At 40.2% G+C, this 72,089-nt stretch overlaps 1 protein-coding gene and 6 pseudogenes across 2 annotated transcripts in view; 6 read left to right on the top strand and 1 right to left on the bottom strand.

Annotated features, from left to right (window-relative positions):
• LOC146454640 (uncharacterized) overlaps nt 1-1,007 on the bottom strand; it is a 3,560-nt pseudogene extending 2,553 nt beyond the window's left edge.
• Nucleotides 1,008-1,548: 541 nt separating this feature from the next.
• On the top strand, nt 1,549-3,714 carry LOC146454641 (uncharacterized; annotated as a pseudogene).
• Nucleotides 3,715-14,354: 10,640 nt separating this feature from the next.
• Nucleotides 14,355-34,377, top strand: LOC146454642 (uncharacterized; annotated as a pseudogene).
• On the top strand, nt 18,203-19,965 carry LOC146454643 (uncharacterized; annotated as a pseudogene).
• A 4,230-nt stretch (nt 34,378-38,607) lies between the features above and the next one.
• Nucleotides 38,608-42,000, top strand: LOC146454644 (uncharacterized; annotated as a pseudogene).
• Nucleotides 42,001-48,315: 6,315 nt separating this feature from the next.
• On the top strand, nt 48,316-51,101 carry LOC146454645 (uncharacterized; annotated as a pseudogene). The gene is made up of 3 exons (XR_014859246.1): nt 48,316-49,438; nt 49,811-49,933; nt 50,199-51,101. The product of XR_014859246.1 is annotated as an uncharacterized LOC146454645 (transcript).
• A 19,647-nt stretch (nt 51,102-70,748) lies between these two features.
• LOC146454646 (uncharacterized) overlaps nt 70,749-72,089 on the top strand; it is a 7,896-nt gene continuing 6,555 nt past the window's right edge. The window contains exon 1 of the mRNA XM_085095082.1: nt 70,749-71,274. Coding sequence (XP_084951208.1) covers nt 71,191-71,274 — 84 coding nt within the window. The 5' untranslated portion in view covers nt 70,749-71,190. The remainder of the gene's footprint in view (nt 71,275-72,089) is intronic.

Below are 72,089 nucleotides of genomic sequence, written 5' to 3' on the forward strand. Positions count from 1 at the left end.
AAAAATTATTTTAGCTCTTTCTCGTTTTAACAGTGTTTGCATGAGAAGCAAATTGAGTTTACATATTAGAGAATATGTCAATTTTTAAATGTAGCGAATCGACTGAACTGCAGTGCAGCGAAACGACCGGTAAGGGCTACGTCAACACTAACACAAGCATCATTCTCTTGTTCTCACGGTTTCCACTCTGCACACTTTTCATACACTGGTGTAGTGTGCAACTGGACTTTTCATCTCTTATTCAAATTTCTGTTGACAGTTATGCATGAATGTCCCTTAAACTATTTAAAATTTATAAATCTTCTTCACATCGTCCAGGAAAACCTTCCACAGATCCTCGTCGCGGTGCACGTACCTCCACTTGAATTCTGCTAAATAAGAATAATGTTCCTTTTTCCGACCATGCGTTGTCAGTTTGGCTTTCACTTGCCGCCAGTGGCCTTCGATCTTGTTCGTGTTAAAGCCTTCCTCGTTGACAAATTCAAGCGAATGATTAACTGTCTTGTGAAGATACCCATCCTTCTGAAGGCTTACGTATGCCTTCCAGCCGTCCGACACAATGGTTGTACCTGGCGCGATCCACTCCTTTATCAACGTTAATAGTGTCTTCACTTCGATCCTCAACTGTTACGATGAAGGATTTGCATGAATCTCCCTTGATACCCCCGAAAACCCACTGGTCCTCCACCACATGCCCTCTGTGGTACTTTCTTTCTTGCTTTCGTCTATTTGGACTAGTTTTCCAGGACCGCCAATTTTCTCCCGCCTTTGGAAGAGTGAGACTTCACAAACCTCTCTGCAGAACATGTCCCAGTCCACCGCTGCATTTGTTCCAAGACCCAGTTGTTTCCTTATTTTGCCACTGATCGAGATCCTGGCACCACCAGTTCCCTCTCTGATACTTCTCTCACACCGGTGCCGTTTGCATTTATCTGTTTCCTGCATTCCCAGACATAACCATCCGATTGATTGCCACGTGCTACCCATTTCATATCTGATCTGCAAATACCACAGATTCTGCTCAATGCAATGAGGCCCTCTTCTTTTAGCCAAGACAACGTATAATCTTTCTCCCATAGATAGCTCAGGAGAAGGTCATCGTATCCAGTAAACCGCCCTTCAGCGTAGCTACGCAGGATGCCTTGTTCCTTGAGATCTGCAGTTGAGCAGCCAACCTGCACTCCATTTACACGCTGTCGTTTCACTGTATACATCTTTCCCTTAACGTCTTATTTCATATCTGTACCTCGCAAGGACAAATCTTGACTAAAGTAAAGTTTAATGTTACATGTGAAATGTCCATTCAACTAGCAAACATCGGTTTCTTTTGTCTTAGGTAATTACAAAGCAATGTCTTTTGTAACAGTGCTTAAGTGACAAATTTCACAACCTGCACATCAAAGATAAAAAAAATGAGGCCTAAAAGTGAATTGGCCCTCCAACATTTACTTATACACCACCTTAAGGGGATGTGAGGACTCTTGTGAATTAACTGTTGTGAATGTTATACCAATCTACAGAAAAAGGCAGTGTTATTATTTATTTCACGTATTTTGTACACAACCATAGCCTATATTGTTTCATTGATCAGTTTATTAATTATACTAGAACAATAGAGTTTGTCCCTCACTCGTTGTTTATTCAATTCACTCGAGCGCAGCTCAGTTTTTTGTGATCTCCCAGCACCTGGGCCTTGCTTGAGAAGCGAATGATTTTTTCACCTGATCCCTTCTAAATTCTTTTTGCATGCACCAGTATGGGATTTTAGTCTACGCATATGCAACGTCTTGACCACCTTACTTCTATGAGTTTTTATTTTAGCACCAAATTTCACAAGTCCCCCGAATTTATTTGAAAGACAGTAGGCTAAGTATCACTTTTAAAAACTCAATCAACTACAAAACAAAAAGATTAAAAACCGTGCCGCTTTCATTTATGCAACGCAAGCAAGATTCACACTATTCATTTCAACCACGTTCACGACTCGCAAAGCTTCGGAAACAACCAGACAGCACTTGGGCTCTCCTGCAAAGGCGATTTATTTCACTTCCTGATCCATTCCAGCAACTTTTCCCGGAAGATGTTTGGAATTTCATCCGCAATAAGTCGCATTCCTTGAGCACCAATCCCAGATACGTATCAACCAGTCTCATCGCTACGACTGCCTTCATCGCAGGATTGGCAAGTATGCTGATCACTTCCACACTATCTTTGTTGGCCCACCAACAACCGGAAAATCACAAGCCATCAAAGAATGCGCACTCTCCCCAATGACAGCAGTGCTGAGCGAGATGGATTCCGCTTCACCAGTCATTCAAAAGCGCACATCGTCCGGACTAAAAAAAAAAGCTGACAACAACAAGTGCTACCTACTGTCCGGAGAAATTTATGACGTCCTATACAAGCTGCTCAAGTCAGACGAAGAAAATGCCACAAGAGACGTGCAAGATCTCTGCCAGTTGTTTTCGGGAGAAGAAGCTTCCTACCGGTACATTACTGAAAGAGCACGCGAGATTTCTGTACACTGGGAGCGACACAAGTTCCGTTTGCAGCTCGTGTCTTGACTCTCTTGGACCAAGCACATGGTTTGATAGACCGATTTCTGATAACATTTCCAAAATGCCTAAGACCAACCCCACAGCAGAGATTGCCCACCTGCATACTTCGCGATCTTCATACAAACTGTTCAAACAAGCCAATGAAGCAGTCGACACCCTCAACAAAGAGTTCATCATAGAAGTCAATGAAGCCATTACAGAAGGCCAAACACCGCCCAAAACAAAAAAGTTTGACATCATCCTGAGAGAAGCAGCTGCCCTTCACGTCATCAATCATGTCGCTTCCGAGCTCCTCCAGCAAAGGCAACCCACACAGCCACCAGAAGAAATTGAAAAGTCAACATTGCTCCGAGCAATTGACTACGTTGGTTGGGCAGAATCACAAAAAGACATCTTTGTTGAGGTTAGCACTCCATAGACATCGATCATAGAAGAGTTAATGAGACCACACATCGCATACGGAAGTGCAAGTAAGCTAGGTTAATAAATCTCTAAAGTTAATTTTTATTCAAATGGGGAGTGTGAGAGTAGTAATTTTAAGCCGCACCTTCAGGGCCCAATATTCTTAAATCTCACGTGACTAGAAAATTGTTCCGCAATCGTAATAAATTTGTAAACCAAATTGCGGCCGGTAGGACCTGCAACGACAAGCAAAACTTGCCTCTCAAACTCTCGTACTATTAACCATAGAAAATGAGTCGGCTCGTTTAGAGTATACTCTGCCACATTTACAGTACCTAAACCCGAACTAAACAAGTAATCCAATTTATGTTAAACACCTGATCGATCAAGAATGTTTTAATTGTTTTCACAGTTCCTGAATAAATTTGTATCACCAACGATGGACGAGGTGAAAGGCCAACCCACTTCAATGGCAATGAAGACCGCATGTCTTCTTTTTGGTGGACCGCTGTTGACCTACAAAGCCTTCAAGCAGTCAGGACCGCGCGGTCTACGGGAAATCGCGAGCACCAAGTTCAGCGATGCTATCCAAGCACTCGAACCACCTGGCCTTGGTAAGGTACGCACAGTGCGAGTTCGTTATGTTTCCAATCCTGTCACGGTCTTCATCAAGGAAGACCCAGAGAAAATTCAGTGGCCGTCGGATTTTTGCAGTCAAACTGAGTATGGATCGCGCTTTACTGCCAACAAGTGAACAAAAGTATAACCACTGCAATCAAGTGTGCACTGGTTGATGCTGACTTCCTGCCGCAAGAAATGTTTCCCGATATTTAACAATCAAACATCCAGAACTTATAATGACAATGATGGTTTGACTATTTATCCCTTCACGTCGTGGAAAATTCGTTTTTCTATGAGTATCTCGTTGTTGTAAATATGTTTATACAAGTGGAAATTGAAGCTTACAAACGTCAATTTAACGCGTCGAATTATTGTGCGGACACAACATCGTGGAAAATTCTATGAAATCAGACAACGAATTAGAAAAAGGACCTGTTTTACTTGGATTCTGTGAGCCACGAATGCTTCAAGCTGTGCTTCGAGTGGAATGGATCCAACCAGTGGATTCGATCATGGTATATGGATTGTGGAAGAGACCAACTTGATCCAGGTTTGGAGATAAGTTTAGTTAATGCTGGAATCAACCTGCCAGTTTATGGTAGCCAAGATATTCCCCTGGATATTGGTATCACAGCCTCTACACTTCCTTTTACAGTTAACCTACCTCCAACACAAAGAGCATTTGAAGGATACTCACTTTGTAGGGACCTTATCCAAATACACAGATCGTTTTCACTGAAGTTGCCTGCCAACGAAAAATAAGTGAGAGACAAAGGCTTGCTTCTTCCTGGAATAAAGTTGCCAATTACATTGAGGCTGAGACGCAGCAACTGCACACTTGTCTTTACTCAAATTGCGACCCTGTATCAGTTGGTAAGATGCTAGTTAGCTTGAATCATGCTTGGAAATTCTTTAAGGCCACGCATGCCAAGTACCTGCCGGGCATGCAGGAAAGGAAGCGCCTGTAACAAGTTGAGCAAAGGTTTAAGTCACTCCAAGAGTCAATGAATGATTTGATCGAAGAATGCGAAAAACAGATGAAGACAGACCAAGCCACCCCATAGACTGCGAGCAGTCCTACATTTTTCCTCAGATCACGCGAGCAAAAGCGCCGGCAAAATTATGCAAATTACAAAAGTGAACGAGGAGGGATTGGAGAGAAGAGGAAAAAGGAGGACTGCGGAGGTTCCTTTGTTCTTTGAAATCCCATTCCTGTGGGAAAAGATGTGTTTGCCATGCTGCCGACCGGGTTTGGCAAAAGTTTAATTTATCAGAGCTATGCGTTTGCGAGGAACGTACTCAATGGTTGTCCTCCTATCATCCTTGTAATAATTCCTCTAAGGAGCATTGTGCAAGAGCAGTTAAAAAATAACGAGTTTGAGTTGAAAGCTGCAGAGCTAACTCTGCAAGACAATTTGTAAAAGGACGTCCCTGATGGAAATACTGGAGTACTCTACGCTTCCGCAGAAAATGTGTTAACCCAAAAGTTCCTATCTGTCGTGCGAGATCCAAGCAGTGAATTCCAACGGTGGTTGAGGCTAATAGTCGTGGATGAGTTGCATACGGTGTTTACTTGGTGAGTATCATTTCAGTACTATCACTACAGCATGCTTGTTCTTAATTTCTGGGATGCCATTTCCGAAGATGATGGTGGTCGCCTCATTCGTTGCTGGAAATTTTTTCTCATGTACCTGAAACATCAACAAGGTTCATCTACAAAGTATTCACTACAGGCTTTATATTTGATGTTCCAAGTCCATGCATTGTTAAGCCCTTAGGCCTCCCACCGCTTGGTTCGGAACAGAGGTGTAAGAACTAAGCCTGGAAGTTCCAATATTCCCTTGGATTTGCTCCTGGAATTCTATAACAAGATAATAAAGGAGGCTGTGAAAAAGCTTGGTCCAAGTGCGAGTCAGAAGTCATTAGACAGAATATGTCACTCACTGGGGATGACTACAGCAATGATGAAACTTTATGACTCAAATCTGTCAGTTTTCTGGAGATCAGGAAAACACATTCAGAAATCCACAAGGAGTGACACTGAAAAACTTGTCCATGAATTAGTTAAAAACAAAGCATTCACGCCCACACCAGGGAGGAAGTATACATTTTATGCAAAGATGAAGCCCAGTATCCTTTGTGGCATTGACTTGAGGAAAATGTCTTCCTGGATAAATGAACACAAGAAGCACATGATCCTATATAGACGTACACACTGATCTACAGTATGCAGCGCATGGGCATTGGTTTGTTCCAGGAAATGTGTCAGTACAACACCCACACCCCCCCCCCCCCCCCCCAAGATCTGATGTTGAACATGTAAATATATTGGCGGCCTAGATGGTCAATTACTTGACAATAGAGATTTGAGACATTTGTGAGTGCTCATTATATTTCACTGATTCAACAGTGCCTAAACTTTCCACCAACCCAGTTCCTGCAGTTAGAAAGTCTCCTTAGTTTTGTTAATGTTGAATTATAAGGGATTAAGTTACCAATCCACTAATTAGGGGCTCAGCATTAGAAAGAGACAATGATGATAAATGATAAATGTAAATACTGCAATAATAATTATTATGCACCCTATGTATCAGTATTATGGTGCAAATTAAAATTTTAAAATATGTGCCGAGGCATTAGGTCTTGAAGTAGAAATTGTAATGAAAAGTAATCACAACTTTCTTGTAATCTGAAAAAGAAAAAAAAAAAGAAGTTATAAGTAAGGGAAGTTAAAAGTGCCCCAAGAGCTAAATTCTACATAAGTATACATGTACAATACTGTGTTGAATTTCTACGTAGGTTAAAACTAAAACTGTTGAAAGAGTCAATGGCAACAAAGTAAATATTGTTAGCACAGTTCTGTCGTGCGAGTAGCGCGTGCATTCCTTTTTGCCATAAGGCTTAGGGCCAGTGACAGTGAGCATGTGCTCAAACGAAAACGCGTGTGTTCAGAAGCAAGGATTTGTTTTTAAAGTGTATCTACCATTTTGACGTTTTTATCACCGGACAAACACAGAAGTTGTCTTAGTGATCAGTTATTGTCCTTCTGTAGTTACACCGTGCTTATAGGTTTATTTTCCTTTTATGTTGTAGTTTTTGAAACCGTATACCAAACACCATACATCAAACGTCCATTCAACGCAACGAAAGTTATACCAACTTGTACGTGTTTCTTATCTGTGTATTAAAGACATCGTAAATTTTGTCTGTGCACCTACAAATATGGTTATCAATCAGCCAAGTTACTTGTGCCACTTACATCACAAAGGAGCTTCCAGTGTCATTGGTGGTGTCCATCGAGAAATCAATACCCTTAAGGTTGTGGCTGTCTAGCATACTAAAAAGTGCAGAATCATCCCTTATCTGTCCTTAGTCGGAGGCAATGGTATCTTCAAGGGAATCTTCCTCAAAGGGCATTGACCCAATGTCAACATCACCAAACACTTCACCGATCACTTTCAAGACTTGTTTTGCATGGTGGTGCCGCCATATTTCAACAGACCGAAGTACATTCTCCGCCGTGAAAAGATTCTGACAGCTTTCTACAACCTGATTGATATGAAAGGTGTTGAACTCAAGCAGAACATTAGGACATGTTACCATTTTGTTAACTTGAACTTGCCCCCTCATCTCTTGCATAAATTCCAGAAGTTTTTTTCCTTAAGTTTTGTTTATCTTAGGCAGTGACAGTTCTAACAACTGTTGTATCATGTGATTCTTGGTTGTTGCTCATTGATAGTTTTGGTAAACTGACTCTAATTTCACAGGGACTCCAAAACTCACCACAGTTGTCATCTCCACAGTTTCACTGATCAACATAGATATCACAGCAATCATGTTGATTCACATTTGAAATTCCTCTTTTGCAACCAAAGTGAGCCATCAACCACCTTCTATGGCACTGGTCAATCTGAATATAATGTTTCATGTCGCTGTCACAATGAGCACTTAAAAAACCATTGTATAACAGCACACATGTACTTGGTAAGCCATCTCGCCCAGCTCTTCCACATTCTTGCACATAAAGTTCGACTGATTTAGAGGGCCCAAAGTGAATTACCCTTCTCACACTTCTGCAATTGACTGCCATACCAAAAGCAACAGTACATATTAAAATTCTCACATGACCATCTTCTATCGCCATGGACATCAAAATGTGGTCCTTGACTGAAACAGGAGTGCCAGCATGGTACATCTCAACGATTCTGTTCATTGGGGAAACATCTGTGTGGTACATATGTCTTCCAAGATACAACTCAAACATGCAATACAAAACGAGTTTGGCAGTATATTAAAGTCCTGGGTGTTTTTGTATCTCATTCCTTTACTTTAAAGCTCAAGCAGTTTAAGGCCTGGGTCAAGGGCTTTTAAGAGGAAAAATGGTTTATTCTAGATAACTTTAACAAATTCAATGGCACCGAACTGAAATTTGGAAGATAAAAAGATCTCATCATTCTGAAAATTTCTAAGCATTATAAGTAGTGCTATAGATCACGTGACATGTCACGTGATCATTTTTGTGAAAAAAGCAAAGATTTGACAGGTAGGCGACGGTTTTAAGAGATAACATCAAACAAAAACGCGTTTCTAATAAAGATTAAATATCTCCATCGCTTCACGTTTGGAATGATCGTCCATTGTTCTCCAGAAAAAAATTATCAGGGCAAAGGTCATTTTTTAGTCCACAATTCAACCTTTGATCATTAATTTCTCTAATTTAAAAACTTAAGGACAGTCATTCCAAACGTAGAAAGTTAAATATTTAAAATCTGCTTCGGAAACACTAATTCAGTTATCTTTAAAAGGAAAATTCGCCGCCATATCGCCGATTTACGAAATTCTCATTTTTTGGTCACGTGATGTGTCACGTGATCAAAATTATACGTTAAGGCAAAAGAAAACATTAAGTTTAATATTCAGGGAAAATTTCATCCTGTTCTAGGCAGACAAACCGAAGATATAGGGGATCATTCATAATTTCTTAACACCCTTCAAACCCAGGCCTTAAACTGCTTGAGAGATCAGTGACGAAAATGCTGACTCAATGTCTTCAATTTTGTCCAGGTAAGATGTAACTCTGCTCGATCACTTTCATTTCACCCTCTGACAAATGGAGTGTTTGCACATTATTCTGCTTTGTTGTTTTTGTCGCTGTTACTGTAAGAACAAGCAGCTGACACTCTTTGGGAAACAGTGCCCGCAATTCCCCTAAACAACCGTGCCATTTTCTAAAGGGAACTTTCTTGGCCCCAGGTAATCCCCTGCGAAAAATATGAGAAACAAACACCAAACAAAATTTGGGTCCTTCAGTCTTGTATAATCTACGAAATACTATTGTATACATTTAACGTTTCTAGCTGTCTGGTGAAATAAGAGAAAACCTTAGTGGAATCTAGGGAGGAATATTAACAATCTTTGCATTGTCTTAGCCTAGGAGACCTTTTTTTGACTGATCAGCTTTACAGACGACTTTCAAAGCTGGTGAGCGCGAGGTAAAGTTGACTCAAATAATCAGTAAATTTCTGTCTGTTATTAACCCCAACATCTGTCATTACCAATCAAAGAATTGGAACCTACCACTGCGTTATACAATGGGCCTCATCGATTGCTACCCCAATGAGCATTTTGGTGAAGTTTTGGCATTTAAAGATGCCCCTCCAAACGTCAGTTGACAACAAGCACTCGGGCGAACTGAGCACAACAAGGTAAATCCCATTTAAAACCTGTTGAATGGTTTCTGGGTCTTCTACAGTGATCTGTCCTTTATAGATCCCTTCTCTCTGGTGTGACGTCCATGTGAAGCAGTTGTCACAGCAGCAGATAAACTTCTGAGTAAAGAGAGAGGAAAAGGAAACCATCCTTCTGGTGTTGTGATTAAGGGCTTTGGCCCGTTCACAGAAGAAGGCTTAACGACTCTTCAAAAATTTTTTGAAATTCCTGAAATGATGCGTAAGATAGCTGCAGAAGCTAGATGGCTTTCTGGACTCAATTGCACACCAAGAGAACTCACAGTTCTTCAATCAGTCCTCTGGAATCAACCAACAACAAGCTTAGTTCTGAGGTTTGATCCCAAATCTATTGATGTCATTTCTTTTTTCTGATCTCGCTGAAGAAAGGTACATTGACGGCTTTGCCATTGACGTGTGTATTGGCAAATACATTGAGGAAAGCACCACACAGGGAAGAGAGGACACATTACACTTGCCAACAGAATTTTTTCACTGGATGCAGGTTAATGACAATGCTTTCAAGCTAGCACAGTTGAAAGCAAGAGCTTCATGCATGGTAAGGTTTAATAACGTGCAGCAAATACTTGTACCAGTCTTTATGGTGAACCACTGGGGACTTATCTATGTCAACCTTGCTAGTCAGCTTTTATATTTTGATGATGGGCTGACTTCTGAGGTGCCATCAGCTGCCCTTCCATGTGTCAAAGAAGCACTGAGTCTCCTTCTTGAATTATACCCTTATCACCCATCTTTCAAAGCAGAATTTTTGCGCTCTACTCAAAATCTCAAGCGGGTTGGAATGCCATTACAAGTGCCTATAGATAATAAGATGATTGGAGTGGGTAGCTGTGGAATAGGGGTTATCATGGCCGCCAGAGACTTCGTCAGAAATGGCCCTGCAACTGTCAATAATATCAAATGGAGATATTGCAACATGGATAAGCACAGGAAAGGCCCCATACTGCAGATCCTCAGATGGGGTGGACATCATACATAAAGGCTCCAGAGTTGCTGGTTGGAACTCCATTCTGCCCATAACATCTTGTGCTCTCAGATTCCTTGAGTCTTGCAGTTGATTTGCCGTCACATTAACCAAGCTTGTACTCTCAGGGGTAGCAAATACCCGAAGGTTACACTTAACTTCCCTTCGCATTAACCGAGCCTGTACTCTCAAGGGTAGCAGATACCCGAGGGTTACACTTAATTTCCCTTCGCATTAACCAAGCCTGTACTCTCAGGGATAGCAGATACCTGAGGGTTACACTTAAGTTCCCTTCGCATTAACCAAGCCTGTACTCTCAGGGGTAGCAGATACCCAAGGGTTGATAATGAATAATTTTCCAGAAGAAACACCTTAACAAGAAAGGCCAAAGGAGAGAGACCCAACAAAGAGCAGTCTCTTTTATCGTACAAGATTACTGACTGTAGCACATAACTTGCCATCACATTAACCAAGCCTGTGTTTCCTTTAATAGTAGACACATGTACCTGAGGTTTATAGTTAATTTTGTTATCAAGCCTGTGGATGATAGATGATACCTGACGATTTCAGTTAATTTATCATTGAATTGATTTATAAATCCCATGCTCTCATAGGCAACATGTAAAATCTTCGCAGCCAAATGTCAAGTTGGGCTTGGGTAAGTCGCTTTTTAGAAATTAGTGCATGTATGTCTGCAGCAACTTGTGAGGTGTTTCCTTTACATTTTAGTATGGTGAAGATAAGCAGCACAAACATGTATTGGTAAACATGATGCAAGCTAAGTAAATGAGTAGAGTCAGGGAACAACATAAACTTAATTGGCCACTCCCCATTAGGATCTTTTTAGGGCCAATTAAAGAAATATAATCTAAATGTACCGGTACATGTAAGCAGTTGTTTGAGTTCAAATAAGCGACTGTGCACCACCCGTAACCCCCTTCCAGTGAAACCACTGGAACACTTGGTGGCCTGTATTCAATTGTAGCCACTAGTCACATGTGAACGTATAGTAGGCAATTTTTGAAATCCTTTCTCAGGCCTTTTTATTAAGTTATTTATATTAAATATTTCACTATTTCAAAATGATTTGGCCTTACAGAATAAATAAATATTTCACTATTTCAAAATGATTTGGCCTTACAGAATAAACGTCACTCTGAGGATAACAACTATGCTACCAGAAATGTGTTTTATCATTAAATTATATGAAATTTGTGGCAAAGCATGTTAAAATTAACATTAAAATATATTATACTGTATCTTTTGAGTTTAAATGTATCAATATTAACAATTTTACAGTAAACAACACATTTTTTTTTCCAATGCAGACCAGTGTTTACTCGGTTAGTCAATAGCAATCAATACAACACGAAAAACACTGGTAATATTGGCACTGCAATAAGTATAGATTAAAAAAAATACAGTTATGACTAATTGTACTATTGGCTGGTCAATTGCTATTGATTTTCATCAAGTGATTCAAGTCCTTTAAACGATAAGCCCTCTCTTATTAAAGTAATTTGTCTGTATGTTGGCAAAAAATAGCAAATAAATAAAAGTCAAAACTTTCTTCATATGCCAGAGTTTGACAATAATATACGAAAGAAACAAATTATGCCATATACCGGTAATCATTTTGTGCTGGCAATGAACTTTTTAAAAATGCCGATGATTACTTTGGAGGCTCCACTTTTTTTTTTACTTGTAATATGTTTGAAGGGTGCAGAGCAACTGGAGTTGGAAATTGAATTATTGTTGAAAATTAGAAGTTAATTACAAAGATTGCACCTTACTCGAGACTGAAACTGTGTTGAGACAAGCACAGATTCCAATTATTGACTGCTATCAATTTTTCCAACAACAGTAATGATGCAGAGTATTTTTCTGATTGCACTTTGGTGTTTAATGTTTGTTACTTTTTGCATTAATTGGGTTTTGGGTCTCCATCTGCATTTCTATCTAGTAAACTCTGCCTTACAAACGGATCTGATGCATAAAAAGGTGTTTGTAATTTTTTTCTCGTTCCTACAGTTCCACTCGGCTAACGTATAAACAAATACACATTTTTTCCAATATGACAGTATTGTAGAGATTGGGCCACCAAATCAGATCTAACTCGGGGGTAGCTCTACCTTCCCCGTACCCGACCACTAAATTGCTTCTACAGGTAATTCTGCCTTTCAATGTTTTTCCATGGGCTCTGTTTTCTGCAACAGCAAGTGCTTCTCTGGGATCCATTTCACTTGGGTAGTCAATACCTTTTGTGTCTCCATTCCATTGCACTTGTTCTTAAAAAGTAACAGTGTTTTGTTTTTCCAGGGCAACTTTAAGTTTATTCAAGTCGAAGAGGCAGTATGTCACTTTTCTTGCTGAAGAGCACAAAATAGGTGCTCACCAATGATGTTGGTTTCTGATAGCATTAGGCTGTGGGTCGTCCAGATTTCTGGCAATTGCTGGAAAAACTTTGACGGAACCATATTGAATTCCAAAGTCTGCCAATTTCCTGTGAAAGCACATGGCATATTTTAAAATTAATGTTTTGCAAAACTGAAAATCCGATGGGATTCTTAAATTTTGAGTCGTCTGTTTTCTTGATGAAAGGAAACATTTAAATGTAATGGACCAAACGGGAGGTGGGTGGCTGTGCTGAGAAGTATGCACCATTAATACCACTTAAAAATGACCGCGTGGGAGACTATGGCATTTCTGCCCAGACCCAGATAAATTTGACAATGCAATTTCTTGATGGCAACATTTTTTTTTATTTGATTATAAAAAATATTAAATGGGCTGCACTTTTCCATCAGAACAAAAACGGGAATCGTTTTTATAACCATTCACTACTGAAGACCAGACATCTTTGTCCCCTTCGCGAGTGTGCGTTAAAATTGTCTCCCGCGCTCGTGCCTCCGCTCCACTACTATCCGTTTTTTAAAGCACTTGCGCGCGTATTTGTCATTTACCTTGGTGATGCTCTGGACTGAAAAAGGATAGATCGTACTCGACTTGTCCGTTGCTAGAGTGAACTTACTTTTATTTCTTTGGTGATGAACTCGAACATTTATGCATTTGGTGACACCAGCCAACCATGCTTTGTATTCAGCTTGTACCGCGGGAGATCTTATTGCTTGAGGAACTGTCAGCTGAACTTCTTCATCATTCTGTAAAAACATTGCCCGTTTTGGGTGTTGTTTGTTAACGTGGTGTTGCTCAAAGTGCTTTAAAAGTGCATGGAAAGTTCTTAACTTTTTAGAACACTCCTCACAACGAAGGTACACGCATGTATCAGCCATGTTAAAAGTGGACCGATGGTTGATGGTGTTGAATGGCGAACACTTGCTGTGTTTCTATTGTTATTCTAACCAATAAAATGAAAGCATTTTCTCTTAGCTCGGCTGAGAAACAATGGACCCTTGTTATGTTTTCAATGTGCCATGTAGAAAAACAGTTCGTCGTCATTTTCCCTAACTTGTGATGGAATTTGGAAGAAGACGCAAATTAAGACGGAAGGAATTTACCAAAGAGCAACTTGCACACTTTAAGAAGCTTTGGAAAGAGCAAAGCAAGAGGAGGAAAAAGAAAGAATGGTCTAGCAAAAAGTCCAGCAGAAGAACCAGCAGAAGAGTTAAAGGTGGAGGAAATCACGACAGCACAACCCAGTCCACTAACAATTGCACGCCACAGCAATGAGAAGAAAAGAAAACTAGAGGAAAAAAAACACCTCATTCGATCTTCATGAAGCTACAAGGTGTCAAACCATGGCATAGAGTTACTTATGCAAATTAGCCGAGGGAACATTCAATTTGCCCTCAGCTAATTTGCATAACAGGTTTTGAGCCTTTCAAAGCTTGTCATGTGGCTCAAAATAGTTATTTGGCGCAAACGTCTCGTTTGTCTTTCCTTTCTTTGCTGTGAAAAACTATTCAGCAAAACAGTTTACAAACAGTCCCTCTCTTGTCTGGAGCTGCAGCAGTACAGCAACAAACGAGTGCATTTCGTAAATATGCTCATCTGCCGTCGATCTCAAAAAAGTTTTTGCTGTGCGTGGCCAGTTTAGCATTGATGGAAGAGAAAAGCAATGAAAGTGGCGACTACCATTCAAAGTTGTGGAGTGCTGGAGGTGTCATGTGTATGGTTGGCGGCGTTATATTAAGTTCGGTGGACAAAGAATGTCACCAAACCCCAACAAGTGAATTTTTTTGCAACGAAGGAGGCTGATTTACTCGTAAATCGAGAGTGGAAAAACAGACTGGCTTTGATAGGACTACACGTATAACGGAATGGAGGGCAAAGAGGAAACTGGAGTTAACTACCGAACAACCAGATGAAAACGAACCTAGAACAAAGAGAGAAACGCGCACAACTCAGGTAAGAGTGTTTTTTAGACACACTAAATAAAATTATTACGAAGATGTTATCCATCAACACGCACTAGCAAACACAGAAACCCTTTCCTTTTCTGTCTGCATGGTTACTTTTCCAAACAATTCGCTTTTTTCTTGCCAAATTCTTATCATATAACATTGTTTTTGGTGATTCAGGCTCTGTTTGCAACTTAAATTATTTGTTGTCTTTAAAAAGCCCCTTTGGGGAAATGTGCATTTATTGAACGAATTTTATGTTGAAAACTGGCACACTTTTCTAATCCTTACTGACCTTACTCACAACTGGAGAGAGCTGATTAAATTCGTGTTTACAGGCTCCCATAACGTTAATCATAAAAACTGAATTCTCGTTAGACCAAAGAGCTAAAGGAGGAGTTAATACCATATGGATCCAGAATAATAGACCTGGATGAAATCAGGTATGGGCTGCAAAGATGTCAACATTGTAAATCAGGTGAGACCAAGTACTCTTTCAAGACGGTTGTTCAAGGTGTATAGTATTTTAATTCAACTAAAACAATCAAAGAAAATGCTGCAATTTTTTCTGGAACTTATACACCCGTCAATGTTTATCAGGCGGAAGAGGGGTGAGGGCATTGGGTGGCAATTTTACTGATCTTACTGTCCCAGGGGGATGGATAACTCGAGTTTTTTTTTCTTGACCCATAGTGGGGCAGTGTTGTCCTTGGGTGGGGATTTCTTGTTTATCTGACTACAAACATTCTCCCTGGGGTAGGGAATTTGACAATTATTTTCTTGACAATGTCAAATCCGAACCCTATGCCCTGTTCCCTTCCCCCCTCCCCCCTCCCCCCTTATCCGGGTAAAAAATTGATAGGTGTGTTATATGAAAATAACATAAGACTAGGAGCCCAAACTGGCATTAAAAAATTACTACAAATTTGTTAATCAATGTTTGCACATCATTCATTTTCTCTTCGCAAAAGCAATAATAAATAACAAATAAATGTAATAATGTACAATTTAGTAAACAGTTCTACCATAAAAATTACATGAAATGGACATTATTTTAAATGAAATTCAGGTTCGAATGATTTCGAAATATTTTCATTGATTTTTATTTTCCACTATTCCAGTTTGCTGTAATCATGACTATAAATCGAAGGAAAATAAAAATTCATGATTTGAAATCTTATTTACCTGATATTCAGCTTTACCTACAATAGCTAGATAAGCCATGTATCTGTATGTCTTTTTCCATGTGAAAACCACACTCAGATTAATTTTTTTTACCACAAAAACAAACCCAAATGTTTTGTCATCTGATTTGTCACGTTTCTGTGGTAAAACATAAATGGACTTGAAATTAACCCAATAGTACTTCTGTTCATGACACTCAATTTTTCATTTAATTTTCAGCACAATTGTCATAAATATGCAATAAAACTGAAAAAAAGAGATAGAGATGTGGCTTAGCCTCTGTGTTCTCTACCACATGTACGCTGTGCCCATGTTCAGTCCTTATCTAGAAGTTTAGACCAAACTATAAACCTGAGTATTGCCAGAAAATTACTGAATTTGTCAATTTCATTTTCAGCAAATTTGTCATTATGCTAAAAGATCACAGAAAAAATATTTGGACTGGCATCAGTGTTTACAGTACAGTAAAATGTACAGTATGTCAAGACCTCCCGTGAACACAAAAGTGGTGCACGTGGTCCCCCGGCACATGACATTAACTCGAGGGCTGTTCTTGGATGCCTTCACACAGGAATTGGGGAAACCCACTTAAATAATTTCTTAGGTACATTGAATACTACCTGCTTAAACCAGTAACATTAAGAATAGAGAAAGAGAAATCGGTCATGCAGTTGAATCAGTAGCCAAACAAAGTTGTGAGAAAGTTATGAATGATGAAAGAAATGCTGCAATCAAATCTGGTACAAAGGAGGATCAGCAAGGGGATATTAGCATGTCATGCTCTTACGACATGGCCTGGCAAAAACGAGGTAAAGGCCACAACTCATCAACTGGCCAAGCTGCAGTCATGGGTTTAACTGGCAAAGTAATAAATAGACTACACAACAAGAACAAAAACATGCAGGCGTTGTGCAAATGCTCAGAAATCTGGAAAAACTGCAAAGAAGCATGACTGCCGAATGAATCACTTTGCTTCTTGTAAGGCAATGGAGCCAGTGGCAGCTGTAGATCTTTTCACACGAGGCCAAAAATCAAATGTTAAACTATCTGTCTACACAGGTGATGATGATTCAACTACAGCTGCCTACATTAGACAAAAAGTACCATATGCAGTAGAAAAATGGACAGAAATCATTCATGCAAAAAGATCTCTTACCACAAGACTTAACAATTTGGCCCAAAGAGGAAAGTTCACAAATTCATCTGTTCTCTCTCAAAAAGTAATGAACTATTTAGTAAAATGTTTCAGCTACAGTGTGTCTCAAAACAAGGGAAATCCATTATCTCTCCAAAAAACATTGCAAAACATTGTGCCACATGCTTTCAGCGATCACACAAATTGTGATGATTCGTGGTGTAGAGCCTAACAAGACCCTCAAAACTACAAACACTCCGACCTTCCTTATGGGAAGCATCTATTTGGAGATGAGCTTCGTAAAGCTGTTCGAACAATTTTCGTTGAATACTGCACTGACATAGTCATACCAAAACTTGCACCTGGGGCAAATTCTCAACGAAATGAGGCCCTGAACATTGTTGTTGGATCCAAAACCCAAAAATTAGGTACTATGGCAACAGCGAGAGCAACGATTTTAGGGTGGCCTGGGGAATCTCTCAAGTAGACCTTGGACATCATTATATCAGCAACACACTGGAAAGCCCCAACATTCAAGTTGGGGAATACTGTTTCTATCACATTAAAAAAAAAAAAGATCACAAAGCCACTCAAGACAAGTTGAGAAAAAAGTCTTTATTTTCAACGGCCACGAGCCCAGTTGCACAAACAGAAATTAAAAATTGGTGGCAATAAAGAAGCTAAAGAAGGCGAAACTCATGAAAGTAACATTGGACTTAAAGGGTCCCTCCCAACCAGTGTGCTTTGCGGGCGATTGTTGTTGTTTTTATCCGGGACATTGGTAAGAATAATAGCGAGTGAGGTGACATCTCATCGCGCCATAATTTCATCGCGTCCAATGATACGTGGGATATGTGGGAGCAGGGATGGCGCAGTGGTGAGAGCACTCGCCTCCCACCAATGTAGCCCGGGTTCGATTCCCGGACTCGGCGTCATGTGGGTTGAGTTTGTTGTTGGTTCTCGTCCCTGCTCCGAGGGTTTTTCTCCGGGTTCTCCGGTTTTCCTCCCTCCACAAAAACCAACATTTCCAAATTCCAATTCGACCTGGAAACAGTGGAGAGAAGAGCAACCCCGTGGATTCCACTGAAATTCCCATTTATTTATTTATTTTATTTTATTTTTTATTTTTACCTGATAAACTCTAGCTTGAGAATTGAAGTATGTTCTCAATTTAAGGAAGACCAGTTAATAGGTATGGTTCGATTATTCGAGAGAAACCTGATGACGAGATGCCACAACAAGATGATCTGGCTGTTAGCGTTGAAACCCGCATGGTAAGTAGAAACTCGTTTTTTTCTTCCTCATGTGAAAACCCACTTCTATGACGAAAATATTGTGACTATAGTTCCATTTTATAGAGAAAAAAAAGCCTTAATCCTTGTAGGTGACAGTAACTGCATTTTAACTGTGTATGCATGACGTATTGGTGTTGGTTGCTTGTTCTCCTGGAATGTTTCACTATTCAAGACTTTCGAAAGCAAATACTTAATTCGTATATCTCCTTCACATGCATGTGACTTGGTCTCTGAAATTTGTAGGCCTTTATTTTTAGAGCTGTTTATGAATGCTTGTTTGCATGCAGACATGTCACTGAAAGAATACTTGCAGAAGTAAGTCTGGAAGGACAAGAGGTTGTGTTTGCCGTGACAATGGTTTGCCCTGTTCTGCGAACTGTGATTGTGGTCCAGAAGGAAAACCTTGTTTGAACAGAAAAGAGATCTCTTCCAATGCTCCAGCAGCTGTTGCTCGACTTCTTAGCAATGCTTTTGACAGACATCAAGCTGCAGCATCCAAGTCTAGAAAGAAATTGGGGTAAGAAATGCTGCCGAAACAATGTTCATGATTGCTATGAATAACAATGTTTCTCAACCTCAAATTTCTTCGCGAATTGCCAACAGTGGATAAATTTCGCTGCAACTGGTCCCAAGGTTGTAATTCTTCCATTGTGTTTAATCATTGCTTCAATCGTAAGCAGTGCATGTACGCAGTATGTATTATGCTTTCCTCAGTAGTAGAAGTAACACTATAAAACTATGAAATACTTACTATTTTTTCAAGTGTATTGTTTTGTTTACTTTTTGAAGAGTCTTTTTTCTTCCGTCGTGTATTTGATTTTGGTTTGTTTTGTTTTTCTCTCATACCGAGAACGTATAATACTGCTTCTGTATTCAAAATGGAAAGGTATATTTTTGGCCTATCAAAGTTTGTAGGGTGTTTTGGTACCACCAAAGGTAACACTTGGGGTCTTCAACTGGTAAATGAATCTTCACACTGAAACTCAGTTCGCTCAGTATGCTACATGTACTGTATGTTGAATCTTGAAGCAGGTGGCATGATCAAAAATGGGTTTTTCAATTGTAGAGTTTCTTGCTTTGCTTGCAAAACCTCGGCCACAAAATACCGGTTGCTGATTCCCTTCAATAGTTTAGACCCCACAATCATCCCCTCACTCGGAAAAGATAAACATTAATTTGTTTTGATTATTTTTAAAGGCCTTCATCAGAACGATCACCCCAGAGGAAAAGGATCTTGCTTGTTTGCTTCTTGAGTTGCTTAGCAATGGACGAGGCAGTTTGGATTATGCAAAGAATTTGATTGCGGTAGATACAGGTCACCCCAACCCTGAAGGTGCACCCGAGAGTGAACCACCAGAGTGGTGTGTCTGTGGGGTATGCAGACTTATGCCAACACCAGAAGAAAAGAAATGTTGTGGAAAACGCACATGTGTGTCCTCTTATGAACTGTTTCAGAACATTTGTATGACAGGGGAGTGTTAACAATTGCAATACGTCCAAGATGTGACATAAGGGTAGAGGAACCCGGTTACGCATCTAATAGCTTTTGAAAAGCTGCATACCGCCAGTTTGTTTCGTGGCGTTTTGGTAAACTGGGTCGGGGAAACAGAAAATTTTGCCCAGCTTGCACAGTTAGGATTGTAAGGGAAGCATAGTCAGCTTTAGATGGACAGTATTTAGGATTTAGAAGATCGTAGTATTGTTTAAGGACAGTGCCTACTAATACAGAAGTATTTTTGTGCGGTTTATGACTATGCGGGAAAAGCAGATTTTACCAAAAAAATTGGGGGTAACCACGCTTAAGGAACTAGAATTCAAAACAGTAGTAAAATACAAAGCAATGTATGGAGTTAAGTTTTTTTATATTGAAGCTTTATTATCCCTTAAAAATGCATGGTTACCAGCAATTTTCTTTTTGGATACCAAGAGCACTAGCTAAGTTGTGCTACAATGTATATATGTACTACTGACTATAAGGTAAAGTGTACCTTTCATTTGCTACATTGCTTGCTACAACAGGAGACAAGAAAAGGCTAGTCACTGCTGCCATTTCAGCTTTTGCTGGTGTTGAATGGATAGGAGATCTCCTTTTTGAAACGCGGTATTGAAAATAGCTGATATACCCAAGACTCCGCACTCGAAATAATCACCAACAATACTATTATCATTGTAAATAAATCAAACAAAGGAAAAGCAACGCTAACTCTACTTTCAACGCAAAACAAACTACTTACTGTTCGCTGCAGTTCTGTTCTTCTTGACCTTTGCTCCATCATCCATCCTCACGCTTTCTTGTTCAAATTGCTTACGTTGGACCAAACTATGTAAAAGAAACTCCGCAAATTCGCTATCGGTGTTCCCTGAAAACCAAGATCAATCTTCTCCTGGATCCAGAGATGGAAAGTGATCTCTCGCAACAGAATCGTCGTGTTTTTTTCATTCCTTGGCGGCCTACCACGTTTTGACGAAGATCGCGACATTTGGCCCGACGTATGACCACAACAGCCTGGCCGCTTCTTCTTGATGTCATACCCTCCAACAAATTTCCGCAAACTGACAACAGGAATCTCAAATCGTGGCAGTGGTGTATTTTTCTGCTGTAAAGTTTTTTTATTGTGGACTGAAAATGCTGTGTTCGGCTCCAGACTGCAATAACAGATCCAAAAGAGAACAGAAAAGAAAGAGTTGTCTCTTTTCATGATTTGCCAGTAAGTGGCTCGACCAGTTACGTCATGACAAAAGATTCGAGCTGCCAAAGGATCTTGCAAATGTGTATGTGCGTAATGAGCATTTTACAGAAGACTGGTTTAAAAATTCTTACAAATTTGAGCTGATTGGTGGAACCTCTCTAGCAGATCTCTCAAAAAAGAAAAGTGGAAGTCCACTATCGCGATTCTAACACAGCTCAGTAAAAGTGCACTTAGCCCCCAATTTTTTTTCGCTAAAAAAAATTTGCATATTATGTGGAGTGAATAGCTGAAAAAATTTTTTGATTTGCTTGAATTATTGTTCTTCTGCCGCTGGTCGAAATACAGAAAATTCAATAAAAATGGGGCCATATTGGTTCACGTCCGCGTTTTAGGGGCATGGGACTAGCAGTGTATAACGTCAAAACAAGAACACCCTGTAGTTCAGTTTCGGCATTTTCCCTTTGTTTACATGTGAGTTGAATGGAAAGTCCTTCAAAATCCCTTGCAAACTTAAAGAAAATGCCTACTAGGTGCGCCGCTGCTGGTTGTGGCAACGTTAGAAATCCTAAAGAGGGCATATCGATGCATTTTATACCACATTAGGGTGATGAACGTCCAGAACCGAAAAGAAGAAGGAAGAAACGGATCAACTTTAAGAAGCAGAAACTTGTGAAGTGGTAACCATTGAAGAGGTCAGTGTTATGCTCAGTGCATTTCAAACCTGAAGACTTCAGGCGACAGTTTTGGAATGTGGATGGTGGCCAAGAGAGCGACATAATGAATTGATTGCTTAAAAAAGACGACTTCGGCATCCGTGTCTTCCCAGCTATCCACGCTGTAAGTGGATCGAATGCAAACCAAAAGCCCTTGACAGATTGAGGGAAGAGGAAGGTGTGATTTATCACCAGTTATTTTTGAGTTGCGTTGTATAGTTGATATAATTCATACTCTTCTATCCTATTGATCCTGTTGAATATTTGTTTCGTTTCGGTTCTCAAAGAGGCAATGTCAAGTTTTGATAATAGTGCGCAACATCCCTCCTGATTGGGAATCAAAACCAAAAGTTGCGAAAGTGCAACCAGTAGTTGAGGCTGGTTGTAGTGATAGACAAAAGGAGTGTGCTGAGCCAGTATGTAGTTTCTCTTATCAACCACATGAGAGTGTCTTCAATACGGAAGAGGAAGAAGAGATAGAATGTGCCGGCTGTACTGCCCGCCAAACACAGAACGGGATCTTGAAGAACAAGATAGTATCTCTGCATGGACAGCTCGGCAAAAGGAAGGCAGAAAACCAGAAGTATCAAAAGAAAGCTATAAGCACGCACTGTGTGGTAATAATAAAATGTTGAAGTGATTCGACTTTTTACCAAAGCTGTTAATAGAAATGAGGTGAATTGATAAAACATATTTTCTTCCTTACTGCATCAACAATTTTTTGTATTTCCCTCTCTTTGGACATTTGGTGGAACACTTTATGTTCCATATTATCTCACCTTCCTTTTATATATAACAAGATGTAAACTTTTCATTTTCGGTGATATAAGACCATGAAATGTTGTACAAAAGGTTGGATTTAGGGATTACTTGGCCAATGCGTGAAGCTTGATACCTTTGTTTACCAGTGTAAACAGACAAGACATGTATCCTTACACACAACTGTTTCATCCCAGGATTTTGCATTTCCCAAGTACTAAATCTGTTTGAAAATTCTCATGGCTTACCTCCTTCAAGCACACGCACAGTAAATACAAATTGGTGCAGGTAAGCATGTTTTCCTGGAATCCATCAACTCAGGCTTATGTGTTTACTTATTTTTTAAGTTAAAGCCCATGAAGCAAAAACCAGTAAGGACACGACCCCAGCTGAGGACCATGAGGCCATGGAAAGATATGACAGCGAGTCTGATGCTGAGGGAGGACAAGAGCAGATAGAGGAGGAAGAGGACGAGGAGGATGGATCAGGCTCACACTATCAAACATAAACAGAGAGACGGAAACGACCGAAACAGAAACAGATGACTATGATGCTTGTAAATCTAAACGTTAAGTGCAAGTTTTACCTTAGGGTGTGATCGACTGACCCTTTTCCTGAGGGGATCATACGCAAGGATGTTTTATTTTCAATTCACTACTTTTTACTGTGTCTTTTTTGCAGAATTAGCTTTTTCCAACCATCTACCTGTACTGGCAGAAGTACCAAAGTAGCATGCTCGCCAAGTTTAAGTCTGCCCAGGGTGGCATTACTATTACAGGAGATAGGCACCATGAAAGTATGGGGCATAGTGCAAAATTTGGGACCTACACAATCTTCTGCTGCAGCATCCCTATGATAGTACATTTTGCCTTGGTTCAGGTTGGTTGGTTTTGTAAATTTTCCCTTCACTCAGGGATTTCACAAACAGTTCGGGAAATACAGCTACCCCATATCATGTGCCTTAGGAAGGACCCCTTGTAAAATGTGAAGGCTGTTACAGTGTCAGCCCTACTGTACAGTGTGCACAAATGGATGCATGTATTCTTTGCACTGACTCAGTGAAGTGTGATAGATTATCCCATGGCCATTTCCACATCACATCAGACTGAGTTCTCTTTTGTATATTTCTGTCTTTTATTATTGTTAGAGGAGCCAAGAAGGAAGCAGTACTGGAATGGAGTTCATGGCCTTCAAACAGTGCATGGAGTATTTGATTGGTTGTGGACTTCTAATCACCACCTTTATTTCAGACAGGCATGTCTCCATACCCAGTCATGTAGAAAGTACTCAACCACATTGTCCACTACTTTGATGTCTGGCATCTGACTTACATACCCATTATTGCTTTGTATTTTTCATCCTTTTGTTAATGTCATGTGAATGTTACTGAGGAATCAATATCAATAAAAGTTCTTACCAGATTTCATTTTCATTTAGGAACTCTAGTCTATGAAAAACTGTACAAGGTGGTGACGGATAACACCTTGGTAAAAGGGATCAAGCAAGCTTCGCCCCTGGCATAGACAAGCTGTTTGGAGGGCTTCCATTCAGTCCTCAACTATTTTGCTCCTAAAATGATCGCTTATTCCTATGTTGGAATGTATTGCAAGTCATTTTAGTTTAAGTGAAACAATTTTATGTTTTGCCATATGTTAGTCCGGCACTTCACAACCTTCCTCTCGCTTGACCCATCTTAGCAGTATTTTTATCGTAATTATATTTGTAGACACTCGTTTATAATTGTAGATATAGTTTTTACTCTTTTAGTCTTATTTATGTATATATTTATAATTCTTTGTCTTTAATGATATGTATTTTTGTTACCTACACAATTTTAATTTGAGGGCCACTAGTTATTCAGTTGAAGTACTGTCTGGCGTTACCGTCTTTATATAAAGTTGATTTAGTTTAAATTTAATTTTATTGCAGGGGAAAGTTTTTTTATCAATGTTTACAGAACTTTCTAACGCCCTGTTTATATGTCGCATTAGAGACAAATTTAATGCAAACAAATTCAATTCCAGCAGTTTTCTTCGACAGTAAAGTGATGTATAAAACGAACTAGATTGTTCCTACTAAATGATATTCATTGAGACGTTTTCTTTGTGTGCCCCAGACGGACATAACTTCTGAAAGGCGTGTCACTTTTATACGTCGCTTTCCAGTCGCATCAAAGTAAATGCATACATTATTTTTCGATGACATAAATCATTCCACCGGCTAATTTTGAGCCCACACTCACTGTTTTCACGTGCATAGCATGCACACGGGGAGAACAGTTCCCGCGAAAATAGAAAACATGGTGACTGCTGCAGCCCTTTTTCAAAAAACCTTGAATCAGACCTGTTGGTCATGCGAGGCTAAAGTGAAATACAGTTGTATTTCGTGTGACAGACCTGTATGTGTTCGTTTCAAATGTTCTGTGGCTGAACGGGATGAAGAGGTGGAAGGATGGGAGCCGGGAAAGGCTACCAGGTGGATGGCGAGAACTTGGGAGGAGGTGAAGCCAGAAGTTATAACTAGGTGTTTAAAGCACGTGGGGATGTATCCTGATGAAGTAGAAGCCATTGAGATTGACGATCCTTTTGCTGGTGAGGAGGAGCGACGTCCTCTCCGGTACTTAGGAGGAGCAACCTTCCCCAGTACCTATGGCAATACAAGAGCTGTACTGGCGTGGCATATTTTAACAGCCATCCTTGCACGACAATCATAGACCTCCTCTAAAAGGGCCGGTTGAGTTGGAGCTGGTCAAACCTATTACCATTGAGGATGTGACCAGAACATTCAAAGGGATGTCTGACGGGGCCCCTGGGGCCGAATCGCCAATCCCTTAGTGACTTGAAACGGCTAAGGCGGAGTGAAGTGGCGGCCCACTTTAATGTGTGGCTGCTGGCAGGTTATCCGCCTTCACCTTTCCCCCGCGGGGAGACTGTCCTGATCGTCAGACAGCAGGGCACCACGTCACCTGAGAAACAACACCCGATTAAAATATCAGATACCATCTTGCATTGCTTCCATAAGATCCTCGCTTCCCGGTTAGAGGCAACTCTTCTGTGGAACACACGCCAAAAGGCGTTTATGAAAGGGGATGCAGACAATCATACGCCAACATCAGAGGACACTCCGACTGCTCAACATCGCCTTTCTTGACATTAAGAAGGCCTTTGACTCTGTGAGCTACGGGAGTCTCTTGCTCGTTGCTGGGAGGATGGGTGTACCACCCCCTTTGTTAGGCTATCTGGGCAAGCTCTACAGGGACGCCTGGACATGCCTATGCATTGGCCCTGATGGCAGTGAGCCTATCAGGGTGTTGTGGGGGGTGAGACGGGGCGATCCTCTCTGTCCACTGCCTCAACGCTACTATCGACTGGGCTCTGGACTGCCTTGATCCTGAGCTTCGAGTAATGGTTGGGGAGGCGAGAGTAAATGCCGGAGCATTCGCAGACGACATCACCTGCTCGACGACCTTGCTGCTGAGTTTCGGCTCAGTGGCTTGGAAGTTAGTGCGGGGCTGAATGGAAAGTCAGCCAGTCTGCGGATTGACATTGATGGCAAGAGGAAGATGTGGATTGTCAACCCACATCCCCATCTGCAGGTTTTCGGGCAACCAATTCCTGCAATAGGTGTCGCTGATACTCAGCGATATCTGCGGGTTCCTCTCTCTCCAATGAGAATGAGGGCGGACATCGCTGGCAAGCTTAACGAGGGGTTTGGGAACATATCCCGAACCCCCCTTAAGCCCCAGCAGCGTCTGTTTGTCCTCACCAACAATCTCATTCCAGCCTTATACCACCAGTTGGTATTGACCTCGACTAGTAAGAAGTACTTGAATTGGCTAGACATGTCCGTTAGTGCGGCTGTACGATCCTGGTTAAAGTTGCCGAGTGATATTCCCAAGGCCTTCTTCCATGCTAAGATCTTTGATGGTGGTCTTGGTATCGTCCTTCTCGACCGTCGGGTCCCATTGATGAAGATCAAGTGCATTGACCGTCTCTGCGACAATTGACCCAGTGATTAGGGAGATGCTGTCAACGGACGGTGCCGAGTCCTTGCTGCCTAAGCAAAGGGAGCCCAGTCGTTACAGGGGGATGCAGATCACTAGCGGAGAAAGCCTTCTGGTTGCCCTCGTGGCTGATCTGCACTCCTCTGTTGACGGCAGGGGCTTGCGCAAAAGCGACCTTGTCCCAAACTAACATCAGGGGGTTGCTGATGCCACACAACTGCTGAGCGGCGCCAACTACATTGGCGCGGTGAAGGTGAGAGGCAACCTTTTTCCCACAGCAGTTCGTGCTGCCAGGGGTCGCACAGGTATAAGCGTCCTATGTGGCACTTGCCTGCGAACTGGATCACTTGGGCACATCCTACAAGTTTGTCCGAGAACTCTCGGCTCGAGAGTCTCCAGACACGATAGGATTGTCTCCCAGACTGTGGGTAAAGCCGGGTGGTCTTGTATCAGAGAGCCTGCCATTCCAACTACGGCAGGCCTGCGTAGACCGGGCCTAATCTTCAATCATCCATCTAGGTCCACCCTCGTGCTGGATGTGAAGATTATTGCGGACAATGCAGTACTTCATGAGGTGCACGAGCGTAAAGTCCAGAATTATGATGTCCCGGACATCAGAAGCTGGGTTGCGCGTAACATCTCTGACAATACGGTTCTGTTTTCCAGTGTGACGCTCGGTTGGAGGGGGCTGATGGCCCATGCATCAGCCGAGACCTTGTGCTCGCGACTGGGTCTAGGGCGGCACCTCTTAACTCTCCTCTCAGCTGTCACCTGCAAGAGGAGCCTGTGGATTTGGCAACATTTCCACAGAAGCAATTTCTCGCTCCGTGGATGACGGGGACACACGTGTCCTTATTTCCCGTTGTGCCTCTTCGTCAGAAACAGGGTTAAGCTTCCCTTTAAAAAGGCAAGACATTTCATGTGACATTTCATTTCAGTTGTTCTGCTACGCATTGTAATCATCTGAATGAAAAATTAGAAGTTTTTAATCTCTGTGGATGCATGAACTATACCTTCGCAAACCCCTTTTACCACAGGCAATAACTAAATATTATCTATAATACTATACTATACAACAATATTAACAACTCATTTACATATCCAAACTTTTATGCTAAAAAGCTCTCGTAAACGACCAACCTCTATTGTTTTAGGGCATGGTCGCTTATGAGAGCCCATTCTTGTAAGCGACCAGCTCTGGTTATGATCACTTTTTTTGAATTCCTGAGGTGGTTGCTCCAAACACCAAGTGAAACAGATGCAAAAGCAACGGAACTAAACAAGCTTAAAGACTAGAATCGATGACAGCTATCCAGACAGCAAGTTTTATGTCAAAGGTTTCAAGTTGTATTGACAAGATACAATGTAGAACCAATTTCGGAGGTCGTCTCATAATTTTGCAAGGTCTGACCTTCTCACAAAACACGTTAAAAATGCCAAAACAACTGGTTCAGAATCAATTACCATCAAGGTCAGGCCCAAAAGGATCTCACCTAGATTGATCTTGGCTGGTCTATACAGACCACCAAAAATAACAAAAGAAATCTGGCATCCAAACTAGAATGACTTATGGAATCGATTAGCAAGCTTTCTGATTATTACACACTACTTGGAGACTTATATTGTAACCTTCTGAAACCCGACAGAGCCCAAATTGGGAAGACATTTATCAAACCTGTTTTGATTGCCTTCCTTACAACCTACTACTTGAAAAACTTTCAGCATACGTTGTTAGCCTAGAGTTACAAATAAACTATTTGAAGAACAGAATACAATGTGTTAGGGTCAGCAACACTAGCTCATGCACTGGGAAGCTAACGTCAGGTGTCCCACAAGGATGTGTACTTGGCCCGCACCTATTCACCATTTTCATAAATGATCTGTACTAAAACATCAAGAAAGCTAAAATATTGGCTAATGCAGATGATAAACAACTTCATTTCAGTAACGCGAACGTTAGAAATGTACAGAGGACCCTAAATTCTAAACTAGCTGTGGTTTTGAGTTGGATCATGGACAGTGGCCTTCTTCTAAATGCTAAGAAGTGTGAATTTTTAATCTACAGAAGAACTAATCCCCAAAAAAACCAAACAGAGGAAGATAAAATTAATTTCTCGGTCGATGGAACATCTATAGAGCCTTTAACCACCTGCAAACTAGAGCAACCCCAGAGCTCGACTGGGGGAGCACATAGATGAGCAGCTGAATTTCAACAACCATGTAGCTTCAATATGCGAGAAGATCAGTGAGCAGGTCGCAGTCATAAGTCGCTTCAGAAAGTTATAAAGCATCCAAACCAAACTCATGCTATATAAGGCTTATAATCTTCCTCATTTCACTTATCGTTAAACAGTGTGGATGCACTGCACAGAGGAGATGGGCGAAGTGCTCACTACAGTTGAAGAGAACAGAGAAGGTGAACTTGACTCGGATGAAGACCAGTGCACTAGCAACTTGAGGAGACTACTTGAGCTATCTTCCCCAGGCTCCCTACTACACCAAATTGTCAGCATCTTACAAATGCACGTCCTTGAAAAGGAAAAACAGATAGCGAGGAAACGGCAATTCCATGAACTCAGGTGAGACAGCATAGAGGAAAGAACAGTTGCAGCGCAACTTCTTTCTGGGATTCGATTCCAAATAACAAGGTTATAACTTTTAGTTATGTGTCAGGGAAAGTTTCTGTGAAAGCAACAGGTGAGAAGCTGACAACAGTCAACGCTGATAGGGACCTCTTCGGGAGGCTTCCCATCGCTGCAAATGCTCGACAGATTAACCTAAAGGAAGTTTTAGGTACGAACTTTCCCCACCAGTGGTCCTTGAAGGGAATTTTTTGATCAAGTGTTTGCAAAGTTGCAGATGTTGACAACAGCTCTGGGTTTTGCCTATTGTTTGAGGGGCCACCTACTCAACTGCTTCCAGTGAACAATGCCCAAATAGCCTTTCCTGGGCTTACAAAATGTGTTGAGTGGATGCGAGCCACAGTACAAATGTTAAGAATTTTTATTTGTTTTATTTACATTCGCATGGACATTTTGGACGATTTTTTTCTTCTTTTTTTTTGTCTTTGTTATTTGGAGAAAATTTTGTCTATTCAAAATGGCCCAAGATGAGCCAAAAAATAACGACAATACGCAAAAATTTATTAAGATTTAAGACCAGTAAAAAAATTTCCGAGAGAAACATAAGGCTGCACCGCTACTCGAATGGGTATCCATTGACACCTGTCATTCATTGATATCCATTTATATCCATGTGGAACTTTATTCAAGAAAAAAAAAAAGGAAAGAAAAAGAACAGCACTTCGATCTCCATGTGTTGGCATTAAGAATGGTGGGTAAATCGCGTCATTTTAAATGTTGAAGCGGAACAAATCTATTCAGTCAACATTTGCAAGACAGAACAGAATGCAAATTAGTGTGCATCCTGTAAAAAGTAAAAATGCGCAGAAACGATGTGCAGGCAACTACCGAGTGCCCATATTGAACAATTCACAAGACCTGGATAAAAAGAACCTTTTTCTTTTGTCCGCGACTTCAGTGCATTAGCAAACTTCCTAGGTATTCATTTATTGTTCCTTATTGGAATGACACTGACAATTAGTCCTGACGTGGCAATTAATGAAAAACTGAAATACGATCTCAGTTAAGTGTCGTTATTTTATGGTTGTTTGTACAAAAAATCTTTCTTTTTTATTGCGCTTTTCAATAACATACGAACTCTGAAGTTCAAAACCCAACTAAGGGCTGCGTTTTTCACTGCCGTCAATCACCGTAAATGTGGCAACAGCCAACAAACCTTAAAAAACAGAAACAAACAAAATGGATCGAAATCTATCAATCACAACTGACAGACATGACCTTTTGACCTGGCTGAAATGAACTTCTGTTTCCTAAGAGGTGTGCTTAGATGATGAGGTTTGAATTTGAGAGTTCGCATGTCATTGAAAAACTGCAATAAGATTCAAATGTGCTCATTTTTGATATTCATAATGTTTACATACACTTTTCCTTTAAAAATACCCAACTGACGGTTTTCAGTGCATTAGCTATTTGATTGTTTTAAGGTGGATGGTACTTCTTTTCCGCGCATGGGGAGTTTGGTCACGAGCGTTTTACTTCATTATGCGCAAGATTTAAAGTGCGGCAAAACTAAAACAAAGATGGCCGCGGTCGGCTTACTCGTGTTTTGTCCTGTTTGAAGAGAAATTCTGCTTTATCTGCCGTTTTATCAAGTAGAAGCGTGTTATATAGTTTTACATCTGTAAACCAAATTTTTCTGAAGCTCAATCTTGCGTTTTGAATTCAAAATTCCCTTCTGTGTTGCAATCGATCTTTACCGCAGATCGCAAGGAAACAATTTTGCGAAGAAACTTTAACACCTCTGACAGCAGAAAAACAAACCTCAATTTGCCTCGCTGTAGTTATTTGGCGGGAGTCTTCGGCCTCTGCATCTTCTTCCATCTGCTCCTAGTAATGGTAGTAAGAGCGACGACCCTGAATTGAGCGACGACAAAAAATGGAAAACTACACGTCACAACACAAAAGTTGCTTTAGGTCCAAAAGACAGGCCATCAAACTGCAAAATCTGGCCGGAGCAAGAGAAATCAGAGCTCAAAACAACGAAGAGCAACCTGAAGAAAACGTCTTCGAACCACCAAGGAAAATAGGTACGTTGTTGTAGTGTCGAACATTTTATTACAACGAATTGTTGCAAATTAGCTTGATTTAGCAGCCCATTCTAGTTTGTTCGTTCTGTTTTTCATTTCTGGAGAATTCAATACCCGCAAGCAATTGGTTGACTGTAATCATTTCAATATAATTACAGCAAACTGAAAACGAAGTGGATATCTGTGGAACAAGACTGATAGATCTTCAAGTTCTTCAAAATGACCTGAAATTGTGTTCAAGCTGTCAGGCAGGTGGGTCCTTTTTGTGAAATTGGTGACTTTTTTTATTCCCGGTTATAAACAACAAAAAACAAAGGAAGTGGCTCACATTCAAATATTATTTTATTGATACATCATATAATACAGAATAAAGCTGCAAGGCTTTCCTTGTTGTATTTTAAAACTCACAGAAAACTGTTGGCAATTGAACTGATTGAGTCATGTGTAAAATATAAAATACAATCAAACTCAATCTGATTGATTAGGTTCAGCTGTGTTTGACTTTCATACTCACTCAAACTCACAGAAAGTTAACTTATTCCAACCCAGTCCATGGAATAAGTTCGATTGGGATTCATTACTTAACACTTGATTGCCAACACCTCTTCTACACTGTATCTAAAAGGCTTTTTCTCTAATAAGCAACCATTGGAGCTCAGATGTTTGAACAACAACACACCATAATTTTGTAAATAACAACAAAAGCAATACTTCAGATATACGTATGGTTGACACATCACTGAAATATCATAAGGCAACCTAACTTACTCTCAATGTCCAAAAGTATTTCCTGTGCTGTACTGTACTTGTGAAAACATAACCCTCCAGCACTTTTTTTAGTTAGCTGTATGGTATTAAAATGCGAATGTCATGGCTTGAAATAAGACTCCCCACCCCTGGCTATTCTCAAGGGATAGGGGGCCTTTACAGTAATTTCTTCAAACATGAACAAATTCAGTGTATAATTTATATATGGACCAAGTTACATGTTCTTCACTGTAGTTAATTTTTTGGCCCATAGGTTCACTATCCCTTGTTAACATCACAGAGGAAAAACAAAATGGACTTAGCAGTATCTTTAGCGTTAAATGCAGCTCTTGTGGCCATTAAAATCAAGTGAAATCGTCTGGAGAGCACAGGGCTGGAAGCCGCGGTCCACTTGTAAGTGACATCAATACTAGGGCAGCATTGGAATCCCTGCACGCTGGCATCGCAAATACACACCTAAATATCTTGCTTTCAACAATGAACATGCCAACAATGAATCAGAGCATATTTAAACGAAGAGAAAGGGAAATTGGAAAGATTGTCGAGAATGTTGCAAGGGAAAGGTGCCAACTTAACTTGAACTTGGAAAAGGCTATGGCTCAACAATCTTCGAGTTCTGCTGATAGTGACGAGCTTGTTGGGATTGCTTTATTTCATACGATATGGGATGGCAAAAAAGGGGAAGGGGGCAAAACTCTTCACTCTAGACTATACAATCTTAAGGACCGCTTCAAGGGATCAAATTGTTCCATTCTCAGTCAATAGGTGATCAACTGTTTAACTAAGTGCTTTAAAAATTGCATAAGCCAGAATGCAGGGGATTCTAGGTCACTGAAGCAAGGGCTAAAATGTATCATCCCACATGCATTTGGCGAGCATTCTGCTTGTGATGGTTCATAGTGCGGCTACAAACAAAATGGTGCAAAATACAAGAACAGATTTACCAAATGGTAGAGATCTGTATGGAGAATCTCTGAAAAATGCCCTAACTGATTTATTTGATCAATATTCCACTGACATTGTGAGCAGTAAACTTACTCCATGCGCGAATTCCCAGCAAAACGAAAGCCTGAACAGCACCACAGGAGCCAAAAACCCTTTTAATGGTGGTAGCGAGAGCAGTGACTTCCGAGTAGCATGTGGAGTGGCACAAACTAACCTTGGTTACAGCTACACTGGGAAGACACTGGAAGGTCTTCACATTGAACCTGGTCTTCACTACGACAAACATGTCAAAGCAATGAACAAGAAGGCAAATTATGACAAAGAAAGAAAAAAAACAAAAGAATTCAAGAGCAGGTGCAACCACATATCAAGGCAAAAAACATCACAAACACTTCGAAAGGAAGCAAGTGAAGGAGTGACCTATGGATCTTCAATTGGACTAAACTTGGATGTGTCAAGTGACAAAACAGCTATTTCTCAAGCTGCATTTGATCTGCCTAAAATATCAGCGAACGAATTAAAAGACTATGAAGGAATTGTACCACCCTACACACCAAGACCGAGAAAAGATGTGCTACTGTATGATTCCAAAACAAGCTACCACTTTATTGTGTTCGATACCAAAACCACATGCACGGGAAAGCAGGCTGAACTCTGTCAACTATCTGCAGTAACAGAAGATGGTAAACATGAATTTTCAAGCTTCATTCTCCCACAGGGAAACATCACTTTTGGGGCCTACCTTGTCAATGGCCTTACACTAAAAAACATCAAAGGAAGCAGAACATTATGTAAAGAAAACAATCCAGTTCAAAGTGTCACCATGGAGGGAGCATTTCGTGAATTCATAACTTTCCTACAAAAAGAGAAAGCTACTCAGGGGAACGTTTCTGTTCTAGTTCTAATTGGCCATAATTCTGCATCCTTCAACGTTCCGATACTACTGCGAAGAAGTGAAACAGCCTCAAAGATCGCCTAGGCGAAATGAATGTTTACTTCGCAGACAGTCAACATCTGATGAAAAGTGATATCAAAGGCAATCACAAAGCACTTGCACTCGATGGAGGTGGATTCTGCAAGGCGAATCAGGGGAGCCTGCACACCCACCTTTTCAAGGAACAGTCCAACGCTCATGATGCCTTGGAGGACGTAAGGGCGCTGAGAAGAATCATCTTTGACTCGCCACTGAACTTGAGTAAACAATCCATTGTTGAAAATTCAGGTGTCACAAACCTTTCGCACGCGGTTGAAAACATGAAATATCTTCATGGACGCCACGAGCTTTTCTTCACTTTCAGTGACAAACTGTTTAATTCAAGCGACGACAACGGTCCGATTAAAAGATCTATGGCTCAAAACATCACTGGCAGTGGACTCTCGTATGATGACCTTTGTAAACTGTACTCAACTTTTGGCAGTAGAGGAGTAGTCTCCATTCTCTCCAATCCACCTTCAACTTCATCTTCCAAGAGACTGCAAGTCACACGCACAAAGAGAATCCTTGCCGCAATCATTAAGCACTTCGACGAAAAGAACCACAAAGAATAGCAACTGATCCTCACCGTTGACTGTCGAGAATCACATAGATCGACATGAGTACAATCAGCTGGATTCTACGAGTCGAGACACATGCTGTGCAAGCAAAAGTCCCTTTCACTCTTTTGCCTGGTGTTTGTTCGCAAAAAATGCAATTAATCAAGCCAATCATCTCGAAAAAATCCTTACAAGTGGTCCTAAACGTGCTGATGAACAGTAAAAACCGCAATTGCTGACTCAATCCACGAAAGTGAAGTCAATCCGGCGACAACACGGCAATGGCCACTGAAGGAGTTTGCGTTGTGCCCCTCTTCTTCAACCCCTATCCACAATCCTCCCCCCAGCCCACGGAACACCGAATACTCCTATCTCCGTGATTTTCCTGTCCTGATCCGGGGTATATTTTTTTGGCTGCAGGGGATTTGGTCTATTTATGTTGTGCAAAATGAGACATGATTTATGCTATTTTTAACTTTCAATCACAGGCCAGTTAGAACTACCATCACTTAAGGACAGGGCACTTAAGGCACACTGTAGCTGGACACTGGCTATTAGGTCATTTTCAACAAAGGCAGATGCCAAGAGCACCATTAAAGTATTTGCTAACAGAATTTAAAAAGTGCATAAATGCCTGAGAGAAATGTTGAGGAAATGTGTATATTACTGATAGCCATTGTTGAGCATCTGAAATCTTCACAGATCAAACAGCACAGCTAAGAAAACATCTGTTACACAGAAATTGCATCTGTTTTTCCACCTTGGAAAAGACTCTGGTTTACAACATTAAACACTCAATCAACTTTGTGTGTTGATTGATCTGACAAAAAAACTGAAAACGTCACGTGGTATTGAACATGCAATTGATCCTGGAAGAAAAGTTCTGGAGGCTGTAAGTATTACAATTTTCATGAACAAGGCTACAAAGTCCCAGAATTTAATATGAGAGGTTTGAAATAGAGTCAATCTTGCTCACTACCTAGAACAAGCATCTTCTGGAGACTTAAAAATGGGCCAACTACTCCAATGGGCTGTAATGTTCAGAAAGTTATCTGAAATGATACCCAACAGTTGAACGTAGATCAGCCATTGTGGCAAGTCTGGTTGCATGTCCCCCAGGGGTAGGGGATAGGGATAAATGAAATGACTACTCAGGCAAAGCCTTTTGGGGGTAAAAATGAATTTTTCATGAAATCCTTATGGTTGCTATAAGGGATCTTTAGATTTGAGTATCGGTGCAACTTTTCGAAATTTCTATCTACCCATGACGGATGACTAAAACTTTTTTTTTCCTTCCTCTACATGGACTTCCTGGAATGATGAATTCACCTATCTCCGTGATTTTCAAGGTTCAAAACCTCCCTTCCCACCTGGATTTCACATATATTTACGAAGGTGTTACATTTTCAATCATGAAATTCGCAAGATTAGGCAGCAAAGAGTTCCATTATCTAGGATTGGTATGTATTGGTATGTATAAACCACAAAAGGTTTTTTGCTTTCAGAAACATTTGTATAATTCTCAGCAAAATGGCCCAAAAAATTTTGTTTTTGTTCAAAACTGGAATTTTCTATGAATTTTCAAAGTGGCGGAAAGTCGAGATTTGAAAACCCATTACCGAGCTGCAGAAATTACCGAAAGGTGTAGGGTGTAGTTTGTGACGTAAAACCTGGACTTTCATAGCTCAGCTTCGTGTAATGTGACATTGATCAAAGTTTGTGAGCGCCGAAATTATGCCTGAAAGATTTTTCTGTACTGACAAAAATACCAGCAAAAGATGCTAGATAAGGTGAAGGGCATAAAAGATGGCATTACAATTGCGGAGGACGGCCGACATGACAGCATGGGGCACTGTGCAAAATTAGGGGCCTACACCATACTTTGCTGTACAGTACCCATGATTTTACATCTCTCGAATTCAAGTAAAATAATACTGAACAACTTTATCGATAATGAACTTTGAACTTCTTATTAACCTCTCTACACTTCAAATAATACAGCGAACAGCCGCAGGTGTGCTTGTCATTAAAAAATAAAGGAATTTCAAGGCTCTGTTCTCCTTTGTTATTATAATTATTATCATTATTCTTATTGTTGTTATTATTATTATTGTTGTACAATTGAATTGAATTAGTGCTTTTCAAAGCTCCATAACCCAGTTACCAACAATGATCTCATTGATAGTGCCATATTAACCAGGTGAAGGTGGAGGTGAAGTCCAGTCCTCCATTTTATGTTGTTTTATTTGTGTGTGTGTGTTATAAGAGAAAAGCGCAATTTATAAAGACAAAAGTGTTATCTTACCACTCTCACTAAGTACTACACAAGGATAATACTTCTTGTCCTGGTACATTGCACATGTTGTGTCATCCTTAAAATTTATCTCTCCTTCGGTGACAGTCGTCTTTAAATGTCTTTAATAAATTGGACCAGGAAATATTCTAAATCAATAAGATACATGTAGACAGAATAAGTTACAAATATGTGATTCCGTGCATAAATTACAAATACAGTTACTTTGCCTTTTGTCTTCCCTGATTCATTTCAATGATGTTTTTGTACTGCACCAATAAAAGTGTACATAACATGAATTTTTTTAATTAGCTTATTTGAAAGACCTTTAAAAATGATGAAGAAATATGGCATTTATTTTATCGTGGTGGTCCTCTTTGACTGGTTGGTCCGGTCTGACCGAAACTTCACGTTCCATTTTCAAGCATGCTCGTGTCCAGTTCAAGCTCTACACAGAGAAAAAAATTTAAATTTTAGTTGAAACATAAACGGAAAGGTTCAGTCCAGTTGAAAATTTTCCTATCACAGAAATCAAAGCTTGATTTCTTTACACAGGAAAAATATCCTAAATCCCGTTCATGCAGGTAATAAAGTTCACAGCAGAAAAAAGCAACGCTATTGAAAGGGAAGTATGACTGATGTATGTGTGAGGCACAATTAATGGCTTTTAAAGAGGGAAGCTTTTAAAGCAAAAAAAAAAAGCCTGTCCGCCATGTATAGGAAGATGCACCATTTTTAATCTTGATAATATTACAAAAATCAAAGCTTCTTTTGAAACATTTAACAAACTGTTCTAGTTTGGCCCATCAGTAAGAAGCGACACGCCTATACTGATCATGAAAGTGAAATCAGTATACGTATACATGCATGTTAAAGTAAGGAACCTGTTAAGCTCTTACTTTGTTCTGCATACTTGACAGATGGTACTGCCTTTCTTTTGTTCCCACCTTGGCTCATATTGTGCCTAAAAGAATAAGTTTTCCCAAGCGTGAAAGCGACGTTGATACTGTAGAAAACCATGCACCAAAGAACTTAACAATTGAGCGGTTATTTGCATGAATTGCCCGCCAAAAAGCTTGTGAGCCGACTGGGAAGAATCATGGCAGACAAATGTAACAACGATGTGTCAACTGCAAAAAGAAAGCAAAAATTACGGGGCCCCTACAATCAACACCTATCGCAACCAGAAGAAAAGATTCCACATTCAACACTGCAGAAATGGCCAAAGACGACAAGTGTCAACAACACCTTGCCTGCCAAATGCTCCTCTGAATCCACACCGCAAACGAGGACGTGTTTTATTTTCAACTGTAAGTTTGCCTAGCAACTGCATGACGTCTGGCAAATTTCTTGATCAGACTTCTTCAAGCACGGCTACTCGTACGGGTTTTGTACGAACGACTCGAGGAATATTACGAGGCACATGGCACGGAGGATAGTGACAAACCCGAACTTGAACGAGAAATTGATCATTAACGGTGAGAAGAAGATGAAGAAACTTTTAATTCCAGCAAGACCAGAGCATTTGTAAACAAAACTGAAAATGATTTAGATGCTGACGAAGAATATTTGGATGCTTTATGTGGGGAACAAAATCCAGTTGACAACAAACAGGTTAATAGGGATGATGATCGAGCTATTTTGGCAAATGGTCCTCTGTACAACGGAGCTCCAATTACTGTGGGAGTTAGCATTTTCCTGATCATTACCTCTGCCGTTCGCCACAGTTTGACTGGAGTAGCCAACTCTTGTCAGTTTGCACTGTGCCCTGCCAAATCAGTGTGCCTCTTCGATGGAACTTGTAAACAAGTTTTTTATGAAACTAAAGAATCCTATCCAGTTTCACTTTTACTGTACTTTTTGTATGGAGTATCAAGGCCTGTGTATTGATGAAAATGGCTTGTGCAAGAATAAGGGTTGTTTAAGGAATCTAAAAGAAAAAGGAAATTCTTCGTATTTCATTATCATGCCGTTAATATGCCAACTCAAAGACCTGATTCAAAGTAAGTTAAGTTTATAATGCTTTGATTTATTCTGTCTACCATAGTAATAATCCCATATTACGCAAGGGCTGCTTGCAGCCTGTAGTATAATATCCAAGTATAACAGTGTTACCAACTTTTATTCGCTCCTAACAGCGGCTTTACAGAAAATAAAACAAAACAACAAAATCAATAGGCTGGCAGCAATCCTCCATAGCCCATATACGGTGAGCGGTCCCTCTGTTTGGCGCCATTTTTAATGAGTGGATCTGCAAGATGAAAAAGACAAACAAACAACAGCAAAATGAGTCCAACTTGAGGTAAGAGGGAGGGAAACTGTTACGCCATCTACTTTATCTTCATATAATCCATATTATACTACAGGCTGCAAGCAGCCCTTGCATAATCTGTGATTATACTTAAGAGTAGTCGCCTCCATATAACAGTGTCTGTTTAAAGGCTATGCTTTGACTCATTTTGGAGATCCTAGGACAGCTCAACCCGGGTTGCATCATAGCTTGGGTGATAATAGAACTTGTTAGATGTCAAAGGGCCTGACCAATCTGCCGGAATCAAAATTTGAGGTAAAGATGTACCTGCTTCAACTGCAGCAGTGGCTGCTGCACCCCGTGATGGGTGGGCTTTGAATATAGAAGTATCAGGATGGACTGCTGTATAGGAGGCATTTTGGAAGAGATGGGTATTTCAAGGGTACTTCAAACGGGAAAAAGAGAAAAGAAATCCATGTGAGCTTTCAAATTAACACTGATGGTATAGCTATTTTCCGTTCCTCAAAGTACAGCGTATGGCCAGTTTATCTTGTTGTAAATGAGCTTCCACCAAAGAGCAGGTAATGATCTTTTGGTCCCTTTAATGTTTTACAATGTCAGTATTTTCCTCACAGTACATCATGTTACTGTTAAATCCTCCATCCATTTTTCATGTAATTTGCATTCTTATTAAAGTAAATGAAAGATGCCAATGCTGCCATAACATAAAGTGTGTTGAGTTAAAACCTTGATATTAGGTAATCGTTGTTGCTACCTGTAGAATTGCTGCATATTGTGAAAGTCTGAACTAAATGAAAAAAAGGCTTCCTGCTTGTGAAAATCATGAGTGGGTTAAAAGGTGGAAAACTGCTACTGCAAAAATTGTTTCTGTTCTGTATCTTCATGTACATGTAGTTAAATTACTAAGTTTTGTTATCAAATAAAAATGTTTCCTGTTTTTCCTTCTTTCATTCACTTGGCCTATGTCATCCATTTCACAGCAATAATTTTAATTTCATTTAATTCAATATTTATCCAGGGGCATCTAATTTAGCAGAGCTAGTTTAAATGGACCCCTGACAATAATATATTGTATGTATTGGAATTGCTATCAGTATTGTATTTATAACTGCTGTACAGACTCTTAACAACAATCTTCTGTTGATTTCAGGTTTGCTAGATCCAATAGAATTCTTCTTAGACTGTGGTTTGGTTATAAGAAAACTGATTTCTTAACATTCCTACAACCCTTAAGCAAAGAATTTCAGGACGTTAACCTCAAAGGTACACATAACACATGGTACTAATATCAACCTATGAAAGTCATGTTTCCTTTCTAATGACTATCACTAATTGTATCTTAAATGTATAGAGCCTTTTACATAATACATAGGCCTTGCTGTTAGGCTTGCGAAAAATAATAGTTTCAAAAAAACAAGTCTTTGACCTAGACTAGGCCATGTCTCATAATGTCTTATTTTATTAGCGATTGTAACTGGTAATTTTTTCCCGCTGATCCTTAAATAATAATTCAGTAGCAATCCATGGTATTTAATTGCTTTTCCAGGAATGGAAACAATGAAGGAATATCAACAATGAAGGTGAAGAAATCACAGTAAGGGGAATTTTGTTAAGTGCCACCATGGATGCTCCGGCCAAGTGCTTGATACAGAATTTTGTCCAGTTTAATGGTTTTAACGGTTGACCTTACTGTATGCAGTGGGGAACAAGTGTAAAAACAAGTGCTAAAGGTCATACTCATGCATATCCGTTTAAGAGAGAGAATCCTTGTTATGAAACAGCCCGGACTCATAAAACCACTCTGAAGCATGCATAATGCATACGATGCTGTGTTTGGAGTTAAAGGGTATTCGTGGTTCATGTTCATTCCAGGATTTGATATAAAGGGACTACATGCACTGTGTTCTTCAAGGAGCAACAAAAATGTTCATGACGTTGTGGTTTGACAAGACACATGCAAGTGAAGACTGGAGTATATCAAAAATAGAAGAAGTTCACAGGCGTTTGCTTCATATAAATCCACCTAATTGTATATCAAGAGCACCAACAAGCATCGCAAATGACTTTGCTCACTGGAAAGCTTCAGAGTTCTGGTCATTTCTTTTTTTTTATGGTATTCCTTGTCTCTGGAATATTTTACCTGATGTGTACTTTCAGCATTTCATGTTGCTTGTGGAAGCAATCTGGTTGTTAGACCAGAGTTCCATTTCCCCTCAGTGCTTACAGAAAGTAGGTAAGTTGTTGCGACACTTCTGTTTGAGAATTGAACCCTTGTATGGAAGTCGATACGAAACCTTTAATGTTCATTGTCTCCTTAACCTCCAGGATTGAGCGAGGAACATAGGTCCCTTGTGGTCCTGCTCTTGCTTCTGGTTTGAGGGCTACAATGGCAGCTTGAGATCATTATTTCATGGAACCCAGAAGAGGGAACAACAAATTGTACTTTCTGTATGCATACAACAGAAAATTCCAGAGCTTACACCTCTGCTTCAATTAGGTTCATCCAGTAAAAACTTTTATGAGCACATGACTCAGGGAAGGTATCTGTTAAAGTGCAATCGTGAGGAGATATGTCACAGTATATTGGCTCTGGGTGTTATGGCATCTGCTGTATTAAGTGCACCACTAACTGGTTTTATTGAAAACAAAATAGGTAGTACAGTGTATATCTGAGGCTTTCATGTTTAAGCGGATTCAGATAAAAGGAGATGTTATTCACAGCAAAAGCTACTTAAATGTTTCTCGAACAGTTACACTGTTATAGCAGACAATGTTGGATTTGTAGAGGTTAAGTGGTATCTCAAAGTATATGTGCAATGTCCAAATGTTTTGTTTTGTACAGATGCTTGCACCTGCAAGTTTCCACATTACTAGGGAGTTGCTGATTGCTGTATAATTCCAGCTACAGATATTATAATGTCTTTTACAAACTGTGACATTGGACACATAATTCCTGTCAGAAGAGAGAAATGCGGTAACTTGATCTTTTCGGTTACAAGTATCCAAGGTCTTTGTGTATTGGTGGATTGCAGCCACAGTGAATGCAAGTTTGTCTGTAAATTACCCAATAGATAGGAGAAGGACTGATTGCTTGCATTCAGTCACATTCCACTACAGCCATAGTTTGGGCATTCTACAAGATTTGCAAGTTGCATTAGTATTTTTGAATTTCAAGTTCAACCAAAAGCAATTCACTTTAACTCTTTCACTCCCACTATGGGAATGCATTATGTTTCCTATCATTTGGCTCTGTGGTTGAAATCCTGTGGTGTGACCATTCAATCGAAACCTATTTCACAGTATCTGAAATAAATAAAATAAATAAATGAAATAAAAGAAAGTGACACAGGCATACTCGGAAAAAAGAAATCCGAGTGCTCCATGAACCTAGTTTAATGGCCTTAGCTCCCACGAGTCTCCTGTAGCTCAGTGGTAGAGAACTAGTAATCAGAAGGTCTTAGGTTCGACTCCTGATAGGAGCACTAAGTACTTTCACATTATGCTTTTTATATGAAATCTAGACCCTTGTCACTTTTAGCTTGCCTTCTTTTATTTCTGTGGATACACTTTTACACTATTATTCTGATATCTCAGTCAATGCGGTGAACAATAACATAAGTAACAAATTTAACTAAAAAAGTGAAATTCAGTCAACCTTTAATTTCCATAAGAAGAGTAGAAAGTTGTGATTCCTGGAACACTGACCTGTAAATTTGTTGCGTAGCATTTTAAACTGCAAACTGTCATTTGTTCAGTTCAGTGGGGAGCATTACCGGGTTTATTATATCAGATAATTATCATATCAATTATCAAAGTAGCCGTTAATGACTTGATTGGTCACTTGCAGACTTCTCTTCTTTTTGAAAAAAGTCATAGGCATACTGATTATGTTTGATTTTTTGGCTTGCCTATCTCGGGGGAGCAGGGAGCAGGGTTGGCGTAGTGATAAGAGCACTCACCCTCCACCAATGTGGCCCGGGATTGATTTCCAGACTCCATACCATATGTGGGTTAAGTTTGTTACCTCTCTACTTTGCTCAGAGAGGTTTTTCTCCGGGTACTCCAGATTTCTCCTCTCATCAAAAACAACCAGTTGATTTGATTTCCTCTACGTCAATTTGATTTGCAGTCTCCCTATGCAATTATTAAAGCACTTGTGCTCGGCTAAATAACCTTGAGACTTAAATGAAGTGATTATTATAATTATTATTATCATTATCATTATCATTATCATTATCATCATTAGTATGGCAATTCATTCATCTCTCCATTGTGTGGAGGTACAGTAAACCTAGATACATCAGTACGTTTAACCATGACTTCGAAATTTAAATTAACAATTGATTCATGCGTCAGCGTGCTTCATCGAGATATGAAGCACGCGGGAAGTTTGGAGAGCACGAAAGATGCGTAAGATTTGCTCGAGGCGTAGCCGAGAGCAACTCTAGCTTCTTGAGTGCTCTGCAAACTTCCCAAGTGCTTCATATCTCGATGAATGCACAGCTGACGCATGAATCAATTGTTTTATAACATTTTCAACGCGGTAGTTTTTAAACCCGTTGATCAGTCTAGGTTGGCCAGAGGTTTCCCAAGCATTCAGCCAATGTGCAAAATGGTAATAAACAACCCCATGTTCGGTAAAAATACACATCTTACAGGGTAAAAAAGGCAACACCCCTTTGGTCTACAGTAGTTAAAGTTTCTAATTATGGAATAAACTACACTGGTTGCCAATTAAAATTTTTCCAAAAAACAAACTTGAAAATTTGATCCTCGCGTTACATGGGAGAATTCTTTCCGCTTGCGAGGACATGTCGGTTTGTTTACGCAAGATTTACACAGTTGTCACGTCTCAAGAATGAAAATAGAAAGGAAACAGACAACTGAAGCTTCCCTAAATGAAAAATTTATTCAATTAAGTCTTTGTTGAAAGAAGCAAAGGCGTACAATTTTTACTCCGAGACGATGAACGCGCAAGTGATTTGAAGGAACTGCAAGTCCATTTTGAAGTGAATTTATCGAACCGTGTGCACGGTTTTCAAAAATTTCGCAAGAAAACTGTTAGGAATACGAAGAAGCTTTCAATTAGAATAGTATTTAAGTACAAATTCACAATCAAACCTGTAATTTCTTGTGAATTGAATTCCCACAAGTACTCGAACGTTACCAAGAAAGTTCGTGGCGTATAATCAGTAAATAATGATCTGAAATGTCCGCTTGCTGATCGTCGGCTGGATAAAACAACAATATCTCCTTGAAGCACAATTTCTTCGCCGTTAATTATCGGATTTCCGCTTTTGAAACTATCGAGTATTCCTTAGCAGTCTTTCTTTAAGTTTATCGTTTCGAAAAGGTGTCTTTTCCCTCTGAGAAAGCGAAATTGGCGCCTGAAAATTAATAGTTTTGCGAGAGACGATGTCACGGGCCTTGTTCTCTTTTTTCCTTTTCTTTAGGTTTTTTTCGGGAGTTAAAAACTCCAATCCCAAAGAAAAAGTGGGAAGAGCTTCTTCATCAGCTGGTTCCCTTGCTGTCATCTGTAGTTAAACGTTTTGCTGAAGATTTCTCCCGTTTTTGAATGCAAAATGGAGAAAGTCGCTCACCGAGTTCTCGAGGCATTTGTTTGCTGACGTCATCAGCGTGCACAATAGGAATATGAAGCACGCTCGCGCAATTGAATTTGATTGCACGAATTTACTAGCTATGTTATAATAAATGTTGAAATGTTCATTATTTGACATTAATTTCAGAGCGCCAAACTCGCTGTGTGCACTAAGTTGAACACTGCAAATAGTTTCCAAAAAAAGTCTTGAGATCGTTCAAAATCCCAAGTCTGTGCATCCTAGCAAGGCCCAATGAGAGCTGATGCCCACCTAGACTGTACTAGACCATAGATACTACTTCACATTGATTTCAGAGTGCCAAACTAACTGTGTGCACTAAGTTGAACGCTGCAACTTAAAAAATTTGGGGATCGTTCCAAATCCTAAGTCTGTTAATAAATTATTATTGCTTATGTGCCTCTTCATACGAAAGGAAATACTAATAAGGTATTATTATCATTAAGGTTAAAATTATACTTTCAGTATACTTAAGTTAAGACAAACGTTATGAGCTTTCTCGAAGTATACCCAAGTATACTTCGATTTTTGAAGTATAAATGTAGTACATTAGTCAAATATACTTCATTTATATTTTTTATCTTCAAGTATAAATGAAGTATACTTCAAATAGGCCAACATTATGACATATGCATAATGTGATTTTATCTCGAGGCCCGTCATAGTTAAGTATTTAGGTGTGACGTTGCACAGGGCACGGAGCGTTGTCAATCATAGAACTTAGCCAATCAAATGAGGTCAGATCTAATAACACCAAGGTAATAGGCAAGATCAGTATATCTCGTGGTCCTTCATGCCTTCATTCCCATTGTGTTAACATCTGAACACAGATTTCCGGTACTGTAGAAGAATTAATTTTTGAGGCAAGTTTAACATTTTTCTTTTTCTTCGTTTTTCTTTTCTACTTTTGGTTCTTTCTTACCGTTTGACCTCAGTTGCGAAGGTTTTTCGGACAATAGTTGGGACATGACTAACTCCACCCCCCCCCCCCTCCCGTGCATTGATTCTAGGGCATTCCTTTATTAAGCGATTAAAGCAGTTAGTCCAGAATAATTCCAATGACTTTGATCTTGACTTCCAAATGTCCTTGCCTGTGCTAACACGTTGGTATGGAGTTGAGGGTGGAACCGAAAAGACATTAAAGTTTGACACACATTTCCTTCATCCCTTTCGCCCTGATATCGTCATTCTCCAACTAAGCAGTAATGACCTCATTACTCTTTCGCCATTACATGTTGGTTCAGCCCTTGATGAGTTTGTCCATTTCCTACACGAACCATGCGGGGTGAAGTTGGTGTGCGTGTGCCAGACTATTCGCCGATTCTCAGCTGAGGCTTTTAACACAAAGGTCAGCATGTTGACACGATACCTAAGGGTTGTGTTAGATCCTACACTATATGCCATTTTTGGGGGCCATAGAGGGTTTTGGCAGGCGAAAGACATTTTTTATACACCTGATCCGGGTGATCTGGTGATGTAACTCGGGGGACTGGAGAGAGAAATTTTAATGCCGTATCCCACAACTGCGTGCGGCCTTCAGTGTTGCTTTCGAATTTTAACATGGCGGCCTGTAGCCTTGTGAGGTCGGTCTCATTTGAACGTTAACTCACCTGGCACGATACACATGACATGTAGAATGCATGAAGAATAATCCTTTATGTTTAACTAATGCAATTACTGAAGGAAATTGGGAGGTAAAGCCATGAAAGCTTCGAGTCATTGGAGAATGACATCTGATGCGATAAGTGATTGAGGACGGATTGAACTGTAAGCATGAATCAGAAAGATTTATTTGAATAATTTGGTTTCCAATACTACCTTAAACTGTGTTAATTTACTTTTGTGTCACTATCAAAGTTGATATTTGCTAAAGAATGTCTTGATCGATTCTGGTATCTGTTAAATGTTCTTATAAATAGCTTGCCATGTTCGAATTCTGAACTCGATGAAGACGCGGGTGTCACAGTTTTGGCGAGCTTTTGAGACGCCGGCCGGTCGGCAGTGTTGCCGTGACTCAGGACTTTAAATTTATGTTGCTTGTTGGTTTGTTTGTCTTTTTTATGTTTTTTTTTTTTTTTTTTTGGCAATTCAACCCCGGTCAGGTCGTTTTGTTTTGTACTCTGGCATTTAAATGTCTTTTCGAGCGAAGGAAAACTATTGCAATTCGGAGTCGGCCCTAGTACGCTTGCACTGCCCTCATAAAAGCTGCGACAAGTTTTACATGAACAAGAAAAATTTAAATGAACACTTCCACTTGAATCCATCGCATAGACCAGACTCTTTGGTGACGACTCGAGTTTGTATTACTGCTAAGGAATGTGCAGAAAAATTCCTTGACGATGAAAAAAACCCATACTCTAGGAACGTTTGTGTGTAAACTTCTTACGGATGAAGAACTTCAACTGTATGCACTGCCAAGGATTGCCAAAATTGTGACACCCGTGGACTATTTATTACAAGAAACTACAGGTACACTTAACGATGTACACAAAAAGCTGGTCAAGTTTAAAAATGACTTTAAAAATGACTTTAACTCTCTCTTTTGTCAAGGATCACCGGCTGAAACAAGCCCAAGAGAAAAACTGGCGGAAATAGTGCAAAGTAATCTACCTCATTCGTGTGATTGGATTATTGAATTGGGCAATGGTACTTTGTTTAAAGATGCTATCATGCCTAAAGTGTTCCAAAGAGAGTATCATGCTTTTGAAGAATTTTCTTGTGGTATGGCTGGGGCTTTTGGAATTGGGCAAAAAGATGTGCAAGACACCCTCAGGAACAAATGGGGCAAAAAAAAAACTGGAAACAGTGATTGGAATAAATCCAATTTTGAGCAAATATAAAATTTTTGGCAAACTCAATGACCACACGCAAGAGCTTTTGGATGGACTATATTAATGGACTACACTGATGGGTTCCCGTGGCTCAAATGGTCTCGCCACTTCACAGGGGAGACAAGTGTCAGAGTTAAACTTGTTGAGCCATACAATTTAATGAGCACAGTCTTAACAGTTGCCCTTTGGCTAGGTAATGATGACTATGACACTGTAAGAAAGTGTGCTGAACCAGTTTTTGAAAAACTGAAAGATCTCAAGTCAATAAAACATCCCATCAGTGGAAAAGACATTACAATCGTAAGGCGCAGCTGTGGGGATGGGAAGGAGAGAAGATCATCAACTGGTAATTCATCTGCCAAGTCCTCCTATCCCATCCCTGAATCCCCAGAACATCAGAGCCAGCTTGGAGACATGAAATTTGTATGCCCACAACCAGTGTGGACAGTTGTAGAAACTGAGGTGCTGGAAGAACAATTCCATGAGACACTTAATGGAAAGGCTCCAACTAAGCAAAAGCGAAGAGAATTCGCAAAACAAAACCTGGGTAACATGGGAAGAAAAATATATGTGGAACACCCCTTGCTGATTTCTACCCAGGTACAGCCCACCTTGGGTTTCGATCAGTAGAAACCTTGTGTTTAAGGATAGCTAGAATTGCATCAGGTTTGTATCTTATCCTATTTTGAATTAACACTAGAATGTGACAATTCACAAGACATAATGCACATTAGCCCTATCAATTTTAAAGAAAAGTAGAGAAAGTTAAATGTAGACCATTTGTTGAACCCCCTCCCCCCTAATCACTGAAGAATTTGACCATCAAAGGTAGGACACCAGAGTGTGGATCAAGTGTTTACATGTACTTGAAATGGAAGTAGTTAAGGACAGAATGAAGAAATTATTTTGAGCTCATCTCACCACTTTCTTTTATTTTTCTGTGCCCCTGAAAAAGGATTTTTATCAAATACTCTTCAATATAAGAAAAATTTACTGTACTAGATTTGACCCCACCCTCCAGCCTCCACTTCCTCAGCTCAGGCACAACACTGATGGGTATATGATGGTACACTCTTTGATTGAAAAAGAGGATAAACAGCAAACATAAAAAATTTGTTGATCGCAAAGCAATGAAAACCACCTTAACACCTCATCTAGGCTGCAGATGAGAAATGGTTGTCGTGAGGGTATGCACTCATCAAGACAAGCATTTCCAGTAAAAAAAAAATTGCAAAAGGGTGTACCAAAACAAACACTCCACTTACAATAAGCTTAATGGTGGTAATCATTTTCATTTGCCACAAAATATGCAAGTGTACAGGCAAATCAAACGAAATCCTTAAAATTTTTTGGTAGCTAAACCATGCATTACAAATTATTAGATAATTAGTACAATTCAAATATTACAGCTGTTTTGGGGAGTGACCAGTCATTCTTGCATGCACTTAAGAAAGGCTTTGCCAAGTCAGTAAACATAGAAGAAAGAACTATCAAGTTTGACGAAGTTGGTGTGCTTGCATTTCCTGAAAGAATGCCCGCCATTTTAAGCCAAGCAGGGTTTCAAGGAACTTTACTTGACATTCTCACCACATTCTGCAGTGGGCTTGACAAAGTGTTTAAAGGTCTCCTTCAAACATCCCAGGAGTTAACTGGTGATAAGTATGGAGCTCATGCTCGTGTTCTCCTTGGTTTTCAAGCAGTTCAAATCTTTGGAAGTAACTGCATTATGAAAACAAATGCATTATGAAAACAAATTGTGACATATGTTCCGTACTATATTGACAAGGCCATTGCTGATGGAAAGATGGTTGGTCTTCCCATTACTTTGGCAAACTTCAGTGATGCCACCATGGAAACAGCACATAAACACAACAAAAGGAAATCCTTGCTTTTTTCTTGGGGAAGAGCCAGCCCAATATCAAGATGTCAGTACCAAGACCAGGTGATCGAGCAGCAGTTTCAAAATGAAGTCTTCAAAATAACCAACCGAGAGAGCACGCCACAAAAATCGTCTTGAAGGAAACCTGAAAAAAGCGGAAAGCAATTGTTGAGAAAGAAAGCGGAGTTAAACGAGTGGTAATTAAAGCTATATAATTATTTATGAATTATATAATGCAAATTATATAAACAGCTACCTTTTGCAGGTAGCTGAAATTACTTAAAGTCTTGGAATTTTAGTGTGTATATAGGAAATTAAATGACAACAAGCTGGAACAATTTTTTTATGGTTAGCAAAAATGTGAAGGGAAGGAAGAAACCAGTCAAAATATGGTTGTGATAATCAAGCAAATATTTTTCAATGCCAAAATCTAATAATGGGAACTCTTGAATATAACTTAACAAAGTTTGTAAGTACATCGATGCCTAATCAACAAGAATTTATAGCTTCCAAGGTTGGTAACTCAGATCTATTTTAAATTCAATTGTATTGGTTTTAATCCTGTAAAGCACTTGTTCTTTGCTGACCACAAACTGGAAGACAGCATGCAAATGCCAAACACAAGCAAAACTCCTTCTGATGATCAAAAAAGCAGAGAAGATGATGGAGCAAGTGATGATGAAAATGACTTGGTAAGCAAAATTTAAACTGAATCCAGTATTAAGTAATAAAATATGTGTATAAAAATGGACAAAGTTTTGGTTTTATAGGCACTTGGGCTTAATTCTGCTTTAAAAAGGCTAGATCTAAATTAATTGGTTTAAATTGACAATGAAATATGCTGTAATTATAATTTGTTACCGTTCAATCCAGGAAGGGCAAAAACTATGACCTCGGGTAAAAAATTCGAAAAATCATGAGTCAGTCAGTTAAGTTAAAACCACTTACTGCTTTCAGGAAGAGGCGACTGCAGAAGACTGTCTTGGGCAGGCTCACGTCCCAGCAGTTCAGATTGTTCCTCAAGGATCAGAAGCAGATGTCCACTTATTAGCTGACGACCTTTTCAAGTTTGCACAGGATAACTTCCACAACACCGTGATTACGCAAGTGACTCAAGAATCTGCTTCAAAGTTTAGAGAAAATAGCTTTCCACCCTCAAATCTCAGTTTTCATTTGCAGTCTCTTGAAACAAATTTCGTTTCCTGGAAACGTACGGATGCGAGAGTCAGCAAAGAAGTGTTCAAATGTAAAATCTTACCAGGTGCTGTAAGCCGTTGTTTTAGCATTCAATCGACAAAAAGTGAAGCAAGTCAAAGCAATAGAATGATCATACCATTTTCTGATATTCTTGGATTGGATGTCAAAGAGGACTCGATCGTAATGGATGTTGGTGTACTACCGAAGATGGAGCAAAGGGTCTCATCGAGCAAAACAGTCGACGAGTCTTGTCATACATCGAAGGGCAAGTGGAAGGAGGAAACTGTCAGTGATCAAGCTAATTGTGAACCACCTTACCAAATATGTGTTAAAAAACAGCGTTTCAACGACCCAAGCACCATTCAGCTGAACAAAATCTTCGCAGAAATTTCATCTTTGAAGCTAGCAACCGAAAATGGCCTTCAAGATTCTTATCCAAGAACACCGCCTTGTGCGGAGACCAATCCTGAAGAAAAATATCCCATTGTTAAAGATTCAACACTTGTTAGAGCCGGGCAGCTGGCCTGTTTACGTCTTTTCCAGTGCCTTCCATCACAGGATCAAACAGAATTCGTAATAACGATGTATTCATCGATGGAAGAGCGATTCAATAGCCTTTTAAGGAAAAGGATTGGATTAACTGTTCAGCCACCTTGCCAATGAACTGCGTTACACTCAATTTTTTAAAATCTTCAGCTCCATTACTTAAGCAAAGCGGATTATTCCTCAATCCTTCTACATATCCTGTGTATCGTGCGACAGCGAGTTGAGTAGACTTTCAAATGAAACTGAGTGAAACTGACCGCGTTACTCCGCCATTTTAAAATTCGAAAGGAACACTTAAGGCCGCGCAGTTGTGGGATACGGCATTAAAATTTCTCTCCCCAGTCCCCCGAGTTACGTCACCAGATCACCTGGATGGCATTCATTTGAACTCTAGGATCCAGCATAAGCTATATCGTAGTCTCAGAGGGGCAGTCCTGCGATCTTTGCGCCTTTTGCCAAGTTCTCCCTCCTCGGAAAGAGTTTGTCAAGTTTGCTTTATTCTGATACAGATCTTTACATGTTTTGCCAGCTCTTAGTTGTGCCCTATGCCGAGTCTGATGTTTTACTGCTACGTTTACCTATTATTTGTGTCAGCCTTATATATTTGCTGTAAGCCACTGCCCCTTTTTGGGCACGGCTACGTTTGATTCAGCTACACAGGTGTTTGATTGAACGACTCTTTATACAGTCGTTACTACACATAGCACATATGTACTCCTTTCTGGCTGCACACGTATAATTATTTTACTGGCTCCGGCTCAATGTTAGGTACTGGCAGTTACCGCATGAGTGTACAATCCTTTCTGACCGCTCAGTTTTTGGCTGTGTCCTTTGAGCTCGGTATTCTGCCTTTGCTTAAGGCACTATAGTACTTCTGGCGCTAAATAACCCGGTTATTTTTTTAGTTCATTTCCGTCACTATGAAGAGCATTATTTCCAGTGCTGTCCCCATGCAGATCACGTTAATTTTTGTTACCGTAATCTAGTTTCTGATCAAAGAAATTTTATTGATAAGCCATGCCACCCAAGAAGCGTGCACATTCCGATCAGTCCAACATGCAAAGGAGAAAGAAACGCAAGCGAGTCTCTGACCTTTCTGAAGTTTCTCCAGCCGTAGCTGTTGCCGCTCAAAACCAGAGCAACCACCACAACCAGAACTTGATCTCAGTTGATCTGCGAGCTCTATCCACCTCCATCATGACGACCATTCCCCAGACGATACAACAAGCATTCGGATCCGGGGGAACCCACTGCTTGGTTCAAGACCCCAGAGCATCTTCAATTTCTCCAGTTAAAAGTGATCGGGAGCATTCAGCCAGTGAGGCCATTCAAGGGGATATTACAGCTATCACACAAGGTACTCAGCCTCAGAGTCCCACTCGGCAGCCATTTTCGCGCATGGCCATAGCTCTCGGCTTTAGAGTTAACCCAAAACTCAAAGCAAAAATTTGGGGTAACGAATATGTTGATTATGGCAGGTTGCTTCATTGTCCCCAAATACCAATCGTTATTCCCTGTCCCTAACTTCCTCAAGGACGTCATCTACTCAGCCCCAGTTGACACTAGAACCTAGCCAGCCACCTAAGAAGATTGATAACCTCAGTGAGTGGTTGTCAGCTTTTAATACTTTTGTTGCCATTTATGTAGAGAAATTTCCTATTGAGGCTCCTAAGTTGATGAAATACTGTGAGGTCGTGAGCGACATTGCATCCAAACCAGGTGACTGGTCATTTTACGACGAACAGTTTTGATACATAAGACAGTCAGCTCCCGACCAATACCCCTCACGGCGCTTTCAGAGCATCAGATCCGGACATTAGCTTGGGGAACCGCAAAATCTCGACAACTTATTAAATTTCAAGTTAATACTTCACTGGCGGTGTTTGCGTGCCTTGGCCTATTCCCCTGTACTCTATAAATAAGCTGTGTGGTTCTTAGTGTTGAAAGAAATGTATGCGCAATGAGCATTTTTAGAATATTCAGGTAACAGAGTAGTCACGTAGCTGTAAAGGCGGCTGTCAAATGTAAAGCGCTAGTTTATTTTTGACCTTTACGTCTCCTTCACGGGAGTTATGGCGGGCGTCGCATGTTACGAAATAAAGGAAGTTTCTTTCACGATTTCGTGTCTTTGGAAGTTTTCCTTTTGCAGTCATTACTATTTATGATTAGTTAAACCTTTAATAAAGTAATTTAGCTAACGCTGTATCAGAGAGATTTTCACTGAACACCGGAATTATAGTGCTTTTAATATTTTGGTATTCCTTGCTAGTTTATTTTTGACCTTTACGTCTCCTTCACGGGAGATATGGCAGGCGTCGCATGTTACGAAATAAAGGAAGTATCTTTCACAATTTTGCGTCTTTGGAAATTTTCCTTTCGTAGTAATTACTATTTATGATTAGTTAAACCTTTAATAAAGTGATTTAGCTAACGTTGTTTCAGAGAGATTTTCGCTGAACACCGTGATTAGTGCTTTTAATATTTTGGTATTCTTCGCTGTCGCAGCCATGTCAGACGAACATACTAAGCACTTAATGGAATTCTGTCGTATCTGCGGGGAAAAACTAAGTAAATGTAAAAGTTCCAAAGCTGAAACCAGCTATCTTTGTTCCTCGAATGTCCAATTTATGCAAGATAATTTTGGCATAACCGTGGAAAAGGACATCAGCGATGTTCATCCTCCTCGTTTTTGCAAGAAGTGCCATCTCTCGCTTTCTCACGGCCTCGTGTTTTGGGAACCACATCAAGAGGAAGAATGCAAAACTTGCAATCTTGCAACTGTGGTAAAAAAGGGAGGGAGACCGTCAAAACTTGACTTCTGCAAATTGGTGGAAAATGTGCCTTTGAATCGAGTGGAAGCTTTCGGGGAAAAGTTTAACTTTGCCGGAGAGGTTCCAAGAGAATACTTCTGACCGGTTTGTTTGGATATTTTAGACCAACCTGTAGAAACTGACAGCCAGCATTACTTTTGCTCTGACTGCATCACGAGGGTGGTAACAACCTCTTCTTGTTTGACCTGCCCCTTATGTAAAGTGGACTCGTTAAGTTCCATAAGAGTTCTCACTCGTATGGTGCTAAATTTTATAAAATATCTCCCGGTAACTTGCAAGACATGTGGCAAAAACGCGAGATATGAGGACTGTGGTGATCATGAATGCGCAACTGATAACCCCAAACCCAGAGCACCTACAGCAGGTGTTGTACAGGCTGAACCTGTCCCCGAGATTCTTCCCGCGAAAACTGTACAGGGAAACGCACTCCCGAGGCAGAACCACTTGGAACTTTGTTTGTGAAAGCAAAGTTAGGGTCTTCCACTGACTTGAAAACTGTAACTGTGAAAACTGGTGGAAAGGTAAGACTATGCATGAAAACTCTTCACAATCAATAGTAGTGTTTTCCCTAGACTCAAAATCTTGTACAAGTCCTCAGACGTGTTTATTTATTCTTTATAGTCATTTGACTTGAAACATATGCCTCGTGCTCACAAGAAATCCTCAGATGTAACAGGGCGTCACCTTCTTAGAAGAACCAGACACCTTGAGAATGTTGGTGCGTCCATAAGCCAAGGCCAGATGGATGTCCATGTCATGCACAGCTTGGGACTAAAAGAAAAGCGGGATCGTGAGGCTATCCTCCGTGAAGCACTGGGGAAAGAGCTGGTTCTTGAGCTTCCCGAGGGCCAGACTCTAGCTATGAAGGTAGACTTAAGTATGTCATGGCATGGACTAAATAAACTCCGTCGGTAAGTCGGTGTCGGTTTAACCCAACAATGCCGAATTTACAATTCACGTTATGTATATTATCTTTTGCATCTATGTTTAGATGATTCAAACAATGGGGTATCAAGATGGACAGTGAAAAACAAAACAGCGAGTACAGAAGTCTACTCAACTACAGGAGGAGGACCTTCAAGAGGAGATGCTACCATTGGAACAAGAGGAGGGGCAACAAAGTGGTAACTCTGATAAAACCAACACCTACAGCCTATGTGGTGGACCTGAAAGGCAAAGTGGTCTCCTACATCGACAAATGTGACAAGTGAGAACTGACAAACTCGTGGATTTTTCTTTCAGTATCTTGTTTTGCTTTAGTTGGATATTTCATTTTTCTCTTTTTTGTTTTGGTTTGTTTCCTTTGATAGAGCTAAGATCCTGACGTGGCATGCAGGTTGCATACCACACAACATGGTGTACGTAAAACTTGGTGGAGATCATGGGCAGGGCTCTATGAAAATGGAGTTCCAAATTGCCAATGTTCCTAAACCAAACTCGCCCCAGAACACAGTTGTGTTTTCAATTTTTGAGGGTAAAGATAGATGTACAAGGAGCGATCTTGCTACCATCCTCCAAGGGTGCAGGGAACAAATTAAAGATCTTCACAGTTCAACCTGGAGGTAGGTTATTTCTTTTTGTATGGGACAAATAATGTTTGATTTTTATTACATTTTTCTATGTCAGCATGTTATTGTTTGGTGTCATTCCTGCAGGGAGAAGGCATTTGTCTGTTTTCTTTATGGTGACTACAAGTTTCTATGTAAAGTCATGGGAATTTCCGGAGCATCAGGTAAGTGCTTCAACATTAGCTATAAATAGAACATCACAGGGACATTTGATAAAGCATATAACACTTAAAACTAAATGTTGGTCACATGCTTTGTTCCTGGTCGACATCCTTGCCTTTGGTGCACCATACTGGCCAGTGAGATGCTATTGGATAAGGATAAGAGATCACCTAATTTCCTGCGTTCCCTTGAGCATCTAACCCAACAATTTGCAGAGTTCCAGGAAAGGGGGCAGGGTGACATTAAAAAAGCTAAAAACTTTTTCAATATTATTCAGAGTCCCATGTTGGACATCCAGTTTGACCAGGTACTGACAATGAATAATTTCATCAAAACAATGTTGTAACACTAGCTAATCTCCATACAACACTGGCAAGATGGACAACAAATCTTATTTTCTGTTATCATTTTATTTTTCAGATTTGCACACCAGGACTTAACATAAGCCTGGGCTTATTCCTCAAGTTCTATGAACTTCTTGATGACTGTGCTAAGCTTGCCGAGAAGATCACCTTCAAAATGACAGAGGACACCTCAGCACTTGGGGATTCCGAGCTAGAAACACTGGTTAAGAACCTCCATCAAGTAAGGCAACACAAGGCTGCAGCAGCAGTTTATCTTGAAGAAGCTCAGCAGGCTGAGGAATATGCCTGCTATGTGGCCAACTGGGGGGTGCAAGCTGACCAGCCCGACTGCAATCCTGTTGTACAGCAACTGCTTCAACATGCACATACACTAAAGCAGAAAGCTCATCAAGAAGTAAGCTAACCATGAGTACCGTTTACTGTTATATACCCTGGATCACACTCCCATACACTCACTTGCCTATGACCTAGCAAAAGCATATACTGACAATATTCAAAGTTATTCAACACTTTCTGTTTGTACAGTCGACTCCCGATAACTCGAACCTTCAAGGGAAATTGAAAAAGGCTTGAGTTATCGGCAGTTCGAGTTGTCGAGGGTAAAATTATATAGGAAAATGACCTAAAGGGAAAGGAAAATTATCTCGAGTTAGCACGAGGTTTGGGTTAGCGACAGTTCAAGTTATCGGGAGTCGACTGTACTGTAGAAAAAAGGTGCCTAACAGCTCAAGGCTGAAAACAAGTTCTTGCGACAAATTGGGAAAATACATCAAGCACTGGAGGATTTCCTTCAAACAATTAATGTCAAGCGCCAAGCATATCATAGGCATAGTTTAGTTGGCAATCATATTAGCATATGGCTTCAGGTATTGTAGTGTTTGTAGATGACTTCAATAATACAAAGCTGTTTTAACTTCACATACATGTCATAAAAACGACTTGAATGACAAAAAATTGGGCACTATTGAGTGGTTGATTAAAGAACAACTGTATAAATGTTTTGTTCATTCTTTTAACCAGAGAACAACACGAGAATGAGTGGAACAATACCAAATGTCACCAACGAGTTCTGTCCATCTTTGGCCAGTGAGGCAGTCAAAGTTCAAGACAAGTTCCAAACACTGTTGACATAGTTTTCCACCTGCCATTTTAAGTACAACGGCAGTAGGCCTGTGGATGATGCAGCTATGGACATAATGAGTAATTACTATTACTTTAAAATGATTGCATCGAAAACTTCTATAATTCAGAGTTTCATTTTAATTCACATGTGGCATGAAAACACACTTGCTACCTTTAAAAAATTCTCCATTTCAGGTAACGACATAAAACAACTGATATAATTTTTCCAAAGAGAATTTGGTGCAGCCACTTTCCCTCCAAAGATGCACATGCTAGAAGAGCATGTAGTCCCATATTTGAGAAAATGGAAGTTCCCTCTTGGCTTCTTCGGCAAACAAGGCGGAGAATCCATACACCACGAGTTTGTTGGGCTTTCTACACAATTCATTCATGTCAAACCAGATGCTTCTCGGTTGAAAAAGATGCTCGAAGAGCACTACATAAAAACAAACCCTGTAAATAGAGACTTCATCCCTGAGAAGAAACAGCAGAATTTAAAACGCACACAACAACATCCAGAGCCATAATTTATTGTATTTATTGTTAATTTTTGAACGCTTTAGCTTAGATATAGGACTTGCAATTATGTAGTCACATGAATTTCAATCAATTCAAACTGCAAATCCGTTATTTTTACATGTAAAAACAACAACAGCGAATACAGCGTTGAACGGCAATACGCCATCGTTAGATTGTAAATATGTGTACAAATGGGCCTAAATAAACATATCAACACGTTCTAGATGAGTATTTCTGGATATTTTTAGCTGAAGAAGGCCATTTTCACAAAACATCTTTAATTCCATACACGCGATTTTAAAAATGGCATTGTTGCTAGGCTGTGAATGGTTTCAGAACAAAAATTATCAGCAAAGAGAGCGAAAATCTCTCCAAAAGCTTACCTTAAATTTGCACTAATCTGACATCGTAGTTTCTTTTTTCGACGGCCAATTCATCGAGAAAACTTCAGATTTTCAGATCAAACAATTTTTGGTCGCTGGCTTTTCTTTTGGTTTTTGAATAAAGTTTATGGGGGAAAGTTGCCCTTTCGAATCCCCTAATTTGAAGAGTGCACGAGAAGAACCCCATATTGTTACCGCTAAACTAGAAAAGGAGCTTGAGGTGGGCAGAAAAGCCACCCCGTTTCCTTCACCTCCTTTTCCGAATATACGCTGTTCTCCCTTAGGCATCGTTCCCCAAAAGGATCCTTCTGAATCTCGCTTAATTCATTATTTGTTGTATCCTAAGGGTTCCTCTGTTAACTATGCGTCTAATAGTGACACCATATCTGTCATCAAGAAGTTAGGAGCTGGCTGTTTTATGGCTAAGACCGATATGAAATCTGCATTTTGCATAATCCCGGTTCATCCTAAGGATCATGCTCTTTTAGGCATGAAATGGGCTAATCAGTATTATTTTGATCGCGCTCTGCCAATGGGATGTAGTTCCAGCTGTGCGATTTTCAAAGCTTTCAGTTCAGCTCTCAAGTGGCTATCTAAACATTTGTTCAATGCCTCAAGTGTTGTCCACATTTTGGATGACTTTCTATTCATTGCCCCTACGAAGGAAAAATGTCAATCCGATCTTGACAATTTCCTTCGCATGTGTAGCTATCTCGTGGTTCCAATAGCACAGGTGAAAACCGTCGCGCCATTCAAAAGGCTACAGTTCGCTGGTATCACTCTGGATTCGGTGCGACAAGAAGCTAGGTTACCAGAAGATAAGCTTCGAAAATGTCAGCTGCTACTGCATCACTTTTATACGAGGCGTAAAGTAACGCTTCAAGAACTTCAGTCTTTACTAGACCTTTTGAATTTTACCTGCTCGGTTGTCATCCCCAGCTGCGCTTTTCTTCGCCGAATGATCGATCTTACCAGGGGCATCCAGCGCCTGGTCCATGACCTGGTGTTAACCTCTTTGCGACACAACATAATGTTTCGAGCTAGGGATATTCAAGGTGTTCACAATACTCCCGCCGATTACATTTCCCGGTTTCAGGTCGACAAGGTACAAGGTATTGTGTCCAAGAGTGGACGAATTTCCAATGACTGTGCCTGAGAGGCTTCTGCCGGAGAGTTGGTCACTAACCTGAGGGCTCTGCTTAAGTCTTCATTATTGTCTGCTACTCCGAAAATGTATCAGAGAACGTAGGCACTCTTTAACGAGTTTTACACACACTATTGACTTGCGCTTTCTTGGCCCTTTTCATTTCCTATCTCAACCCCCCGAAAATTGGCACCTGCAACCGTAACGTCTTACCTCTCTGCTAATCCTCCGCTATTAGTTATGTACACAAAGTAACTGTTGTACACGATCCTACCAAAACATTTGTCATTCAAAAACTTTTGAGGGCTACCAGTCGCTCGAAGTCAGCTGATATTAGGCTGCCCATTACACATTCTGTTCCGCTCATAGCAACATACCAACTCTTCGCCCTTTCAGCGTACTACGTTTTCCACCATGTTTTTATTAGCCTTTTATGGGTTTTTCCGTGTTGGAGAGCTAGCGACCAAACGCCATGATTGTTCTAGTAGCGTTGATCAATACCCCAACGTCAGCTTTCTTACAAGTTCAGCTGACATTTGCAGGGTCAAGATCACACTTGCTCGCTTTAAACATAACACGGACAATTGGCCCCATAATATCATTATTGAATGGGAAGATTCCCTTCCATTCCGCCCGGTAAAATCGCTCCTCGAGTATCGCCGGTTAAGAGGCAATAAGCCAGGGCCACTTTTCTGCTGTACTGATGGGAGCCCTATTACTATTATCCATTTCAATTCTGAGCTACATCGTCGTTTAACTTTGTGGGCTAGACACTTCTCGATATAAAAGTCAGTTTCCGCATAGGGGCTGCTTGACTTGCCGCTGAGAATGGTTTCTGTGATGCTCAAATCCGTGCTCTTGGTTGCTGGAAGTCCGACGCGTTCAAGCTCTACATCAGGTTGGGCACTTTACATGCCAACTAACTAATAAGTAATATATTTGGGGATGAATGGGTCCTAGCGTAGTTCAGACATGGGTTGCTACCTTTTCCTATTTCTTGCTTGCAGTACATTCGCCTTTGCGCTAATTATAACTTCTACGGCTCTCAATTCCTCAATAACGCGGGTAGGCCACTTAGGTCAGCCATGGGCTGCTAACTTGCTGCTTCGTTTTAGAATAATTTGTTTTTTCATAGTCATCAAGCTGACAATTGTTAACAGATTGCGTCTGGGATGAATTGAGTCAGATTGAGTCAGGCATTGGGCTGTCGGTTCATCCTCGGCTTTCATTTTTCTGCTTAGCGACTATGAATAGTATTTAGTTTTGTTGTCTTTAATTTTTCCTAGATCTACAATCCTGGCCAAAAATAATGGGACGATTTGCAAAGTTAATCACGAACTGTTCCCCCCCCCCCCCCAAGCAATGTTGTCCGAATGATTCCAGTTGCGCTCAACATGGTTTGGAAGGAGGGAGGCTTTCCAAAAATTGCAGACAGCTTAATAAAAATGTTGAAAACTGGCTTAAGATATGGAGAATGAAAATGTTCACTGACAATGCTATTTTGTGCTCCTGTCCCGGGAATTTTCGGCCAGGATTGTAGATACTGATATGGTTTTCCTATCTTGCTCCAGACTGCTTAGTGAGTAAATAAGTAATTTATTTAATGTCAAATACACAGGGGGTGGTCTCCCAGTCCCCTGAGCCACAGGCTCATGATAAAAGTGTTTCACAACTGTTTGGCTGTGCCCGCCACCGTTTATGTCATTTAAACTGCTATATCATTCTCATGATGAACGTAAGGTTGGTCAGTCATGGGCTCACATCATTACCGTTCTCTTAGGTTTGTCATCGGTCATCTCCAAGCTATGCTTTTCGTCTTGGTGGGGTTGCCACATTTTTGTGGCGGTGGCCGATATTTAACCCCATCTTTGCTTAAGAGATTGTGTGATGTTTATTATATCGATGTTCTTGATGTTGGGTGAAATAAAAGCGTCACTTTGTGGCCAATTTATCTCACATTAGCAGTTATCATTTTATCTCCCGTCAATCTTGTCAGCAAACTAGTGCGATGTCAAGCAGAGCTTCGGATCCCGTTTCAGTAGAGAGACGCAGGTTTTGTGATAAAATACTTTTTTTAATTGGAAGTTGATATGAAGTTGCTTGAAGTATACTTAAAAGTATACTGAATTTCTGTAAGGGTTGGTTTTTTTTAAGTGTACTATCAATCAATTCAAATAACATTAAAATTCTATTTCTAATAAATATTTGTAGTTGAAATTTGCTTTTAATATCTATTCCAATTAATGTTTTGGATATGGTATTTACGATTGTATAAGCTTTCCTTCTTACTTACTGTATACAACTATTTCGATTAACGTTGTCAGACCAAAGCATTGCCAAACGATCAAAGCGTTGTCAAGTCAAGACAAGACCTCGCTCATTCAGTGAAGATCTATGATAGTGAGTAATTTGGATGAAAGAACTGTTAGGATATCAAGTGGATGAGGTGGCAGCTGCTTTAAGGATGCCAACAAGACTTATTGAATGTTTATGTCCCAAAAGTTTAAATTTCTGGGAAGTGAAAGCAAACATCAATGGAAGACCAATAAACAGTGGGGCCATGTACCCTCACGCGGAATTTTTGATCATGAAAGCAATGTTCAAACACCTTGAAAAGATGCAACAGAACTTAAGACGACAATGTAGCAAAACAATGGATTATGGAAGTTACATTTTTATGCCGTCCTCTGCAGTACAACAATGTGAAATGACCACATTTAAGGATCTGTGGAGAACATGAACATCAGACGGATAGCACAAAACCTCAGCCTTCATAATCCCTCTAATCATGCTACACCTCAACCAATATATTATTATTTGTTGTTTTATTTTATTCAGGGTCAACACCATGATCACCTCTCTCCTGGAAGTGAGAAGCAGGAGGTCTATGCAGGTGCAGCAATCTCGTATTCAGAGTTTTCAGGCTTTTTGGTGAGCAGGTGGGTGCCAGTAGAGACTCTGGGGTAGCGGATTTCTGCGGTAAACCAATGGAAGCCGTTACAGGACAGCCAATCAAAAAATTTAAATAAAATTCCATTCCCCCAGAGTCTCTCCTGGCCCCCATCCGCTGACCAAAAAGCCTGAAGACTCTGGGTATGAGATTGCAGGGGCAGGTGTCTGTGTCTCCTGTGCAGAGCTTCATCATATCCATGACCGAGATAGATATAACCCAGCAGATATCATAACTTCAATGAAGAACATCTTCTTCACAGAGGAAGAAATGGCCACTTCAGTGCCATTTCAAGAGAATGGCTCAAAGTGTTAAGAAAGGGTCCTACAATAGCAGATTTTACATGCAATAATAGGTAAAAATAATTTACTGTAACATTCACAACTTAAAAAGAAAATCAAGATTTTCCTAAAGACCTGAATGGGGCAGCTTTACAGCAAATGTTGATTCAATTGTAGCTATAATTAGATTGGGAAAATTGTATTGTTTTGTTGCAACCAAGTAGCAGCACATGTATGTAAATTGGACTGAGCCGCCTAATTGAAGACATTCTTTGGCTTGTCACATCACGCAATCTTCCTGACGAATCGTGGCGGAGGATTGTGATGAGATGAGCAAAAGAGCATCTACAAAGGAGCTGGCTATACATAGGGCTTAACTCTAACTAACACATTTGAACCATAGGCTGGTCTGATGATTAGGTTTGGATGTTATTTTTGAAATTTGAATGGAGTTTTGAAATTTACATGTCAGTTTTGAACATCACCAACAAGCAGATTAAAGCACATACACGAGGTCAGTGGACAATTTAACACATGAAATGTATATAGCAGATTTAATAATTTAAAGAGCATTTCTCATTTCTAATCACATCTTTTTTGTGTGTGTTTATATTTCAGCTTATGCCACGCACTGTGGCAAAAAGACAACACTCTCTCAAATCCTAAATAGATTTTTGGTTGGATCAAAATTGTACAAAACTAGTGCAACTCAGTCACAAGAAAGACCCCCAAAAAGCTGAGCTGCAGCTAAGTGGACAAATGTATTATTAGTATAGCGTCCAAAGGATTTTAGTATACTGGCTGTTATATGACTATTTTATTACAAAAGTGGTTTTATGGTGGCTAATGTAAAGATGTATGCACGTGACTGATTTTTGTTATCTGATAGGGTAACAGTGTTTTTAAATCATTAATGAGTCATTGAATATTGCATTAAAAGCTATTTTCAGAAAGCTAAGCTAAAAGGAGAATTAAATGAAGATTGGCCTAAACAACGGGGGTGCCAAGCAAAGCCATTTTTCAATGTACTTTTGGATCACGTCATGATAGACGAAATGCATCTGATGCTAAGGATATTGGACTGGCTAAAAGCAGGCATAATTATGGATATTCTTAAGTGGGATGAGGAAATTTTTTCAGTATTACCAGAGTCACAACTATATTGAGTAGATCTAAATCAGACCCCCTTAGGCTATAACCACTTAACAAGGTTAAATAGAACAGTTCTCCATTTTTATCGGTGCCTCCAAGTCCAACAATCAGGCAAACAAACAAACAAAAACCAAGAGAATGTCTTGTTACGTAAACTTCCAGACAAATGTGAGCGTTTTCTCCTGCCAGCCAAAGTGAAATAAAAAAAACTGAGGAAAGTGTGACTTGACTTCATCACATTGTTTCAAAAATAAAAAAAAATGCTGTCTTCAAAGTTAAAACATACTGTTTTTGCTCTATCAAAAGTAATACTATAAACTAAATTCGATTTTGAGACGGCAATACGACTTTATATTGACGGCTAGTTGGGAGAAAATATATTCCGTCGCTTCGCGACTTCGCCCAATACGGAATATATTTTCTCCCAACGCCGTCAATATAAAGTCATATTGCCGTCTCAAAATCGAATTTAGTTTTTTATCGCGATACTGACATTTTGTTGGAGAGAGTAAATAGATAAAGTACAAATCGTGCGCAGATTGAAAGATAAATTCTTACTTCAGTTAAACTGTAGCCATGGTAATATCCGCGCGCAAAATTTTTTTCTCAGGGCGGGTTATTTGAATTTTTGGCTTTAATTTTTACGTCAAAACAAAGAAAATGCAAAAATTTACAGTCCATAAAGCACCTACCATTGATGAAATAGACGAGCTAGTAGGTTTGAACATTTTACCAGCAAATGTTATTGAAATTTGTTACCGCCGAGACAAAAACAACAACATGAAAACAGTGATGAATAAACCTCACAACCAGAAGCAAGAATAAAAAGAGCAACCATATTAGTACCTAAAAACGAAAACAGAGCATTGTTATCCTAGCCTAGATGCCGTGGAGATTTAGAAATTTTAAAGAAACTAAGCGGCGAAGAATACTGTAAAAATTACCGAGTCTGCCGTTCGGCGCTACGACAAGAAGATCAAATTGACAAACCTGAGCCATGAAAGAGAACGCAGCAGCCCTCTTGGAGCAATTTTTTCTAGAGATAAGAGACATCAGAAAAGAAACAGATCCTTTTGCTTTGCAAATGCCATAATTTATTGGAATTTAAGCTCATTGTTATTTACCATGGCCGCTTTCACACTCAAGAAAGTCTTTTAAGTAAATTTCTCTTCATCAAATTTATAATCACTCTTTTTCGCTTACCTTCAAGAAAAAAGTTGTATCCGCTGTACCTTGGTACATGTTCACCACAAAAAAAATATTATAAGTGGTCGTTGAATAGTGTCAGAAGCTTTGTAAACTCAAATGAAAAGAAATAAACAACACCATCCAACGTCGCATTTTCATTCACAGAAGTAAAATTTTGATCTGTGCGCGCCAAACCCATTTAAGTGCCGTGCTGTCATGCTTACATGACAGTTTTTGAGCCAATCAGAAACCGTCATTTTGAGACGGCAATACGACTTTATATTAACGTCTCAGCGCAATGGGAAGATCCCCCAGGATCGCGATAAATGTAGTTGTCTTTACTTAACAGAATTTTGTGGAGCTTCTTGATAACATGAACAATGAACATTTTGACATGATGACTGGGACAGATAAATTTGCTGCAAAGGTTAGACAAACTATTGTTTGCACTATTAAAATAGTCGAAATGAGTTTTCTTAAATACTTCTCGCAACTGAAGGGGGCCAAAAAACTGTCAAACGTTTTGGGAAAAAATACGAAAGGTTACCCATAGGTATACCTTGTGATATTTAGTAGTTTTCCAAGCATGAGTGGATGTCTTGTTTGTATGGATACATAGCAGACCTTTTTGAAATGTGAGGTATTGGATTCCATCCAATGCCATTATAATACGCAGCACCAGATGGTATGCTTGAAAGACATTTATCCGACATATGAGTTTTAGTTCGCCTTTGTACTGCTCACACGTTGCCTTTTTTCTTTTTTCTGGGTAAATCACACCCGATCTCGGATTGTAGCTGACCACCTGGAACTTCCTTAAATGATTACATCAAGCGTGACCTTGAGTCTTTTTGAATGAACTCAATTGACACTGCTGTGTCAGTGTCAACTGACAACTGTCTTTTTACGCTATCGTAAATATCAAGTCTGCCTGGCGATGAGTGCCCATCTTTCCACCTAATCATGAACTCCAAGGCTGGATGTTTGGTCCGCATGACCCTTCTCGCTATCAGTACTTTGTTGATAATCGGTTGCACCTTTCTTTGTTAGGTTGTTGACTGTATAAACAACCTCAAGCCGCCATCCCACTGCACGCGCCTTTCCTCACAATTCCATGCAGATATCCTTTGGTAGAAAAAATTCCTTGTTACATTTAATGGTCGCAGCATGATGCTAGACTTTCGCCAGCGAGTTTACGTCCAAACCGATGCGTCCTTTCTCGGTTTTGGTGCACTATGTTCGGATGGCTGGTTTGCAGATTGTTCGTCTGAATGCCTTGTTTCCGACGTTCACAACTATCCCCCTCACAGTGGACACTGTAGTCACGAAGGTCACGCAATCGACCCCTCGCTTTCGCTCGAATATTAACTATTTGCAGCTATTTCCTATACTTATTGCCTTTCGTCGCTGGGGTCCCTGGTGGCTAGATAATCGTGTCATCGCTGAGACTGACAATACCAAGGCCATGGCCTTTGTAAGCAATGGCATGTGTGGAAACCCCATAGCCATGCATGGCTGCGTGACATTCTCTGGATAAGCGTTCAATATAATTTCACCCCTGGTCACGGCACTTAGCAGGCAAACTGAACCAACACACCGACAGATTGAGTGGTCTTCAGTTTTCAGATCAAACTAACGGGTTTTGTCTTCCCACTAAGATATCTGTCACAGTTGGACCGCCGCGCTCGGCTTGTCTCCTCCATCGCCTACGCTAGCTCAACCATGGCTACCCGCTGTTCCTAGTGGAGAGTTTTTCTACGTTTCTGTTCAGAGTTTGGACTGACCCCTATTTCAGTCTCGACCAGAACTGTCATTCAATTCCTCATCCATTTGTCTTCTTACTGCAAATATTCAACAATCATTTATTACCTATCAGCTATAAACGTCCTTCACCGGCACTTTGGTCACAATGTCACCTTTCAGGATGCTTCTGCTGTCAAACTACTCGTTCGTGGTCTCCACCACATTTTGGGCGACACACACGAACAAAAACTACCCATTACTCCAGAGATCCTCCTCCGCATCCGTTCTACGCATACGGCCAACAGGGATTCAGGATTCTGGGCGGCGATGCTAATTGACTTTTACTCCTTTTTCCGTAAGTCGAACCTCCTTCCGAAATCTGCCAAAGATTACAACCCTTCTAAAACTCTGTTATGTAAGGATATTATCGTTCGTCAATAGGGCTTAGTTATTTGCGTGATTTGGTCCAAGACCATCCAGTTCAAGGAACGACAGCTACTCATACTGGTAGTCCACCTCCCCTCTTATCATCTGTAGTGCCCAGTACAGGCCTACGAATGACACCTGCATCTATTTCCCACACCTCCCATCTGGCCCGCCTTTCTACACTTTAGTGAGGATTTGGCTACACCCATCACGCCCCCAACTTTTACTACTAAATAACACAAATCTTTGAGTATCGCTGGGCTCAAGGCTTCTTACCACTCTGGCCATAGCTTTTGACGAGGAGCAACGTTCACCTTCCATTGTGGTGCACCTGTTGAATTCATCAGTCTTCAAGGCGACTGGTCTTCCGACGCTGTGCACCTGTACATTGCCCAGCCTTTAGCATGTCGTTTGTCTGTGGCCCATCTTATCACCAAGAACATTCCTTCATCCTGCACTTGACTCTTCCCTTCTCCATCATCTCCCCCTTTTTAATGTTTGGGCAGGCCGCATCAGGGGGGTGGGCCAATTTTAGCCTGTGCGCCTCTGCTTCTCCCTTAATGCGGCTCTGCTCTTTCCGGCAAACAACAAAGTTGTTTTATGTTACATGTATTTATCACCTTTATTTATCACTAGCGTAGGATTATACTTAAACACGGTAAACAAACTGATTGTTTTGTTTTGCTACTAGGCACTGAGCTGGGGTAAGCAGATGGTCCAAATGTCAGGAAGTGGTCCAGGATATATCTAATCTATCATTCTGACACCATACATGCACATATTAATTTATCATGTACTATGTATGCTATGACAGCACGGAAGTCTGAGGCAGTTTAGTGGACAAGGTACAGAATATCATTCTTTACTTTATCATGGATTTGATAATAATCCTTTGTGCAAGAAAATATTTTACACTACAAGGATTTGAGGCCAATCAAATTACAGTTTAGCACTCTTTTTTTCTTTGTTTAGCACTCAGGAGCTCCTCTTTGCTGACAAGGTTTAGGGTACCATGGAGGTCCGACGGCAACCAGAAGAAGAATGACATGTATCCCACGATCCTTTCTGGTTTCATAAAAATGGTGGATTTCCGACGACACGTGGCAGATTTTGGCTGTTTTCGACGTGGATGTTTTCAGAGGTAAAGCGTTGCTCTGAGGTAAGTGGACCTTTTCCAGCAACCTTGCCAACTCTTTGACTAATTAGAATGTTTCCTATAGGAATTAATAGTTCCGAAAAGGTTTTTTGCTTTGATTTGCATAGCAATGTATCTCTTCATCAGTAACGATCGCTTCAATGAGGTCCATAAATTAATCCACAATTCTCTTTCTCCCTGAATGATTTATACATACTATTAAAATTTCAAAACATCAAAGTTAGTTGGAGTTATTTGACCCATAGTGACCCGCGATTTTTGCATTTCTGAACCTTCGAAAATGGTCCAAACCACCGATTTCCAATCTCACATGATAACAAACATGGCGTTCAATAATGTAATGCGTTTAATAATGTAGATTGAACTTTCAATGTGTTTTTGTTACTTTATTGCTCTTTTTAAGTGAACTATGAGTGAAGTTATCGTTTTAGTTTGTTTCACAGAACTCATGTACTAAGAAACTTTTGTGTGTTATTTTTTAGGTTTATCATGGAAAATTCGCCAGACAAAGATTTGAGTGCCAAACGCATTCATGTTACCTTGGGTATGACACCATCAAAGCGTGAGAAAAAACGAGTTCGTAATACATCGTCGCTGGCCACACGTAAACCATTATTTTCCAGCAAGTCTGCATCACCAGTGACACCAGATAAGCATTCATCCAAAAGCTTAAACCGAAAGGTGAGTGGCAAATTAAAATTTATGTTGTTTATACCACTGTCTCCTTTCTTTGGAAGCAATGAATATTTTCCATAGGTGGCCAACCATATTCTTCCAAACGCAAACGTTCCATTGTGAGCCCCTTACGGAAGTCACCAGTGAAGAGATACAGGTGGACATATGAAGAAGAGAGGACTCTTGTGGAGTTTATTGGAATTGGGAGAACAGACCCTAAGTATGGAGAGATAGTTACAGAATGGCCTTCTTTTAGAGACAGTAGTGATTTTTGAGCAGATGCAGCTTCCCATATCAAGACACAAGTATGTTCCTTATTCAAATTTAAAAATATTTAGTGTGTAAAAGCGAGAAATCATTTATTAATGATGGTTAATTGACCGGTTATAGAGGTATCGAATGTCCCTTATAATTGACTGTGCAGACTGCAAGGACATCTTTTGTAAGATCTGGAGACAAGGCATAAGCTCTTTTTTTCCACGTCGATTTGTTCTCCATGCTCTTTTCTTAGAATGGCATGCTCCTCAGGCACCCATCCTCCGAGCTCATTGTTTCACGAGGATTTTGATCTAGAGGAAAAAGGCAATATGTTTCAGCCTGTCCAGTCAGCAAAGCAGTCCAAAACCTCAAAAACAAACCAGCTACGGTTCCTGCCGCCTCTCCGCCGCCAATCTCTCCAGAGGATTCAGCATCCTTTCTCACTTACGATCAACAGCTTCAGCTGATCCAGCCTCAAAAAGAAAAGCTTGAGTTGGAACTGAAAGTTCTCAGTTTGAGTCAGCGGGAACGCCCCCAAGACCTCACGCTTTTAGGTTTCCCTGAGGAAGTCAACAAGCCAGCCGCGCAAGGACAGGTCAAGAGATCAATCGACTGGCCTCACGATTTCGTCCTAAGCATTCAAGGCAAGTATGATAACCTAAATCTCCCCGAGTTTGTTTCAGGCTTTTTAATCATGATCAAGACCTATGATGTGAAGCTGAAAGAGGCTTTCTTGGCGCACCTTGAGCTTTTAATGATTAAAGCTATTAGTTATTCATGGTCCAGCGGCGGGCCTTTCATAAGTTTGTTTCGAAGCAAGCAGAGCAACGACGTTTAGAATGGCACAATACTAAAGCAATTAATGATCAGGCATCGACCTTTTTTCGCCATTCTGACCTTCGATCATCCTCACCTTACGAGAATTCACACAATAACTCTTGGCCTTCCAGCAGTATTACTCCACCAAACAACCAGCAGGCGGTTAAGCCCAGCGCGGGTTCCCATGTCAAGACGTGTAAGTCGTGGAATTATACCGCCACTTGCGACTGTGACAAACAGGACAGCGCGGCTTATAGCGAACATCATCGTTGTTGTGTTCGTAAGGCTGATCATCCCATGTTGCATTGTCCCAAGCGCCCCACTCCTATTCCGGCACAGTGACTATTAGCTTCACAAGACCGCAATCCACTGACCTCTTTGACCCTGAACGGACACCAACATGAATCTGTCAACAATGCAGCTGTTGTACGATATTTCATTGCTTCACGTTATCATCAACCAAATGCCTTTGGCGCTAAGGTTTTAGTTCCCACATTGCTTTTACTCGCGAACTGGAAAACATTCCTCTCTAATTATCATGATAACATTGTGGTCGATTTCCTCAGCTACGGCTGGCCGATAAACTACACTGCCTGTACACGTCCCGTCTTATCTTAATGTAATCATCCTTCAGCTTTAAACTTTGACTCTCACGTGCAAGCGAGGTTCAAACAAACAAACGACTGTTGTATTGGTATTAAAGGTAAGAGCTTCAGCTGCAATCATTTTCCAAATGAGTATTATTGTTCCTTTTCAATTGGCTTACACTTTACGCATAAAGTTTTCGGAGACCCTGAAATGGTACTTTATGCACAATCTGATTAGCTATTCAATCTCCAAAATCAGTGTTCTTTTCTATTCACCCCTAAGCAAAACTGGCTTCTCAAATTATATTTAAAGCCAAATTTCAAACTGTGACAACATTTTTGTATTGTGTCAAGATATGGCAGATGGATAAATATACTCTTTGGTTATTTCTTTGTCAGACACCGGGGTCAGAGGCAGAGTATGTACCTATTTTAAAAGAGAGTTTGAAACCTTGGAGTCAGCAGAGGAAGCCTACAACCTCGCACTCAGTGGCTATTTGGAGGAGCTGACCTTGGCGCCACAACCGAGGCAGGCAAACAGGAGCACTCCAGACCAGCAGCAGTATCTCCAAATGAGATTCCTTGTTTAACTGTGCCATCAGATTTGAAAGATGCCATATTCCAGGGTCTAACAGGAGGTGTCTCTAATTTGCCACAATTTATCAAAAAACTGATCCGCCTCTCAGATATCGCAGACATAGCTGACATTGCTAATTTCTTTTTCAAGGAGCTGGTAAAATTTCATGGTATTGACTCAAACCGCGACGATTTTATATCACGGTCAGTGTCAGCCATGAAATTACTTCAACGTCTTAGAAAAGGAAATTTGTTATACAAATTTGCTGATTTTTTGACCTAGAAATGCCCTGGGACAGAGATGCCTCTATTCCAATTGGACAAAATGTCTTTTGGGATGATTGAATACCAACTGAAATTCTTAAGCTGTATCAGTATCATGCAGGTATTTCCTCCATTAGATTTACCTGTATTTCAATGTTGGTTTATTTAAGGTCTGATTACATGAACCATTCAGTCTGTCCTGGTTGACAGGGCTTACTCGGTTTTGGCGAGACCCTAGTACCTAGCTTGGCTAATATATACATACAGAGAATAGAATTTTTTTTTACTGTGGTATGAGAAATTTATAGAAAGGCAATCTTAATTGTCCGATATATATCTGAGCTGATTTTCCAGAAGGTGGCTACAGAAATTGACGTTTTTGTTAACTTTTCTTAAGATATTTATTTATTTATTTTTTTAGAGTTTCCTATTGAATTTCACATCAGTAAGTAAATAGATTACAAGAGTAATTAACAAATAATTATAAAAACAAAATATTTCTCTCGCCCCCCCTCCCTCCCTCCCTGGTTTGTTAACCTAGCTCCACTCTCTCTCAAACGTCTTTTAAACGCTTAACGATTTGGCTTTGAATTCGGCACGCGCTCTGAGCTCAGAACTAAGTCATTTGACCTAGCGTTTCGTTTGGCTTCCTGAAGCAAAGTTTTCCTGAGGACATCATTAAGTCTAGTGAGGGAAGAACTCTTACGAGTGCAGTTCCTGCCTCATCTAATATGCTTGCTACCAGTAGTCCTCTTTTAAGCTAAACGGGTAATTTTCAGTTACTCAGGCTTGGACTATTTAAGGCTTGTATACTGTGGGCTCTGCTTGAGGAGGTGACAGTCTTTGGCTTTAAAAAGTAGTTCTTAGGGATGAGTTCTATTCGGGCAACGTGAGATTTTCGCGAATTTTTCACCCAGCCAAAGACTTAGTATATTT

Source organism: Pavona decussata, unplaced genomic scaffold (assembly GCF_977016875.1).
Source record: "Pavona decussata unplaced genomic scaffold, jaPavDecu1.1 SCAFFOLD_300, whole genome shotgun sequence".
Classification (NCBI taxonomy): Eukaryota; Metazoa; Cnidaria; class Anthozoa; order Scleractinia; family Agariciidae; genus Pavona; species Pavona decussata.